Source organism: Oncorhynchus gorbuscha, linkage group LG01 (assembly GCF_021184085.1).
Source record: "Oncorhynchus gorbuscha isolate QuinsamMale2020 ecotype Even-year linkage group LG01, OgorEven_v1.0, whole genome shotgun sequence".
Lineage (NCBI taxonomy): Eukaryota > Metazoa > Chordata > Actinopteri > Salmoniformes > Salmonidae > Oncorhynchus > Oncorhynchus gorbuscha.
The window spans coordinates 39851732-39923820 of NC_060173.1; the positions used below are offsets into that span (position 1 = coordinate 39851732).

The 72089-nt window shown below is 42.9% G+C and overlaps 2 protein-coding genes across 5 annotated transcripts in view; both read right to left on the reverse strand.

Annotated features, from left to right (window-relative positions):
* The window catches only part of znf423 (zinc finger protein 423), a 161032-nt gene extending 153637 nt beyond the window's left edge, over positions 1-7395 (reverse strand). Inside the window, 1 exon segment of the mRNA XM_046352421.1 lies at positions 6381-7395. Coding sequence (XP_046208377.1) covers positions 6381-6420 — 40 coding nt within the window. The 5' untranslated portion in view covers positions 6421-7395.
* A 7690-nt stretch (positions 7396-15085) lies between these two features.
* On the reverse strand, positions 15086-29052 carry LOC124037583 (extensin-like). 4 transcript variants are annotated; one of them, XM_046352444.1, is made up of 7 exons: positions 28838-29052; positions 28407-28491; positions 24518-24584; positions 24269-24427; positions 17453-17620; positions 17098-17329; positions 15086-15529 (listed from the first exon to the last, which is right to left on the reverse strand). In XM_046352444.1, exons 4-7 carry the CDS (start codon positions 24270-24272, stop codon positions 15517-15519), a joined length of 417 nt encoding a protein of 138 aa, XP_046208400.1. In that variant the 5' UTR covers positions 24273-24427; positions 24518-24584; positions 28407-28491; positions 28838-29052; the 3' UTR covers positions 15086-15516. The 4 variants fall into 4 exon arrangements, 2 of the variants coding, with proteins under 2 accessions (XP_046208400.1, XP_046208391.1); XR_006839215.1 differs by lacking the exon at positions 28407-28491 and having other exon boundaries at positions 17098-17298; positions 28838-29030; XM_046352435.1 differs by lacking the exon at positions 28407-28491 and having other exon boundaries at positions 28838-29034.
* Between the last annotated feature and the right edge of the window lie 43037 nt (positions 29053-72089).

Genomic DNA, 72089 nt, shown 5'->3' on the forward strand with positions numbered 1-72089 from the left:
CATTCTGAAGCTATGGTCCTGTACACATCATTTGCACAGGAAGAAGCAGATTAGGAACGAAGCTTTCTGAAAGCATTGTTCCAACACATTTTAATCCGCCCAATGCAGCAGCACAGAGTTTGAGAGTGAGGGACCTAGGAGAGGACAGACTCCACAGGGAGGTACTGGTGGGGGAGCTATGGTTGGCAGGCCGGAGGGGTGGGGGGGGTTCAGGGGGAGCAGTGGAGAGGGAACCAACCACACAAACATAATTAATAGTAAAAGTCACCCCGGCGTCATTGGCTCTTTAGAAAGGAAGCGCGGAGCGGAGAGGGACCTGAGCGGACCGTGGTTACGGCCCAGTAAGTCTAGAGCGCTGATAAACCCTGGTGCTAAGCCGGTACAATGGCACAGCCTACGACTGAGCTCTTCCATTAAGACAGATCCTTCCATACACACTAGCAGGCAGGCTGCTGATAAGGAGTTGTCAATGGCAGACACACTGGCCGCAAGGGAGCTCACCCTGCCTGGGCACACATATCTCCACACCAGTAGGGACCGCTGTAGAGTAAGACTACTCTACACTACAGGAAGGAAGTTCCTTCCTGTAGATCATCTTGACTGGCTGCATCACCGCTTGGTTTGGCAACTGCTTGGCATCCTACCGCAAGGCACTACAGAGGGTAGTGCATACGGCCCAGTACATCACAGAGGTCAAACTCCCTGCCATCCAGAACCTCTATATCAGGCGGTGTCAGAGGAAGGTCCTACTAAATATTGTCATTGACTACTGCCACAAAAGTCATAGACTGTTCATTCTGCTACTGTGGGCCAAGTCTGACCAAAAGGCACCTGAACAGCTTCTACCCCCAAACCATAAGAGTGCTGATCTCTTTTTTATTATTGGTCTTAATTGTTGAGTCCATTGCACTGCCTATATGCACACTCAGACTCCACCCACACACTAATACAACACTCACTAGACTCCACCCACACACTAATACACTCACTAGACTCCACCCACACACTAATACAACACTCACTAGACTCCACCCACACACTAATACAACACTCACTAGACTCCACCCACACACTAATACAACACTCACTAGACTCCACCCACACACTAATACAACACTCACTAGACTCCACCCACACACTAATACAACACTCACTAGACTCCACCCACACACTAATACAACACTCACTAGACTCCACCCACACACTAATACACTCACTAGACTCCACCCACACACTAATACAACACTCACTAGACTCCACCCACACACTAATACAACACTCACTAGACTCCACCCACACACTAATACAACACTCACTAGACTCCACCCACACACTAATACAACACTCACTAGACTCCACCCACACACTAATACAACACTCACTAGACTCCACCCACACACTAATACAACACTCACTAGACTCCACCCACACACTAATACAACACTCACTAGACTCCACCCACACACTAATACAACACTCACTAGACTCCACCCACACACTAATACAACACTCACTAGACTCCACCCACACACTAATACAACACTCACTAGACTCCACCCACACACTAATACAACACTCACTAGACTCCACCCACACACTAATACAACACTGACACTCCAACACACACTTTACATACGCTGCTGCTGCACTGTTTATTATACGTCCTGATTGCCGAGTCACTATTACCCCGACCCACATGAACCTACTGTATTACCTCAACTATCCCATACCCCTGCACATTGACTCGGTACTGGTACTCCTTCTATATAGCCTCGTTATTGGTTTTATTGTGTTACCATTTCCTTTTTTTCATTTAGAAAATATTTGTCTTACTTTTTAACCGCATTGTTGGGAAAGGGCTCATAAGTAAACATTTCACTGTAAAGTCTACACCTGATGTGTTCAGCATTTCACTGTAAAGTCTACACCTGATGTGTTCAGCATTTCACTGTAAAGTCTACACCTGATGTGTTCAGCATTTCACTGTAAAGTCTACACCTGATGTGTTCAGCATTTCACTGTAAAGTCTACACCTGATGTGTTCAGCATTTCACTGTAAAGTCTACACCTGATGTGTTCAGCATTTCACTGTAAAGTCTACACCTAATGTGTTCAGCATTTCACTGTAAAGTCTACACCTGATGTGTTCAGCATTTCACTGTAAAGTCTACACCTGATGTGTTCAGCATTTCACTGTAAAGTCTACACCTGATGTGTTCAACATTTCACTGTAAAGTCTACACCTGATGTGTTCAGCATTTCACTGTAAAGTCTACACCTAATGTGTTCAGCATTTCACTGTAAAGTCTACACCTGATGTGTTCAGCATTTCACTGTAAAGTCTACACCTGATGTATTCAGCACCTGTGACCAATAACATTTTATTTTGAAGGAAGGAAGAATCAGATCCATCCCTGACAATATCTTTAAAATAACCGACTGATTCTAGAGCAACGTTTATTGTAAGTATCAGCCCACTATAAGAAGTTTATTCCATTTCCTATTTCAATGACTCATGTAACTAAAGAGCACTGTACCTTTAAAAAGGCCCCCCCTTTCCCATCTTGAAAAATGTGCAAAATCCATATGATATTGTGCCAACCAATAAGCTCTATATAAAAATAGTCGACCGCTGTGGCTGAACAATGACCAATTACTTTTTTGGTCATATCAAAATACAAGACAAAAATCACTCTCCCTGCTGTGTAGTCAATGAACATTTTACAAAGGCTTAGAAAAATCTATTTTGTGGTTCACCTACCATTAATACAGGGCAACAGTCTTCTATACTCACAGATTGAAAAAACTATTGCTAAAAGACATTTCATGCCTGCCTGCGGCTAGTAAACACAAAGGCACATAAAAGTGTAATATCACTGTCTGTATATAATGTGAAAGAGACAAACTGGACTTTCTCACTTTTCCCTCTTACGCGCACACACACACACACACACGAGAATAAAGACAGGGGAGCAGGTTCTCATCACTCAATCTGCCCTGTGGTATCTCACTTCACTGTTTTATAACAGCCTGTTGACCAATGAAACTTTGGCTGTGCTACCAAAAGCCTAGGTGACAAGAACAATGCCATTTAATGTTAAAATATATGGTTTTAGGAAGGCAGAGAGAGGGGTAGAGGGATGCCAGGGATATGCTTCACACACACACTTCCTGAAAAACAAATCCACATCAATCCATAACAATATGCAGCAGTAACACTTTCAATGAGATGCTCGCCTGTATATAATTAACACTATAATTACTTGAGTACCAGCATTGTTGTTACAGGGTGCTCAATTGCTTTGGAAATTGCATCGTTTGTGTTATAACAAAATATGTAATAAAGAACAATCCCTTTTCTTCTTGTATAACAAAAAAAACGCTAAACTCTTGCTATTGCTATGCAATTACTGAAGTGCTATCTCACATGTTAATACGATGTTACTACTTAGGTAATTACAGTGTTACTACAAAGGTGTACGAGCAACTGAATAATATAACCATAATGTAGATTGAGAGACGATTTAACTGCACAAATAACACAATCAAGTACTCAATTATGTCAACATAAAACGGACGCACAAAATGAATATCTACACTACAGAATCTAGAGAAGAGAAACATTACAATCTCAGCCAGGGGGAGCTAAAGAAATAGATTAAGATGTTTGAAGATTTTACTGCAACTTAGAAAAATGTTGAATTGATAGGGGAAGCTGGTGTAAACAGTACTACTGGTGGAATTTGCGTGGAAAGAGGGGGGAAAGCAGCGGGGAGGTGGAGCGCTAGAACAAGCCTTGTTACAACAGCTCCTTCTCCCCCATCCCAGGTTAAAGGTCCTATTTGATTTGATTGACTAAACAACACTGTGGAAAATAAATAAGTGCTCTCTCGCTCCCTGGATGTCATGTGCACTCATTCCCGCTTAATGTCCTGTAAATGAAGAGGATTTATTAATGTGTAATTAAGTAATAATCATCACTACATAATGCATGAAATACTCATGGGGACGGGGGAGATATGAAACAGAAATACCCCGGCCAGGCACTCTACGCAAAGACACACATTAAAAAGGGATTAATCGGGAGAAATAATATTTTGATAAGAACCACTCGCTCCCCTCTCCCCCCTCCCTATTTAGTAAAACAGCCAATCATAGCTATTAATGCAACCTCAATTAGCCATCTACAATTAGGATAGTAAATCCCTCCACCACAACCTACTGATGATAACAAGGATTGGTGGTTTCCTCAAATCCTTTTTCATCATAGCCGGTATATACTGTATTCTATTCTACTGTATTTTAGTCAATGCCACTCCGACATTGCTCAATCTAATATGTATAAGTTTCTTAATTCCATTCTTTTACGTTTAAATGTGTGTATTATGGTGAATTGTTAGATACTACTGCACTGTTCGATATTACTGCACTGTTGGAGCTAGGAACACAAGCATTTCGCTACACCCGCAATAACATCTGCTAAATATGTGTATGTGACCAATAATATTTGATTTGAGCATTGGCATTGACAGGCACTCGTAGGAGTTGAGTGAGCAGGTGAGAGACAAGAGGACACAGGAAAAACACAAATAATCCCCGGTGCATGCCCTGTACCACTGACACTCACTCATCATTTGAGAATATGCCAGTTAGTGGGAAAGGTGTTGTGGGGAGATAGCAACAGAACACATCTTAGTTACACATAGATCTGGCCTCTGGCTGCTGTGCATCACTGACTAAGCACAAGCTTTGTTTATTCAAAGCCACAAGCTGCCACTGCCAAACACACACACACACTCAGGATACAAAACAGTACAAAGACTAGCTTGCTTTAAGCAGAGAAATGGGGATTTGTTTTCACATGACATGTAGTACATGTTCAGGTAACTGTCAAAATAAAGGAAACAGCATCTTAATAGGGCATTGTGCCGCCACGAGCTGCCAGAACTGCTTCAATGGACCGTGGTATGGATTCTACCAGTGTCTGGAACTTTGTTGGAGGGATGCGACACCATTCTTCCACGAGAAATTCCATAATTTGGTATTTTATTGATGTGGTGGAAAACGCTGTCTCAGCCACCACTTCAGATTCTCCCATAAGTTTTCACTTGTGTTGAGATATGGTGATTGACACACACAACCACTATGCTCCTTTGAGACCCCTCTTGAGATCTTTAATTCTAGCCATAGCAGCTGAAATAACGGGAAACTGGGCATTTTTATTCATGACCCTAAGCATGATGGGATGTTAATTGCTTAATTGATTCAGGAACCACACCTGTGTGGAAGCACCTGCCTTCAATATACTTTGTATCCCTGATTTACTCAAGTGTTTCCTTTATTTTGGGAGCTACCTGTATTTTCCTTGTAGTTCAGCAATATTAGTAATTGTTGAAATAATCAAGTGATCCCTTTCCCATATTCAGCCTATATGTGATCATTTTAAAATGTCTTTCTTTGAACCAGTGTATATTTTAGTAGAGACCAAAGGTATCCCGAGAGGTCATGACACCAATCTCTGGTGACTCAGAAACATACCAACCCCTGTGGTCATCAACCCATTTTCAACTTGCCATTAGTCTTGGTGAACCATCCACTGCATGTACAGAGAGCACAACTAACAAAACAAGAAATAAATCATGAAAACAATGTAGGCTTCATAACCTTTCAACCTATATAAACCATTGCACGTTGTTGCCACCAATTAGAACAAAAAGACTAATTGGGGGAGGGGTAATAATTCGGGACCACATGGCCACCCCATTGCCCATCTGGTTTCCACAGAGGCAAAACGAGCCAAATGCCCCTTGCCCGTCCACTTCACTGTAATGGCTCAGTATCATCTCGCTCTCAGTTCACGGATGCGGTCCAATTGAATTTGACTAGAAAATACAGGTTACCAAGAAAACGGTCGAGCAAGTAAAACAAACCAATATGCCTATAGTTTAATCATGGCGATGGAAAAACCACATATGTAAGATGTGGGAATGCACGGGCTTAATGCGCGTCATACACAGCAGGGGTGACCATCAATACACACACATCTCCACGATACAGGTGAACAGTAGCGAATGAAACAAACACATTGCAGTCTAGTCAAGTAACAAATGTGGTCACAATTTTAAATCAATTAAGTGATCAACTGACCAGGGAAGACCTGAGTCACTATTGCAACACTACAAAAAGTTGGCTGTGTTGGACCGGATAAATTAGGCCTATCTATTATTTCCCCCTCTAAATTGCTTAGGCTTTTGTTTGATATAAATATATAAAACACAGTGAGGATATTTAATTGTTGAATTACATAGTAGCCAAGGCCAAAAGGTAGTCATGAAATCTTATTGGTCATGCGAGAGTTTGTCCCCATTAAAACAACTTACCTTTTACGGAGCGCGGTTTGGCCTGTTTTCGTCTAGACATCTCTGGATTGTGAAAGTATTTTCTTCTCGTATCGATCTCTAATGTTTTGCGAAAACAGTCATATAGATGGATACTTCAGCTGGCGTATTTTTCACTTCTTTGCCTGTTGCAATGCGGCAACTTAAATCTGATAGTATCCTATAGTCCAGTTAAAGGGGAGGTGAGTAGTCTATACAATTTGGAGCTGTGGAGAGGAGCTGCGCCCGGATACTCCAGCAATGTAACTTCTTCGGCTGGACTCAACCTGTAGAATTAACGGAATAACGCGTCTTTCTTTCGGAGTCCGTGACGACAGTATCTTTTGCTCCTTTACGTTCATAAACACCTTAGCTATAGGCGACTTAATCGGTAGAGTCCAAGTTTCAAGATGCAGCCAACGCCAAAATGACAGCCATGCGGTAACACCTGATCCGGCCGTCAGAAAGGTGCCAATACATCAAAATACGATGACATTGACTATACAATTATAGAATTCCGTTAAATCAAGCGTTACGTTGTCTCCGTTTCCTCTTCGTCTTGAGGGTTTGTTGGTGCAGTTCTCGGAATAAGTCTCTTTTTCACCCTAATCTTGCTAACACCGAACCTCCCTTCGTCCGTTATTTTTCAGAAGGTGGCATGGGTAATGCAACCTTACCCAGCATTTTCACCCCTTGGGGATTTGTGTTTTTAGATCCTGAAATCAGTCAAATGTTTGTAGTATTTAGCCCCTCTCTACCTTTTTCTTTGTCCTGACTCTGGTCTTCCCTCCGCCTCCCGATCCGACTGCTGGCGGGGCTGCAGCGCAGACACACATAATAAAGCCAGGCTTGGCTGGAAATGTAGCCGTGTCCCAGCAGGAGGATGTGAGAGTAGGGTCCCGGCGGGGGAGCGCTCTGATCCCGCAGGGAGCTATGCACAGCCTGGGTTGAACAGACAGAGAGAGCCAACAGCACCAAACCATGGTCAGCCATGGAAACTACAGCTCAACTTGGAGCACGGATCGGGGCCAAAACACGGAGCATCAAAGAACGCTGCACAGCGCGTGAAAAATACGGACCGGATTCGATTTTAGTCCTTTCCATCTTAAATTGGTTAGTCGTGCGCTACTTTCTCACTAGGGTTGACGATTGCCAATTGTGTTTAAATTCTTTTTCTAAACGTCGGTAGTCGTGAAATGCAACCTGATATTTTTTTTTTACATACATAGGCCTAATTGTTTATATTTTATCATAAATTAGTCTTGACTGGATTGTATTTTTTATATGGGCCTATATTGTGCGTGGTGGCTTTCTAGATGCACCGATTACAAATATAAATCCCTGTCATGTAATTATTCACATGTTTTATGTATTTGAAATAATCGGCCTAGCAGTGTATTTATGTTGTTTTATCAAAGGGGTCTGGGCCCTCACTTGTGGTAAGCTTAACCCTCGGACAGGACCTATTAGAGGGCCATATGTTTTCAACACCAACGGAACTCATAATGTCAGGAGTTATGTGTTGGGGCAAACTGCTGAGCCCTAACAGTTCAGACTAGGACTGCAATTCGTGTGTTTGTCCCCTACAGAAAAGGGACATGTTGCCAATATGAGCCAGAAAAATGTTTAAAATCACATGGTGCTTTGTTATTTTCTCTCCTGCACAGTGTGCTCTTTGACCAAGCTAGAGCTGCCCGAACGTTGTCATGGATAACTTGGTGGGCTCCCTCCCTGTCTTGACCTGCGGGGTGTCCTGCAGATTGAGCCTCGCCCCCGTTGTGAGACGGAGCGGCCTTTAAAATTGACCCCCGTTGAGGTGGGGGCCCCTCTTGTCTCGTCTGAACTCCCCCTGAAATGAGCGCGCGCCTGGAGACCGCTTTTAAAGCGCTTGTGGCATCCCAGAGAGAGGCCGCTGGCACACAAGGGTAAAATCTCTCCGCAGTGGTCCCTTATTCTTCGATAAATACAAAGGAGGAAAATAGCCCACATTACAAGCTCCTTAAGGGTCAAGGACAGCCGAGAGATGAATGGTTTCTAAAAGTACTATTGTTGAATCACATAGCACGCGATTACACCCTCTGTCATCGTTCGGATTTGGTTTTATAGAGCATCAACCAGCTTTGAATAAGGCAAAAAGACATGTGGCTGATATTAATTAAGACAATCTCTGGTCTAGCAGTAACAACGCAGGGACATATCCTGCTTGCCATTTTGATTCCCCACACTGGGCCAGTAGAATCATTAGGCAAATCTAAAAGGGCTGTGGAAGTATTAGGAGAAGGGACATGTAATATAGTTCAATAATAATGCTGTTCTGTTTAACTGGATTTTGTGTTAGAAAACCAGTTTAGCATATTTGATTTGGGGATGTCTACATAGTTCATGTAGGCCTAAATTGATTTAGATCAGCATGTGAAATGTGACTGCAATGCACATTCTATTGACTCACATTACAATGTAGACATCACTGTGTTGTTGCTTGATTGTAAATGCTGTTTGATTATTGGTAACACAGTTAATGATGACACATGAAAACTGACAAGGATGTGAAGGAGCACACCAATACACCTGTCACACAAACCACAGACAACACAGTTGATGGAAACAACAGTCCGTTTCCTGTCTGTCCCTCTCCCATTGCCTCTCCACCTTAAATACATGTATATTCTTAGTGAAGTAGGACTAGCCTCAGAAAGCCCTGTTAAACACTCCCTCACTGTACTGTCACAAGCCTGGAGAGTTCATGTTATATTTATGTTGCCTACAGCGGATTCTCTCTGTTCTGTTCAGCTGAACTCTTGCCAGCTCTGCTAGCCCCCCCCCCACCCCCCCCACACACACACACACTTCCACAGACAATGTTACATCTCATTGGTTTTGCCCTAGATAAGCTATTTTTAAAGGAAATAATTAGACATAACTGATTTAAATACTGCACAGCCACACTCTTTTTGTCTCTTAAGCGTGGTGTCTGTGTGTGGATAGTGAGCAATGAGGTGAGAACAGAGGAATCATTTTGTCTCTAGTATCTTTTTTAAATAAATATGCATGGGAAAATACACATTTGACCAATATTTAACTGTATATTCTTTTGTCACTTAAGATGAATCCATTTCCTCTGACTGTGTTAAACTCCAGCCAAATGTGCATGGAGGAATTCTTTGTTCTGCTGTTGCTCAGGTTCCCCACCACAGTTTGGGGTTTGGCAGCACAGTGATTTCAGATGCTCTACACATGAACAGGCCTCCATGGACCAGAGAACAATAATGATGATGATGAAGGGAGATTGGAGGAGGAGGAGGAGGGTGCTGCTTGTTGGGATATTCATGTATCCATGTACAGAGGGGTCTGAAATTGACACCCTTGATGAAGATGAGCAATAATGACTGTATAAAATAAATTAATCAAATACAGAACAATATTGTATGCTCAGAAAATGGGGAAAATATATTATTTTCTACTAATACAATTGCTCAGAGAAATAGATTTTGTTTAACAAGTAATACTATTTCTCAAAAAGGTAGGGATCAACACTATTGACACCCATAAAGATTCTTAGAAATAAAGTAGTCACAAGTTTAGTATTTGGTCCCATATTCCCAGCATGCAATGACTACGCTTGTGACTATACAAACTTGTTGGATGCATTTTCAGTTTGTTTTGGTTGTGTTTCAGGTTATTTTGGCCCAATAGAAATGAATAATAATATATTGGGTCATTTGGGAGTACCTTTTATTGTAAATAAGAATAGAATAGGTTTCTAAACACTTCTACATGAATGTGGATGCTACCATGATTACAGATCATCCTAACTTAATTGTGAATAATGACGATAGAGAATATTACACAGATCATAGCTCCAAAACATGCTAACCTCCCCTGTTATTGGTAATGGTGAGAGGTTAGCACCATTACCAATAACAGACTACTATATTTATAAGAATCTATAGGTGTCAATGATTTTGCCCCATACTTCTTTTAGGAAGAACAAATCTCCCACTTACCAATTGTATTATTATAAAATAATATTTCCCCATTTGTTTTTGCGTAGAATATAGCTCAGTATATATTATTGATCATGTTTATCAAGGGTTTCAATCATTTCGGACCCCAACGTACATCTATTATGTTTTCCGTTTGTTAAGTTAGAACTTTTCCCTCATATTTTCTCCCACCTAGAATATACCACTCAATTCATGACTTTTGTGTGAATGCACATTCAATGGGATTTCTGCCCATACTGGGTTTAAAAAGTGTGTTATGTGTGTTTTTGGCAGTGAAAGGGGGAAGTGGAGGCAAAGGCAAGGATGACGGCACTCCAGCAAAAATCTTCTGGTGAGCTGCAACAATGCACTCACTCCCACGACATCGGCTCTCTGTAGGGAGTCTCTTCCTAATTTCCTTCATCCATAATAATAAGAGCTACATTCAACAGTGCCATTAGTGCCAGCAATTTGTTTTATTCTCAACAGAAAGAGAAATGTTATCTGTGGCGGACAAACTTAACCCAATTAAAGCCTTTTGTGCACAGGGGCTTTGCCGGATCTGTCGCTGATGTTGAGGAACTCAGGAATGGCGGCACAGTCAAGCCAACCAACTTTGGGGAGGAAAACTGACGGAAAAAAAGAGAAAGAGAAGCATGTTTTTGCCAAAAAAGGCAGAGGGGAAAAAAGGAAATGTGTCTTGTAGAATGGATGGAAACAAAATACACAGCCTCTCATCTCTCTGTACTGTGTGTTTGTGTGAGAGAGAGAGTCAAGGAGTGGGTGACTTCACTCTTATCCCATGCACACACTTCATACCACGAGACACAAATACATGCACACTACAGTGCACATTTCCCCTCAATAATACATGTCATACAGTACACATGATCAAAATGTACCAGAGACACGTGCTCAATCATAATATAGAGTCTTTCTGATTGACCCTCCATGACATTTAAATGAGAAAGGGGCATAAATCTCGACAAACAAAGCTACCTACCCCACCCCTTATAGGTACCCACACATTATAATGTTAATGGTTGTGATAACACCTTCCAATAACAGGGGTCTAATTATCAACATGTTTGGCTGTTAGAGTGCCTACCTGGCACTCATCTGTGGCAATGGCGGGGGGGGGGGGTACTGGAGGATCCTAATGAAGATCTCATTCACGGCAGCACACACAGGCCCAATGTGGGGTAAAGGTAACGAAGAAACACGTCCCATTAAGAGCCAACTGCAGATCAGATCCTGTGAATTCTGACACAACGGTGCCAGGAATAGTCATAGTGATACATTTTGATTGATATCCAATTGTGAACTCAGGAGTGGAAAGTAAAGTATATGTAGGCTTCAGGGGAGGGCCCTCCTGTGCAACAAAAAAAATCAGTTCTCAACATGATTGCTTCCTGTATGTAGGCTTACATGTGCAAAAACATGGGTTAAAGGTTGGAGTTATGTGCACAATCTTTTTTGTATTTAAGCAGTTGATTCGTCAATCTGATTATCCATCTTTCAGTCTAGCCATTCCTCTGCTTCATAGCTTGTTTTCCCTTCTCCCACAAAGCTCCAATCAACATTTCTCCGCTGGTGAAATGAAGCATAAACATTTCGCTAATACTTTGAGAGTCGATGGATTCTTCACATCTGCAGCCGAGGGCCTGTGATCAGGAATTGGAGACAAACAACTGGTGAACATGCCTGGCCACACATGTCCACCCACTCATACAGTCACACGGACTCTGTGTGCCACGATCACACGACTAACTCCTAAACTCACACCACAATCACACCCTACCACCAACAGACACTAACTCTAATCCAACCATGACCGTGTGCATCCTGCAATACACACAGCCAAATGAGAACAAACAGTAGGATATTTTTCCCCCCAACTTGTTCTTCAGCAATGTACAACCGCCAGTGTACTGGAAATAAATATACAGTCTGTATCTCAGCCAACAATAGCATTGTTTCTCAGCACTGATAGACATTTTCTGAAAGTAAAGTTATTGGATTCAAACTTTGAATGGAGCCATCATTACTGTTATATTGGGAAACAATATTTATTGCCTATGTCCTCATGTAAGCCTCAATGGTGTTCAGACTGGGTACATATTAATACACTTTTTGATGCCACAGAATCAAAACATAATACAGTTGCCATGGTGCACAACATGAAATGGATGAAAATAGAATTGAAGAGAAGTTGATTTCATTCTCAAAAAGTCTGGCACCTTTATCTGTTGCAGAGCATTTTCAGTAACAAGATTGTTTCCCTGTAATCTCAATTATGAGTTCAGTGCTTCTTCCACTTAAACTAATACAGAGCAAGAAATTACTAAGAAAGCAAATAATGAAAAATATTACAGGCCTGTGGCAAAACAGCAATGAAAACATTTCAACTGGGACTTCTGATATAATAGATTTTAGCCTTTTCATTTCAGAGAAGACTAAACATTTGATATTGGCGATGCAGTGGTTTCAAAAATAAAAGTTGAATGGCTCTTTAGCACCATCTAGTGATACATTTTTTAATGATTTCACAACGTACCACTGCCTAAGGCTGGAAAAGATACATTTGATCTCATCCATGTTTGACAAACTCAGCAAAAAAAGAAATGTCCCCTTTTCAGGTCCCTGTCTTTCAAAGATAATTCGTAAAAATCAAAATAACTTCACAGATCTTCATTGTAAAGGGTTTCAACACTGTTTCCTATGCTTGCTCAATGAACCATAAACAATTAATGAACATGCATCTGTGGAACGGTTGTTAAGACACTAACAGCTTACAGACGGTAGGCAATTAAGGTCACAGTTATGAAAACTTAGGACACTAAAGAGGGCTTTCTACTGACTCTGAAAACACCAAAAGAAAGATGCCCAGGGTCCCTACTCATCTGCGTGAACGTGCCTTAGGCATGCTGCAAGGAGGCATGAGGACTGCAATGTGGCCAGGGCAATAAATTGCAATGTCCGTACTGTGAGACGTCTAAGACAGCGCTACAGGGAGACAGGATGGACAGCCGATCGTCCTCGCAGTGGCAGACCACGTATAACAATAACTGCACAGGATCGGTACATCCGAACATCACACCTGTGGGACAGGTACAGGATGGCAACAACAACTGCTCGAGTTATACCAGGAATGCACAATCCCTCCATCAGTGCTCAGACTGTCCGCAATAGGCTGAGAGAGGCTGGACTGAGGGCTTGTAGGCCTGTTGTAAGGCAGGTCCTCACCAGACATCACTGGCAACAACATCGCCTATGGGCACAAACCCGTCGCTGGTCCAGACAGGACTGGCAAAAAGTGCTCTTCACTGACGAATCGCGGTTTTGTCTCACCAGGAGTGATGGTCGGATTCGCGTTTACCGTAGAAGGAATGAGCGTTACACCGAGGCCTGTACTCTGGAGCGGGATTGATTTGGAGGTGGAGGGTCCGTCATGGTCTGTGGCGGTGTGTCACAGCATTGTCGGGCTGAGCACTTAGTCATTGCAGGCAATTTCAACGCAGTGCGTTACAGGGAAGACATCTTCCTCCCTTATGTGGTACCCTTCCTGCAGGCTCATCCTGACATGACCCTCCAGCATGACAATGCCACCAGCCTTATTGCTCATTCTGTGTGTGATTTCCTGCAAGACAGGAATGTCAGTGTTCTGCCATGGCCAGCAAAGAGCCCGGATTTCAATCCCATTAAGCACGTCTGGGACCTGTCGGATCAGAGGGGAGGGCTAGGGCCATTCTGCCCAGAAATGTCTGGGAACTTGCAGGTGCTTGGTGGAAGAGTGAGGTAAAATCTCACAGCAAGAACTGGCTCATCTGGTGCAGTCCATAAGGAGGAGATGCACTATTACTTTTGATTTTTACCCCCACCTTTTGTTCAGGGACACATTATTCAATTTCTGTTAGTCACATGACTGTGGAAGCTGTTCAGTTTATGTCTGTTGTTGAATCTTATTTTCATACAAATATTTACACGTTAAGTATGCTGAAAATAAATGCAGTTGACAGTGAGAGGATATATCTTTTTGTGCTGAGTTTGGGTTGGAGGTTATGAAACATCTCCACAATAACTTCTTCATTTGGATGGGCATGTCATATTGAGGTTTTCTAATAGAGAACCGACACCAACTAATGCTTTGCTACACTGTCTATACTGTCCTAAACACTGTGTATAATGTGGTAAAAATATTTTTTGAACATGATACATGATGATACCAGAAAAGGAATTAACATGAACATTCTCGAAAAGTACATTCATTTCTCAGACCTACTGAAAAAGTTAAAATGGAATTTGTTTTCTTCTAATAAAATGCCTGTTACAAGCATTTCGCTGCACCTGCGATAACGTCTGAAAATCTGTAAACACTGACAATGAACTTTGATTTTCAATACAGAGCCTAAGAAGCAGAATTAAAAGCTGTTGTTCAGAACAGCTCATTCCAGTATTACCAAATACTTACATTATAAAATGTATTTTGTGAGAACAAGCTAAGTTAATGCCTCAGGATGTAACAATGTTCAGAGCACCTTCATATTTAACACATTCACGGGATATCATGATTATCTTGAATCGCTAGCATACTGGCATCATATCCTCCTAAGCATAGGGCAAATCTGGGATGGAAAGACAGGCCATTCTGACTGAGGGAGACAGCAGCCAAAGTTATGAGAGAAGTTTGATGCATAAAGATGCTTGCTTTTATCAGGAAATTAGTATAGATATTTTGGCTTGTTTAGCCTTTATTGTGTTATGTATTACCGGCATAGCATTTTACAGACAATTTCCAGTTAAAAGAAAGACAAAAACAGACAAATATAAAACAAAGAATCTGGGAATGAAACTTAAAATCTGATAATTTGTTCTGACTTGCTCCTGAACATAGTAGTGGGTCAACTCACACTCATAAAAATTGAGCTGTGAACTCCCAAATAGTCAAAGGCAACTCACAATATTTTATTTCAGCTTGCTGAACTATGGATCCTCTATCAACACATTGTTCTGGATGAGGAGTACTAGTGTGGGTTCCTGAGGGGGCAGCAGATGGCACTGAGCTGAAGGAGATCCCACTCCTCAGGACAGTATGATGCTTTCTGCCGTCTGTCCATGGTGTTCTAGAGATAATGTTCTCTCAGCGCCTGGGTGTGTTAGGGAGACCACCTGATCAGACAGGAGAGAGGAACATGGTTGGATAACATTTGTGGACATTGACATGTTACATCAACGTTGCTGTTTTGTATTGTGTGTTGCTGACACAAAGAGGGAAGACAGGCCATAACGAACATACGCCGTGCAGTCAATTACCTGCTGGGTGTTGAAGAACAGTGACAATTCAACATGTAGAAAGAAAAATCAAGAAATGAAAAGAACATGGCGGCCAGTGTTCTGTGGTCTGAGGCGATAGGACGGCCAGTGTTCTGTGGTCTGAGGCGATAGGACGGCCAGTGTTCTGTGGTCTGAGGCGATAGGACGGCCAGTGTTCTGTGGTCTGAGGCGATAGGACGGCCAGTGTTCTGTGGTCTGAGGCGATAGTGTTCTGTGGTCTGACGGCCAGTGTTCTGTGGTCTGAGGCGATAGGACGGCCAGTGTTCTGTGGTCTGAGGCGATAGGACGGCCAGTGTTCTGTGGTCTGAGGCGATAGGACGGCCAGTGTTCTGTGGTCTGAGACGATAGGACGGCCAGTGTTCTGTGGTCTGAGGCGATAGGACGGCCAGTGTTCTGTGGTCTGAGGCGATAGGACTGTGGTCTGGCCAGTGTTCTGTGGTCTGAGGCGATAGGACGGCCAGTGTTCTGTGGTCTGAGGCGATAGGACGGCCAGTGTTCTGTGGTCTGAGGCGATGTTCTGTGGTCTGAGGATAGGACGGCCAGTGTTCTGTGGTCTGAGGCGATAGGACGGCCAGTGTTCTGTGGTCTGAGGCGATAGGACGGCCAGTGTTCTGTGGTCTGAGGCAGTGTTCTGTGGTCTGAGGCGATAGGACGGCCAGTGTTCTGTGGTCTGAGGCGATAGGACGGCCAGTGTTCTGTGGTCTGAGGCGATAGGACGGCCAGTGTTCTGTGGTCTGAGGCGATAGGACGGCCAGTGTTCTGTGGTCTGAGGCGATAGGACGGCCAGTGTTCTGTGGAAGGAGGCAATAGGATGGCCAGTGTTCTGTGGAAGGAGGCAATAGGATGGCCAGTGTTCTGTGGTCTGAGGCGATAGGACGGCCAGTGTTCTGTGGAAGGAGGCAATAGGATGGCCAGTGTTCTGTGGAAGGAGGCAATAGGATGGCCAGTGTTCTGTGGTCTGAGGCGATAGGACGGCCAGTGTTCTGTGGAAGGAGGCAATAGGATGGCCAGTGTTCTGTGGTCTGAGGCGATAGGACGGCCAGTGTTCTGTGGAAGGAGGCAATAGGATGGCCAGTGTTCTGTGGTCTGAGGCGATAGGACGGCCAGTGTTCTGTGGTCTGAGGCGATAGGACGGCCAGTGTTCTGTGGTCTGAGGCGATAGGACGGCCAGTGTTCTGTGGTCTGAGGCGATAGGACGGCCAGTGTTCTGTGGTCTGAGGCGATAGGACGCCCACCCACTTCTAAATCCCTCTGGTGCCTTTCCTCTTTAAGACGCTTACATTTAATTTGAATGGAAGTGTTCTGTGGTCTGAGGATAACCTGTTCTGTGGAAGATGGACCAGTGTTCTGTGGAAGGAGGCGGGCATAAAACAGTGTTCTGTGGTCTGAGGCATGTGACTAACCTGGACAGGTGAACAGCGCAGGCTGGGGTCCCATATGAAGGCTCTTCAGTGAAGGTGGGGCTCCTCGGGGGCCGTGGTAGTGTGGGGGTCCTCGATGTAACGGACCGCGGAGGCCGTGTGTAGAAAGGGGGGCACGAGGGTTGGGGGACTATGGGGGGGCCCTTGACCCTGGTGCACGGACAGCAGTGGAGGGGGCTTGGTCTTGGGGCCCAGATAGGATACAGATCAGAGACTGTCGACATGTACATATACAATTATAGCCATAACAAGTGACTCATGAGTCTGATTTTAGACATTTGCCATCTAATGCCCACTTGTCCTGTAGAACATTTCTAGTTTTAGAACAGTTATTTACCTGGAGAAGTCATGAGGGGGGTAGCAGAGTGCTCTCTCATCCCAGGAGGCGTCTCTCTGCCATGAGGGCCTGAGGGGGTGGGTAGCAGCGGTGGGGGTTTCCCTAAACCAGGAGGCAACGTCTTCGTCCTCTCAGGAAGGAGGCCATCAGATGTCTCAGTGGACTTGGCTGAGAGAAAGAGAACAAAAGAGAAAAACCCAATATAGGAGAGTATGATATCCTAAAAATACAGTTACTATAACTCAGCATTGTCACTTTTCTAGGATAGTCTAAGAATACAACAATCTCCACTACATAATGACAATGCATGGTGTAGTTAGAGACGAGCAATAATCACATTAAGTATTAGCAAATAAGGATATATACTATATTTACAAAAAGTAATGTGGACACCCCTTCAAATTAGTGGATTCAGCTATTTCAGCCACACCCGATGCTGACAGGTGTATAAAGTCGAGCACACAGCCATGCAATCTCCATAGACAAACATTGGCAGTAGAATGGCCTTGCTAAAGAGCTCAGTGACTTTCAAAGTGGCACCGTCATAGGATGCCACCTTTCCAACAAGTCAGTTTGTCAAATTTCTGCCCTGCTAGAGCTGCCCCGGTCAACTGTAAGTGCTGTTATTGGGAAGTGGAAATGTCTAGGAGCAACAATGGCTCAGCCGCGAAGTGGTAGACCACACAAGCTCACAGAACGGGATCTCCGAGTGCTGAAGCGCGTAAAAACAGTCTGTCCTCGGTTGCAACACTCACTTGCACCAGTTCCAAACTGCCTCTGGAAGCACGTCAGCACAGGAACTGTTCGCCTGGAGCGTTATGAAATGTGTTTCCATGGCCGAGCAGCCACACACAAGCTTAAGATCACCATGCACAATGCCAAGTGTTGGCTGGAGTGGTGTAAAGCTCTCCGGCATTGGACTATGGCGCAGGTGAAACGTGTTCTCTGGAGTGATGAATCACGCTTCACCATCTGGCAGTCCGACAGACAAATCTGAGTTTGGAGGATTCCAGGAGAACACTACCTGTCCGAATGCATAGTGCCAACTGTAAAGTTTGGTGGAGGAGGAATAATGGTCCGGGGCTGTTTTGGGGTCAGGCTCCTTAGTTCCACTGAAAGGAAATCTTAATGCTACAGTATACAATGACATTCTAGATGATTCTGTGCTTCCAACTTTGTAGCAACAGTTTGGCAAGGCCCTTTCCTGTTTCATCATGACAATGCCCCTGTGCACAAAGCGAGGTCCATACAGCAATGGTTTTTAGAGATCGGTGTGTTAGAACTTGACTGGTCTGCACAGAAACTGACCTCTACCCCATCGAACACCTTGGGATGAATTGGAACGCCAACTGCGAGCCAGGCCTAATCGCCTGACCTCACTAATGCTCGTGGCTGAATGGACTTATGATCCTATTCTTATCTTTTCTTATTGTTGTTGCATTGTCCAGAAGGAACCTGCACGTAAACATTTCATTGGACATTGTACACCATGTGTACCCCGTACAAACGACTAATAAAACTTAAACCTCTGCTTCATTAACACAGACTATTGTTGATTAACATTGCACATATTCAATTTCTCTACAAAAATTTTGGCACCAGAGTCAGTATGTAGGTCTTTCCTGCTCAGCAATGCTTTCTGGCAGGGGTGACAATTTCAAAATACAGTATGCATACATTTTTGTCCACAAGTACCAAGATGAGTTAACAGTGTAAAGATGTCATTGAATAGGACATTCAGGTTTACAGTATTTAACATTGAGAGAACATACAACTTCATAGCACACGCGAGCAGGCCTTTCTAATCGACCTGGCCGGGGTATCCTGGCCGGGATAATGATCTCATCCCGTCAGTAGAGGATGCCTGGTTATTTTTTTTAAATGTCTTCCTAACCATCTTAAATAAGCATGTCCCATTCAAGAAATTTAGAACCAGGAAAAGATATAGCCCTTGGTTCTCTCCAGATCTGATTGCCCTTAACCAACATAAAAACATCCTATGGTGTTCTTCTTTAGCATCGAACAGCCCCCGTGATATGCAGCTGTTCAGGGAAGCTAGAAACCATTATACACAGGCAGTTAGAAAAACCAAGGCTAGCTTTTTCAAGCAGAAATTTGCTTTCTGCAACACTAACTCAAAAAAGGTCTGGGACACTGTAAAGTCCATGGAGAATAAGAACACCTCCTCCCAGCTGCCCACTGCACTGAAGATAGGAAACACTGTCACTACTGATAAATCCACTATAATTAAGAACTTCAATAAGCATTTTTCTACGGCTGGCCATGCTTTCCACCTGGCTACTCCTACCCCAGTCAACAGCACTGCACCCCCCACAGCAACTCGCCCAAGCCTTCCCCATTTCTCCTTCTTCCAAATCCGTTCAGCTGATGTTCTGAAAGAGCTGCAAAATCTGGATCCCTACAAATCAGCCGGGCTAGACAATCTGGACCCTTTCTTTCTAAAATTATCTGCCGAAATTGTTGCCACCCCTATTACTAACCTGTTCAACCTCTCATTCGTGTCGTCTGAGATTCCCAAAGATTGGAAAGTAGCTACGGTCATCCCCCTCTTCAAAAGGGGGGGACACTCTTGACCCAAACTGCTACAGAACCAATATCTATCCTACCCTGCCTTTCTAAGGTCTTTGAAAGCCAAGTCAACAAACAGATTACCGACCATTTCGAATCTCACCATACCTTCTCTGCTATGCAATCTGGTTTCAGAGCTGGTCATGGGTGCACCTCAGCCACGCTCAAGGTCCAAAACGATATCTTAACCGCCATCGATAAGAAACATTACTGTGCAGCCGTATTAATTGATCTGGCCAAGGCTTTCGACTCTGTCAATCACCACATCCTCATCGGCAGACTCGACAGCCTTGGTTTCTCAAATGATTGCCTCGCCTGGTTCACCACCTACTTATCTGATAGAGTTCAGTGTGTCAAATCGGAGGGTCTGCTGTCCGGACCTCTGGCAGTCTCTATGGGGGTGCCGCAGGGTTCAATTTTTGGACCGACTCTCTTCTATGTATACATCAATGATGTCGCTCTTGCTGCTTCCTCTACGCAGACGACACCATTCTGTGTACTTCTGGCCCTTCTTTGGACACTGTGTTAACCCTCCAGGCAAGCTTCAATGTCATACAACTCTCCTTCCATGCCCTCCAATTGCTCTTAAATACAAGTAAAACTAAATGCATACTCTTCAACCGATCACTGCCTGCACCTGCCCGCCTGTCCAACATCACTACTCTGGACGGCTCTGACTTGGAATACGTGGACAACTACAAATACCTAGGTGTCTGGTTAGTCTGTAAACTCTCCTTTCAGACCCACATCAAACATCTCCAATCCAAAGTTAAATCTAGAATTGGCTTCCTATTTCGCAACAAAGCATCCTTCACTCATGCTGCCAAACATACCCTTGTAAAACTGACCATCCTACCAATCTTCCACTTTGGCGATGTCATTTACAAAATAGCCTCCAATACCCTACTCAACAAATTGGATGGTCTATCACAGTGCAATCCGTTTTGTCACCAAAGCCCAATATACTACCCACCATTGCGACCTGTACGCTCTCGTTGGCTGGCCCTCGCTTCATACTCGTCGCCAAACCCACTGGCTCCATGTCATCTACAAGACCTTGATAGGTAAAGTCCCCCCTTATCTCAGCTCGCTGGTCACCATAGCATCACCCACCTGTAGCACGCGCTCCAGCAGGTATATCTCACTGGTCACCCCCAAAACCAATTCTTTCTTTGGCCGCCTCTCCTTCCAGTTCTCTGCTGCCAATGACTGGAACAAACTACAAAAATCTCTGAAACTGGAAACACTTCTCTCTCACTAGCTTTAAGCACCAACTGTCAGAGCAGCTCACACATTACTGCACCTGTACATAGCCCACCTATAATTTAGCCCAAACAACTACCTCTTTCCCTACTGTATTTATTTTTGCTCCTTTGCACCCCATTATTTTTATTTCTACTTTGCAAATTCTTCCACTGCAAATCTACCATTCCAGTGTTTTACTTGCTATATTGTATTTACTTTGTGACACCATGGCCTTTTTTTTGCCTTTAACTCCCCTCATTTGCTCACATCGTATATAAACGTATTTCTACTGTATTATTGACTGTATGTTTGTTTATTCCATGTGTAACTCTGTGTCGTTGTTTGTGTCGAACTGCTTTGCTTTATCTTGGCCAGGTCGCAATTGTAAATGAGAACTTGTTCTCAACTTGCCTACCTGGTTAAATAAAGGTGAAATAAAAAAAATAAAACAGGCTACTTACTGTACAAAATTAAAACCTAACATTACAATAAAATGTTACCAGAACTTCTATTTGAAATTGCAGATTGTTTGAGTGTATAAGCTCTACGGAGACTTAACGGATCTTTAATGGAAACAGTTTAAATGTGTATGGTATCTTCAATGGAAGACATATGGATTCGTATTGTCTTTTTTTAATGGAGAGAAAGTTCAAATTTATGTACGAAAAGAATCTCAGTGACTGTGAGGAAAACAAAAACTGCCATAGGTCACTGGATCTTCAGTCTCCAATTCAGTTTTGTGAGGTTAAAGTACAACTCATTCATCCCGATCGCTGCATCTGTACATAATCTATCGGTAAATAGCCCACCCTTTTTTACCTACCTCATCCCCATACTGTTTTTATTTATTTACTTTTCTGCTCTTTTGCACACCAATATCTCTACCTGTACATGACCATCAGATCATTTATCACTCCAGTGTTAATCTGCAAAATTGTAATTATTCGCTTACCTCCTCATGCCTTTTGCACACAATGTATATAGACTCCCCCTTTTTTTCTTACTGTGTTATTGACTTGTGAATTGTTTACTCCATGTGTAACTCTGTGTTGTCTGTTCACACTGCTTTGCTTTATCTTGGCCAGGTCGCAGTTGCAAATGAGAGCTTGTTCTCAACTAGCCTACCTGGTTAAATAAAGGTGAAAAAAAAGAGTAAAATCCCACTCCATGAAATATCCCAGGTTTGTCTAGTTGAATAGTTAAATAGACATGCATTTCAACGCTACATAGGCTCTGCAAATGGGAACAATATTCGCTTGTCAGACCTTGAGATTGAACAGGAAGAGGATGAAAGAAAATGTTTTTTCCCCCAGAGTGCAATAACAACAAGTAGAACAGAAAAGTAAAACATGCATTGCATAAATTGACATGTTTTTACTCCAAGAGATTTTCAGATTTCATAACACTTATGTTGCCATCGATTTGTTCTGTAGAGTGTCTGTGGTGAATGTCTGAATTAACGTTAGTGATGGGCATGTCAAGAAATCAACGAAATATGCATCTTCAACTAAACATCAAGCATATTATGGGAAATCTAACAATCCCTAACTATAGCGTTAGTCAGTCTCAGGTTTAAATGGGTGCAATTTAGATTTGTATCGTCTTCTATATTTTTTTTTAGGGAGAGAGATGAAATGGATGCATGATAAGATTTTCATTTATCAGTGATTGTGAGGAAAACAGGGAGGCTGTTCCTAAAAATAGATCTTACATTTTCCAGTCAACCTGGAGAGAAAGACATGGGTAGCGTGTAAGTGAGTGGTAGCAATTTATAACCATTCAGATCAGTGATTCTCCCAACCTCTCCTCGGGGATCCCCGGGCGTTTCATGTATTTCAACTATTTCAGAGCTAGCACACCCGATTCAACTAATTATACATAGCCCTTGATTAAGTAATCAGGTGAGTTAAGGGCGACAGCGTAATAGTTGACAGAGTGAAAATGAGGAAGCCAGACCAGAATACAAATATTTCAAAACATGCATTGTGTGTGCAATAAGGCACTAAAGTAATACTGCGAAAAATGTGGTAAAGCAATTAACTTTTGACCCTGAATAGAAAGTGTTATGTTTGGGGAAAATCCAACACAACACATTACTGAGTACCACTCCATATTTTCTAGCATTGTGGTGGCTGAATCATGTTATGGGTATGCTTGTAATCGTTAAGGACTCGGGAGTTAGACTGTATATGTGTGTACGGGGACTCACTCTGGTTTTGTAACTTTTCTGTTTATATATATAATAGAAATGGAGCTAAGCCCCGGCAAAATCCAAGAAGAAAACCTGGTTCAGTCTGCTTTCCACCAGACACTGAGATTAATTCCCCTTTCAGCAGAACAATAACCTAAAACACAAGGTCAAATCTACAAGGAAGATAGTGAATGTTCCTGAGTGGCCTAGTTACAGTTGACTTAAAATATGCTAGAAAATCTATGGCAAGACATTAAAATGGTTGTCTAGCATTCATCAACCACCAAAATCTTGAAGAATTTTGAAAAGAGTAGTGAGCAAATATTGTACAATCCAGGTGTTCAAAGCTCTTAGACGTACCCAGAAAGAATCACAGGTGTAAATGCAAAAGGCGATTCTAACATTTGTTGACGCAGGGCTGTGAATACTTATGTAAGTTATATATACGTTTTTCATTCTCAATAAATAAGCAACAATTTTAAAAACATGTTTTCACTTTGTCATTCTGGGGTATTGTGGGTAAATTGATGAGGAAAAAAGTTTAATACATTTTGAATAGAGGCTGTAACAACAAAATGTGGAATAAGTCAAGGGGTATGAATACTTTCTGAAGGCATTGTAGGTGTTCTTGACTATTACTGTTAAACTCCCACAGGAGTAGGGGTCTTTTCATTCCTCTTCACACACACAATCACCACAATTGCTGAAATCTTCATCCTCACTCCTGGAGAAACAAAACACCCACCTCCATTTACAACAAGGGCAAAGACAATTTGCAAAAGCATAAATACCCATGGCTATTCCCTATTTGCTTGAAGGTGAGGTACTCGCATGCTCTGGTTGCTCACAGACAGGACCACACAGCCAGCAGGTGCCTTGTGAAGTTGCTTGTAGAACCGCTGGTAGAGGGCACTACGGTTGTCAGCTGGATTGTAAAACCTTGAGAGAAGCTGAGGGGTGAGAGAAGACATTTTCTAAACTAGTTCTTGGCAAATAAACACATTTCGTTGATAGACCACATAAGAGAAATGTGAGCTTACCATTTTGTTGATATCCTTCATAGTCCAAGTTGTTACCGGAGTAGTCATGCTGTTGGTCTCCTCATAACTGAAAGAGTAACACATTCATGCATGAAGTGATGGTCATGTACCATCTGAATCATTGCTCTGCCCCCCCTCCTACTCTGCATCCTATGACTCACTGTCCCCTCCACTTTCTGGCTGCCCACTGGGCACAGACAGCAATTCAACATTGAATCAAGTCATTTCAATGACAAAGGTCCTGGATGGCGCAGAGGTCAAAAGCACTGCAATGATGTGCTGAGGTGCCACCACAACCTGGGGTTCGATCACAGGCTGTGTCACAACTGGTTGTGACCGGGAGTCCAATAGGAGGGCACAGAATTGTCCCAGCACCGTCCGGGGTAGGGGAGGGTTTGGCCGGTGGGGCATTCCTTGGCTCATTGTGCTCTAGAGACTCCTTGTGGCAGGGCCGGGCGCCTGCAAGCTTAAAAACGGACATCAGTCGAACTGTGTTTCGTCCGACACATTGGTACGGCTGACATCCGTGTTAAGCGAGCAATGTGATAAGTAGGCGGCCAGGCAGGTCATGTTTCAGAGGACGCATCACTCGACCTTCGAGCCCATTGAGTCGCCGCAGAGATGAGCCAAGGGGCCTAATCCGGGGAGAAAACGAAGTTTGAAAAATAAGCTGGTGGCCATACCACCCTGAACACACCTGTTCAGAGTCAGTCCTGGTTAGTACTGGGATGGGAGACCGCCTGGGAATACCTGGTGCCCTAAGCTCCAAAATTGTTAATAATGACGTGGAACCAAACATTGATCAACCAGTGTGTGCCCAGTGGGTGAGTGACTCATTGCAAGCTTGCAGAAAAGGGCTGCAGACAGCATAGCGAAAATTAAGGAAAACTAAACTTCCAGAAGACCCATCATCCTTTCACTCCCTCTCTATATTCTCTTCTGTATACTTTGCTAAAGCCACTTTCTATCACAAGCTTCTGCCTCGAACCCCAAGAAACTCCCACCTTCCTCCCTCAATCCTCCACTCCGAACCTTTGGGGATGACTTGGTCAACCACTTTGGGAAAGAAAGGTTGACGACATCTGCTCCTCATTCACTCAGCCTAGAGTCCACTCGTCCCACTCACACATCGACCTCTTTCTCCAGATGAAATCCTGAGACTAGTGCCGTCCAGCCACCAGACAACCTGCCCGATCGACCCCAACCCCTCATCCCGATCATCTCTGGAGACAGTCTTCCATTTCTCATCCCTGACCACTGGCTGCACCCCTTCTTACTTCAAAATGTCCAGAGCCCCTCAAGAGACCAACAGTGTCCCTTCACAGAGAGCAGTCACTCGCTATCCCTCTCAGAACCATCTTCTTAACCCTAACCCTACTCGGCTGTCATATCCTCACACGGCCTCTTCTATCATTGCTATGTGGATGACCATAAAAACAATTATCCTCCCCTGTCAACCAGGTGTCGAAACGCACCTGCGTGCCTGGCAGATATCTTAGCTTGGACTTCGGCCCACCACCTTAACCTCAACAAAACGGAGCTGCTCTTCCTCCCGGCGAAGGCCTGCCCACAAGAAGACCTCGCCATCACAGTTGGCAACTCCAGTGGCCCCCTCCCAGAGAGCAAATAACCTTGGCGTGACCCTGGACAACACCCGGTCGCTCTCTGCAAACATCAAAGCAGTGACTCGCTCCAGCTCCTCGTACAACACCACCTCACACAGGAAGCTGTGCAGGTCCTACTCCAGGCCTTTGTCATCCCTCATCTGGACTACTGCAACTCACTGTTGGCTGGGCTCCCCACTAGTGCCATCAAACCCCTGAAACTTATCCAGACCGCTGCAGCAATCCTTGTGTTCAACCTTCCTAAACTCTGTTGTGTCACCCACTCCTCCGGTTTCCAGTCGAAGCTCACAACCACTACAAGACCATGGTGCTTGCCTAAGGAGCAGCAAGAGGAACTGCCCCTGCCCACCTTCAGGCTATGCTAAACACTACACCCCAACCAGAATACTCCATTCTGCCACCTCACAATGGCAAAGACATATGCACCATACTACACAGACAAAAAAAATAAAACATGCAACAATTTAAGATTTTACTGAGTTACAGTTCATAAGGAAATCAGTCAATATAAAGAAATTCATTAGGCCCTTATCTATGGGTTTCACAAGACTGGGAATACAGATATGCATCCGTTGGTCACAGATACCTTAAAAAAAAGTTTGCCGTGTATGAGAAAACCAGTCAGTATCTGGTGTGACCATTTGCCTCACGCAGCACGACATCTCCTTTGCAAAGAGTTGATCAGGCTGTTGATTGTGGCCTGTGGAAAGTTGTCCCACTCCTCTTCAATGGCTGTGCGAAGTTGCTGGATATTGACAGGAACTGAAACACGCTGTTTGTACATGTCAATCCAGAGCAATCATACTGAAACATGCTCAATGGGGCGACATGTATGGTATGCAGTATGCAGGCCATGGAAGAACTACGACATTTTCAGCTTCCAGGAATTGTTTACAGATCCTTGCAACATGCATTATGCTGAAATGTGGTGATGGCGGCAGATGAATAGCATGGGCCTCAGGATCTCGTCACGGTATCTCTGGGCATTCAAATTGCCATTGATAAACTGCAATTGTGCTTGCTGTCCCTAGCTTATGCCTGCCTATACCATAACCCCATCCACCACCATAGGGCACTCTGTTGATATCTGAAAACAGCTCGCCCACACAACACCATACATGCAGTCTGCCATATGCCCGGTACAGTTGAAACCGGGATTCAAACATGAAGAGCACAGTTCTCCAGCATTCATCAAAGGTGAGCATTTGCACACTGAAGTTGGTTACGACACCAAACTTTAGTCAGGTCAAGACCCTGGTGAAGATGACAAGGACGCAGATGAGCTTACTTCTGACAGTTTGTGCAGAACTTCTTCGGTTGTGCAAACCCACAGTTTCATCAGCTTTTCGGGTGGCTGGTCTCAGACGATCCTGCAGGTGAAGATGGATGTAAAGGTCCTGGGCTGGCATGGTTACACATGGTCTGCGGTTGTGAGGCCGGTTTGACGTACTGCCAATTTCTCTAAAATTGCGTTGCAGGCGGCTTATGGTAGAGAAATTGACATTAAATTATCTGGCAAAAGCTCTGGCGGCCATTCCTGCAGTCAGCATACAAATTGCACACTTGTTTTGTGTGACAAAAGTGCACATTTTTTAGTGGCCTTTTGTCCCCAACACAAGGTAGATCTGTGTAATGATCATGCTGTATAAACAGCTTCTTGATATGCCACAATTGTCAGGTGAATGGATTATCTTGGCAAAGGAAAAATGCTCACTAACAGGTATGTAAACAAATGCGTGCAAAACTGAGTGAAATAAGCTTTTTTTCCAGCTCATGAAACATGGGACCAACACTTTACATGTTGCATTTATATCCGTGTTGTGTAGTATAGGCCTGCCTTCTGTATCAGTGATACACCAACGTGTTCTCAAAGTAAAAATGTTACAGTAAACAAAAACCTTACTAGGCCTGGAGTTTTTCACCCCTTCCTACACACAGGTGTGTCTACTTTATTCTTAAAAATGGAGCGGACAGCATAACACCCCAAGTACTGTATCTAGCAGATTATGGTGTAATAATACAAAACCTTTGCATTCATGTTTCGGTGCATCACCTCACCATCATCCCTCCAACCTGCCATTAACATTTATGAACAGTCAACCACGGGATGTTGGCAGACTGTTTAGCTAACGTTAGCTATATTTAGCTAACGTTAGCTATATTTTTTAACTATCTAACAATTTTGATAGCTAGCTATTGTGTATGTAGTAAGCAAAACGACCACAAAGACTCTGAGCTTGCAAGTTATCAACATTTAACATTACATTTAAGTCTTTGTGGTCGTTCATCCGGTCTTCTCTCACGGGGTATGGTGCTGGTCTTCGAAATGTTCGAAGAGGTTTAACACGACTAAAGAAAGGGATTTACAATTAGCCAGCCATTAGTATCATAACTAGCTCATTTCAGCTCTTCACCTAGCCATTCCTTGAAATTTGAGTTCGCTAACGTTACACACTAACGTTACACACTCACAATTTGCTTCCTACATACACAATAGCTAGCTATCCGGTTAATAGCTAGCGTTAGTTAGGGTAGCTACAAAGATGACTATAGTCATAACTAGTTTATTATCTAGCTAGTTAGGATAGCTAGAATTAAATTGAATGAGGCTAATGTTAGCTAGCTAGCTGGCCAATAACAGTTGGCCAGCTAACTAGCTCACTAGCCAACTAATGGTAGCTTGCTAGCCACTTACCCTCCGTTTGGGTTGAGGCCGTCTGTCGCCTTGTCCCCACGACGACATTGCACCTTAGCCAGGTGGGACTAATCGCTAAAGAACCTGTAGGAAAATAACAAACGGGCTAATGCTTGTTTGCAAATACTGAACTGCAAAGTAAATCTAGGCTAGATCATGTGACATGACAAGTGGGCGGGGTTAGCAACTAAAAATGCACCAATGGAGGGCAAGCTGATCCTAGATATATCTATCTATTCTATACTATATGCGCCCGACTGGACTGCAGTCCCATCAAAAAAAGGAAACCATCATACCAATCACACCATTAATATATACATAAGTATGTGGACACCCCTTCAAATGAGTGGATTCTGCTATTTCAGCCACACTCGTTGCTGACAAGTGTATAAATCGAGAACACAGCCATAAAATCTCCATAGTTAACATTGGAAGTAGAATGGCCATACTGAAGTGCTCAGTGATTTTAACATAGCACCGTCATAGGATGTCACCTTTCCAACAATTTCTGCCCTGCTAAAATTCCCCGGTCAACTGTAAGTGCTGTTATTGTGAAGTGGAAACGGCTCAGCCACGAAGCGTAGCGAGTAAAAATGGCCTGTCCTCGGTTGCAACACTCCAAGTTCCAAACTGCCTCTGGAAGCAACGGTCAGAACAATAACTGTTCATTGGGAGTTTCATGAAATGGGTTTCCATAGTCTAGCAGCCGCACACAAGCCTAAGATCACCATGCACAATGCAAAGTGTCGGCTGGAATGGTGTAAAGCTCACCGCCATTTTACTCTGGAGGGGAAACACTTTATCTGGAGTGATGAATCACGCTTCACAATCTGACATTCCAAAGGACGAATCTGGGTTTGGTGGATGCCAGGAGACCGCTACCTGCCCAAATGCATAGTGCCAACTGTAAAGTTTGGTGGATGAGGAATAATGGTCTGGGGCTGTTTTACATGGTTCGGGTTAGGCCCCTTGACATTCCAAACGATTCTGTACTTCCAACTTTGTGGAAACAGTTCAATGTGGAATAATTTGACCGGCCTGCACAGAGCCCTGACTTCAACCCCATCGAACCCCTTTGGGATGAATTAGATCGCAGACTGCATGCCAGGCTAATCGCCCAACATCAGTGCCCGACCTCACTAATGCTCTTGCGGCTGAATGGAAGCAATTTTCCAACATCTATTGGAAAGTTTTCCCAGAAGAGTGGAGGCTGTTGTGGCAGCAAATGGGGTACCAACTCCATATTAATGCCCATGAATTTGGAATGAGAGGAGCAGGTGTCCACATACTTTTGGTAATGTAATATATCTATTTAAACTCAGCAAAAAAAGACACGTCTCTTTTTCAGGACCCTGTCTTTCATAGATAATTCTTAAAATTCCAAATGACTTCACAGATCTTCATTGTAAAGGGTTTAAACACTGTTTCCTATGCTTGTTCAATGAACCATAAACAATTAATGAACATGCATCTATGGAATGGTCGTTAAGACACTAACAGCTTACAGACGTTAGGTAATTAAGGTCACAGTTATGAAAAATTAGGACACTAAAGAGGCCTTGCTGCTGACTCTGAAAAACACCAAAAGAAAGATGCCCAGTGCCTTGCTACAAGGAGGCATGAGGACTGCAAATGTGACCAGGGCAATAAATTGCAATGTCAGTACTGTGAGACGCCTAAGACAGTGCTACAGGGAGACAGGTTTGACACCTGATCGGTACATCTGAACATCACACCTGCGGGACAGGTACAGAATTGCAACATCAACTGCCCGAGTTAAAACCAGGAACGCACAATCCCTCCATCAGTGCTCAGACTGTCCGCAATAGGCTGAGAGAGGCTGGACTGAGGGCTTGTAGGCCTGTTGTAAGGCAGGTCCTCACCAAAAACGCCACCTATGGGCACAACCCACCATCACTGGACCAGACAGGACTGGCAAAAAGTGCTCTTCACTGACAAGTTGCGGTTTTGTCTCACCAGGGGTGATGGTCGGATTCACATTTATTGTCGAAGGAATAAGCGTTACACCAAGGCCTGTACTCTGGAGCGGGATCAATTCCGAGGTGGAGGGTCCGTCATGGTCTGGGGCGGTGTGTCTTAGCATCATCGGACTGAGCTTGTTGTCATTGCAGGCAATCTCAACTCTGTGTGTTACAGGGAAGACATCCTCCTCCCTCATGTGGTACCCTTCCTACAGTCTCATCCTGACATGACCCTCCAGCATGGCAATGCAACCGGCCATACTGCTCGTTCTGTGCGTGATTTCCTGCAAGACTGGAATGTCAGTGTTCTGCCATGGCCAGCGAAGAGCCCAGATCTCAATCCCATTGAGCATGTTTCGGATCTGTTGGATCGGAGGGTGAGGGTTAGTGCCATTCCCCTCAGAAATGTCAGGGAACATGCAGGTGCCTTGGTGGAAGAGTGGGGTAACATCTCACAGCAAGAACTGGCAAATCTGGTGCAGTCCATGAGGAGGAGATGCACTGCAGTTCTTAATGCAGCTGGTGGCCACACCAGATACTGACTGTTACTTTTGATTTGAACCCCCCTTTGTTCAGGGACACATTCCATTTCTGTTAGTTACATGTCTGTGGAACTTGTTCAGTTTATGTCTCAGTTGTTGAATATTATGTTCATACAAATATTTACACATGTTAAGTTTGCTGAAAATAAATGCAGTTGACAGTGCGAGAATGTTTCTTTTTTTGCTGAGTTTATCTATCATCTGCAAACAGTAAACATTTGACTTCAGAGTCTAGTTGTGTGAGGCCGGGTGCTTCAGACTGTTCTAGAGCCCTCTCAAATTCATTTATATAAATGCTGAAGAGGGTAGGGCCCAAGCATTGTGTTTCATAGTTTCCAGTGTTGTTATTTGTGTGGTTTAGGCTCGGACCATTAGGTGTGAGCAGAGCATGCTAAGCATCTGGTACATGCCTCTTAGGTTGCAGGATGGTGCTTTGGCTGGTGTATTAGTGGGGGTTGGGCATGTTTCACTGCTCACGGCCTAGGCATGTGTGTGGCTGTCATTTTGAGGTCCTTGCTGCAGGGATGGGGTGCATGTGGGGGCAGAAGGGGCATAGGCCTGATCTGAGGGGGGGCCTCTATAGGGTGTGGCTAGGGATTGTTGGGGGTGGGGGGGCGTCAACTGCTTGGGTTGGGTATGTGGCTTATGGAACTGTGGTTTTGTTGTCGGTCATCTTGGTGTGGATCCTCTTTGTGCAGGTCCTCCGGGAGGGGGTCTCGTAGTTCTGGGAGGGTGTCTCACTGGTCTGGGTGGGGTGTCCGTTGCTCTGTTGCTCCTGTGTGAGGTGCTGTTCGATGTCCTTCAGGGTCCTCTCAAAGGTGTGGACTATTGCCTTGTACAGGTGGACCTGGTTGTAGAGGCGGTTCAAGTCCAGGTTGGGGTAGTGGGCCAGGTAGACGTTTTGAGGCACAGTCCAGGGAAATGATTGCATTCACCGACTATAGTGGCAGGGTGGATGTATTTTGTGGTAGCAGGGAGGAGATGACTACACATGAGTTTGAGAAGCTTTTTCAATCACTCTATTGAGTGCTGTGGCCACCCTTTCCTGCTTGGCCCTCAGGTTGTTTATGCTTGTGTGAATTATGATGTGGCTGGGGGACCCCAGTCTGTCATCTGACAGCATCTCCAGGGCACGCCAGGTGTTTGTACACCAGAGTTTAGCCACTCTGTGTTATGGAAATAGTTTCTTCTCATCAATGTATTTCCCATTTGAGGTGTTAAGAAATGGTACAGACAGAGGACTGAAGTGCTTCTAGCTCTTAGGAAACTTTGCAGTATTTCGTTTTTTTACGTGTCATTTTTTACATTATTAGCCCAGAAATGTTTTTGTGTTGCTACATTCAGCCGGGAAGAACTATTGGATATCAGAGCGGCGGTAACTCACCAGCACTACCAGCATTACGACCAGGAATATGACTTTCGCGAATCGGATCCTTTGTTCGTACCCCCCAGGGAAATTTAACTGATCCCAGAGGCTGATCCAAAACACAGACGGCGGAGGAGAGGTACTCAGAGTGGTCTTCTAGTCCCACTTAGGAGGCGCGCAGACCACCCACCGCTTCCGAGTATATTACTCGCTAATGTTCAGTCTCTGGATAATAAAGTTGACGAGCTCAGGGTGGGGATGTCTTTCCAGAGAGACATCAGGGATTGTAACATACTCTGTCTCATGAAAACATGCCTCTCTCGGGATATACGGTCTGAGTCCATCCAGCCAGTTGGGTTCTCAGTTCATCGCGCAGACAAGAATACATATCTCTCTGGGAAGAAGAAGGGCGTGTGTGCATGTTTCTTGATTAACAACTGATGGTGTGATTGTGATAAAATACAGGAACTCAAGTCCTTTTGTTCACCCAACCTAGAATACCTCACAATCAAATGCCGATCGTATTATCTCCCAAGAGAACTCTCTTCGATTATAGTCAGAGCTGTGCATATCCCCCTCAAGCCGATACCGCGACGGCTCGCAAAGAACTTCACTAGACTTTATTCAAACTGGAAACCACATATCCTGAGGCCGCATTTACTGTAGTTGAGGATTTTAATAAAGCAAATTTGAGAAAAAGGCTGCCGAAGTTCTATCAACTCATTGACTGTAGTACACGTGCTGCTAAAACACTCGACCACTGTACTCCAACTTCCGGGATGCCTACAAGGCCCTCCCCCGCCCTCCTTTCGGCAAATCTGATCACGACTCCATTTTGCTCCTCCCTTCCTATAGGCAGAAACTCAAACAGGAAGTACCTGTGCTCAGGACTATTCAACACTGGTCTGACCAATCGGAATCCACGCTGCAAAATTGTTTTGATAACGCTGACTGGGATACGTTCCGGTTAGCCTCCAAGAATAATATCGACGACTATACTGATACGGTGATTGAGTTTATCAGGAAGTGTATAGGAGACGCTGTACCCACTGTGACTATTAAAACCTACCCTAATCAGAAACCGTGGATAGATGGCAGCATTGCACAAAACTGAATGGGCAAACCATCGCATTTAACCATGGCATGGTGACTGGGAATATGGCCGAATAGAAAAGTGTAGTTATCAAACAAGAGAAACGTCAGTATAGAGACAAAGTGGAATCTCAATTTAATGGTTCAGACACGAGACGTATGTGGCAGGGTCTACAGACAATCATTGACAACAAAGGGTAAACTAGCCACATTGCGGACAACTACGTCTTGCTTCTGGACAAGCTAAATACCTTCGCCTGTTCTGAGGATAACACAGTGCAACCTCAGGGCTCTGCAGAGGGTGGTCCGGTCTGCCCGACGCATCACCAGCGGAAAACTACCTGTACTCCAGGACACATACAGCCCCCGATGTTACAGGAAGGCCAAAAAGATAATCATGGACAACAACCACCTGAGCCACTGCCTGTTCACCCCACTATCATCCAGAAGGCGAGGTCAGTACAGATGCATCAAAGCTGGGACCGAAAGACTGAAAAACAGCTTCTATCTCAAGACCATCAGACTGTTAAATACTGTTAAATAGCCATCACTAGCACAGACAGGCTGCTGCCCTATATACATAGGCTTGGAATCACTGGCCACTTTAATGGGGCACTAGTCACTTTAATAATGTTGAAATATTTTGCATTACTCGTCTCATACACTTGAAGTCGGAAGTTTATATATACCTTAGCCAACTACAATTAAACTCAGTTTTTCACAATTCCTGACATCTAATTCAATTAAAAAATCCCTGTCTTATGTCAGTTAGGATCACCACTTAATTTTAAGAATGTGAAATGTCAGAATAATAGTAGAGTGATTTATTTCAGCTTATTTCTTTCATCACATTCCCAGTGGGTCAGAAGTTTACATACACTCAATTAGTATTTGGCAGCATTGTCTTTAAATTGTTTAACTTGGGTCAAATGTTTCAGGTAGCCTCCCACAAGCTTCCCTTGATAAGTTGGGTGAATTTTGGCCCATTCCTCCTGACAGAGCTGGTGTAACTGAGTCCGGTTTATAGGCCTCCTTGCATGCACACGCCAGAAATATTCTATAGGGTTGAGGTCAGGGCTTTGCGATGGCCACTCCAATACCTTGACTTTGTTGTCCTTAAGCCATTTTGCCACAATTTTGGAAGTATGCTTGGGGTCATTGTCCATTTGGAAGACCCATTTGTGACCAAGCTTTAACTTCCTGACTGAGGTCTTGAGATGCTGCTTCAATATATCCACATCATTTCCCCACCTCATGATGCCATCTATTTTGTGAAGTGCACCAGTCCCTCCTGCAGCAAAGCACCCCCACAACATGATGCTGCCACCCTCGTGCTTCACGGTTGGGATGGCGTTCTTCAGCTTGCAAGCCTCCCCCTTTTTCCTCCAAACATAACGATGGTCATTATGGCCAAACAGTTCTATTTTTGTTTCATCAGACCAGTGGACATTTCTCCAAAAAGTATGATCTTTGTCCCCATGTGCAGTTGCAAACAGTTTTGGAGCAGTGGCTTCTTCCTTGCTGAGCGTTTTACTGTGGATATAGATACATTTGCACCTGTTTCCTCCAGCATCTTCACAAGGTCCTTTGCTGTTGTTCTGGGATTGATTTACACTTCTCGCACCAAAGTACATTCATCTCTAGGAGACAGAATGCGTCTCCTTCCTGAGCGGTATGACGGCTGTTGTTTCTGGGTTCTTGGCTGATTTCTTTTGATTTTTCCCATGATGTCAAGCCAAGAGGCACTGAGTTTGAAGGTTGGCCTTGAAAAACATCCACAGGTACACCTCCAATTGACTCAAATGATGTCAATTAGCCTATCAGAAGCTTCTAAAGCCATGACATCATTTTCTGGAATTTTACAAGCTGTTTAAAGGCACAGTCAACTTAGTGTATGTAAACTTCTGACCCACTGGAATTGTGATACAGTGAATTATAAGTGAAATAATGTCTGTAAACAATTTTTGGAAAAATCACTTGTGTCATGCACAAAGTAGATGTCCTAACCAACTTGCCAAACTATAGTTTGTTAACAAGAAATTTGTGGAGTGGTTAAAAAACAAGTTTTAATGATTCCAACCTAAGTGTATGTACCCGTACAACTTCAACTATATGTATATACTGTATTCTATCCTTTTCTACTGTATCCTAGTCTATGCCGCTCTGACATTGCTCTCCCAAATATTTATATATTCCTAATTCCATTCCCTTACTTTAGATTTGTGTGTATTGTTAGATATTACTGTTAGATGCACTGTTAGAGCTAGAAACAAAAGCATTTCGTGACACCTGCAATAAAATCTGCTAAACACGTGTATATGACCAATAAAAATTGTACCATCCTGTTTATATGTATATCTTTCGTACCACTTGCTTGGCAGTGGTAATATGTTTCTCCAAGGTCAGGGTTGTTACAATAGGGATCAACAGTGAAATTGATACTACGTTGTTTTCATTGCCAGATGATCAACCCTTGAATAAGAGATGAATCATTCATCATATCTGCAGTCGATAATATCTACTTGGATTATAAATTACTTTTTTTTTACCATGTGCTTTTGAAATTGGTTTTATATGATTATTTATGTCTTTAATTAAGTTAAGCAGACTAAATCCCTCAAATTAGGATGCATTGGAATTAAAGCAGCTTTTCCAATTCACTCCTGTGAGGATAAAAAAAACGAATCAATCAAATGTTATTTTGCCGGCGGTGCCATGTCATGCATTAAAACCGGAACTTCAAGGATTTTGTAATTCAATTCCGAAGCAATTTGAGGAGGGCTCAAATTGAATACCGTGCAAAGGGATTAAAATATCTCAAAATTACAGTGGGTATTATAAGTATTCACCCCCCTTGGATTTTTCCTATTTTGTTGCGTTACAAAGTGGGATTTAAATGAATTTAATTGTTATTTTCTGTCATTGATCTACACAAAATGTTCTGTCAAAGTGGAAGAACATTTGTATTTTGAACAAATAATAATTTGAAAAATAAAACACTGCTATACCTTGATTAGATTAGTATTCATCCCCCTGAGTCAATGTCAATACACCTTTGGCAGCGATTACAGCTGTGAGTCTTCTTGGGTTACTCTTTAAGAGCTTTGCACCCCTGGATTGTGCAATATTTTCCCATTATTCCCATTATTCTTCTCAAAATTCTTCATGCTCTGTCAGCAATGACCAAGTCCTGCCATAGCTTTTCAAGCAGATTTAAGAAAAAACTGTAACTTGGCCACTCAGGAGCACTCACTGTCTTCTTGTTAAGCAACTCCACTATAGATTTGGCCTTGTGTCGTAGAATATTGTCCTGGTGAATTCTTCTCCCATTGTCTATTGTAAAACAGACTGAAGCAGCTTTTTCTCTAGAATCCTGTTTTCTGTTTATCCTGAAAAATGTACAGTTATCAATGTAACTACTGATCCCTGATGGAGGGAACGAAGTTCTAACAACAGAGCAATTGCAGTGACTTGATAATGTGTCACGTGTCGGCTCAAACCCACAGGGAAACTGTGGTAACCCGGATAAAAGCGTTATCTGTGTGCCACCTGACATACTCCTGGACCCAGCCAGAAGAATACTATGAGCCATATTGGGAACAGTTGCATCCAAGTGATTAAACATCACAAAGGTATGTGGGGAACCCCAACTCATTGCAGCACAGATATCACCAATTCTCATCCCCTGAACACTGCCTAAGAAGCCATCACACCCCCAGTGGAGTGAGCACGCACACTGCTGAGCTAACCTTGTCCTTTGCTGTCCTATGCCAGAGAGATACTGTAGGCTCCACAATCCAATGAGAAAGGCGCTGCTTAGAAGCTCCCTGCCGCGAGATGAATTAGCGAAATAGACAAAAAGCTGGTCAGAAACGCAGATATCCTATCCATATACAGTACCAGTCAAAAGTTTGAGCACACCTACTCATTCCAGGGTTTTTCTTTATTTTTAGACATCAAAGACATCAAAACTATGAAATAACACATATGGAATCATGTAGTAACCAAGAAAGTATTAAACAAATCAAGATATATTTTAGATTTTAGGTTCTTCAAAGTAGCCACTCTTTGCCTTGATGACAGCTTTGCACACACTTTGCATTCTCTCAACCAGCTTCACCTGGAATGCTTTTCCTTTTCCTTCACTTTGTGGTCCATCACATCCCAAAACATCTCAATTGGGTTGAGGTTGGGTGATTGTGGAGTCCAGGTCATATGGTGCAGCACTACATCACTCTTTTTCTTGGTCAATTAGCCTTTACACAGCCTGGAGGTGTGTTGGGTCATTGTCCTGTTGAAAAACCAAATGGAATGACGTATCGCTGCAGAATGCTGTGGTAGCCATACTGGTTAAGTGTGCCTTGAATTATAAACAAATCACTGACAGTGTCACCAGCAAAGCACCCTCACACCATCACACCTCCTCCTCCATGCATCACGGTGGGAACCACACATGCGGAGATAATCCATTCACCTACTATGCATCTCACAAAGATACGGCAGTGGAACCAAAAATCTCAAATTTGGACTGATCAGACAGATTTCCACCATTCTAATATCCATTGTTGTGTTTCTTGGCACAAACAAGTATCTTCTTCTCATTGCAAGTATCTCATCCATTATCTCCTGAAGGGGTAGAGTGCCACCCTGAGGACTAGGATACTTTGTTGTCATGCTAGTTTTCAAATCCACCACACTTGACAACCGTGTGTTTGAGCGTGGTGAAGGAACTGTTCGTTTTAATACACGACCCACACCGAGTTCGGAGACCTCGGCAACCAGTAACTTTCCCCCATTAACCAAGACACTTGGGAGCATTGTAAATGCTTGGGAAGGAGGGCCCTGAGCCATACTTTCCTCCAAACGCAATCAAAGGCACATTCACAACCAATGGTTCATTCTCCCCTGCCGAATCCAAAGCTGAGGCTTCAGGCTGCCCCAGAGTGTCACAAAAACCAATATCAAGACCCAAAACTTGCAAACATCTAAGGTGACGAGCACTCTCTCCCCACTAACAGACACCTAAGTCAGAGCCGAATCTCATAGCCTTCGTGTGCTTGAAAAGTTTGTAAATTGCGTGGCACGTTCTTCCTTCAGGTGAGCTGAAGAGCGAAGAATTGAGTAAATGGTTGCGAGCCACGGTATTATAGCCAGGAAGGCAGGTTCTTCCGAGGCCTGGCTTGGCATCCATTGGCCTGTTGGGTGTTGTTTCAGTTTGCTTCAGGTGAATAGGATTGGCCGTTGACTCCCCATAGTATGTTGTGCCGAGTGACCGACTAAAAGGGAACTCCCCAGTCTTTGCCTATGTCAAGCATATCCATCCCATAATGCAGCCACCACCATGCTTGAAAATAAGGAGGCAGTTAGTCAGTAATGTGTTGTGTTGGATTTGCCCCAAACATAAGCTTTGAATTTAAGCCAAATGTTTATTCATTTGTCGTGTTTTTTTGCAGTATTACTTTTGTGCCTTATTGCATACAGGACGCATGTTTTGGGTGATTTTTATTCTGTATATTTGTATTATTTTCACTGTCATTTAGGTCATTACTGTGGAGTAACTAAAACGTTGTTGATCCATCCTCAGTTTTCTCTCTTCATAGCCATTGAACTCTGTAGCTGTTTTAAAATCATCAATGGCTCATGGTGACATCCCTGAGCAGTTTCCTTTCTTTCCTGCAGCTCAGTTCAGTTCAGAAGGAAGACTGTATCTTTGTTGTGTCTGGATGGTTTACTACGTCATCCACTGCATATTTATTAACTTGAACAAGCATAAAGATATATTAAATGCCTGATTTGTTATTGTAACCCATCTACCAATCACCGCCCTTCTGTATGAGGCATTTGAAAAGCTCCCTGGTCTTTGCAATGGAATCTATGCTTGATTGAGGGACCTTACAAATGTTGTATGTATGGGGGACAGAGGAAGTCATAAAAAGAATCAGGTCAGACCCTATTATTTCACAGAGTGAGTCCATGTAACTTAATACGTGATTTGTTAAGCCATATTTGACTCCTGAACTAATTTACATTTGTATAGTTTTTTTTCTCTCACTTTGACATTGTGGAGTAATTGTGTCGATCAATGACAAATCTAAGGGGGTGAATACATATGAAAGTACTGTAACTATGGAATTCTGCCATCATGCTGCTGCACTAGAAGGAATTTTATTTAAACAATTAATGAAAGATATGATTACATAAGTGACAAAAACTCTCATTATGATCACCCAGGACTGTGTGGCCACGCACGACTCCAACTCAATTATCAAGTTTACTGACGACACGACAGCCTGATTAATAACAACGACGAGACAGCCTACAGGAAGGATGTTAGAACCCTGAAAAGAACCTCTCCCTCAATGTCAACAAAACGAATGAGCTTATCATGGAGAAAAGGAGACCGAAGACAGAGCACACCCCCATTCTCTTTGACAGGCCGCAGTGGATAGGGTCAAAAGCTTCAAGTTCCTCGTCATGCACAACATCGTGGACCTGAAATGGTCTCGTCACACCGACTTTGTGGTGAAGAAGGCACAACAGCATCTCTATAACCTCAGGCTGCTGAAGAAATGTGGCACGGCTCCTAAGACCCTCACAAACGTCTACAGATACATCATTGTCAGCACTCTATTGGGCAGCATCACTGTCTGTTAAAGCAACTGCTCTGCCCTCAACCACAAGGCTCTCCATAGAGTGGTGAGGGCAGCCCAACGTATCCCCAGTGACATGCTGCCCGCCCTCCAGGACATCTACAGCACCCGATGTCAAATAAGGGTCAAGAAAATCATCAAGATTTGGCATTTGCTCAACCAAGAAGCAGCCCAATACATACAGTTGATGATCTTCATCAGAATGCACTCCCAGGAATCCCAGTTCCACAATAAATGTTTGTTTTGTTTGATAAAGTCCATCATTTATGTCCAAATACCTCCTTTTGTTAGCGCGTTTATTTCACAAATCCTTTGTCTTTAGAAATGCAATGGAATGCAGGTCGCTCTCACAGGCGCATCGCATCAGCTCATGGCCTTCTGCCAGACCTCTGGTTGAAACAGCTCTCATTCTCTCCCCCTTCATAGTATAAGCCCGAAACAATGTTCTAAAGACTGTTGACATCTAGTGGAAGCCTTAGGAAGTGCAATATGACCCCATAGGCAATGAGTTGAAAAACTACAAACCTTAGATTTCCCACTTCCTGGTTGGATTTTTCTCAGGTTTTCACCTGCCATATGAGTTCTGTTATACTCACATACATCATTCAAACAGTTTTAGTGTTTTCTATCTAAATCTACTAATAACATGTATATATTGGCTTCTGGGCCTGAGTAGCAGGCAGTTTACTCTGGGCATGCTTTTCATCCTAACGTGAAAATGCTGCCCCTTATCCCAAACAGGTTTTTTAAAAACTTTATTGTCCTTAAGCCATTTTGCCACAATTTTGGATGTATGCTCATTGTCCATTTGGAAGACCCGTTTGCGACCAGGCTTTAACTTCCTGACTGATGTCTTGAGATGTTGCTTCAATATATCAACATAATTTCCCTACCTCATGAGCCTATCTATTTTGTGAAGTGCACCAGTCCCTCCTGCAGCAAAGCACCCCCACAACATGATGCTACCACCCCCATGCTTCAAAGTTGGGATGGTGTTCTTCGGCTTGCAAGCCTCCCTCTATTTCCTCCAAACATAACGATGGTCATCAACTGGTCAAACAGTTATATTTTTGTTTCATTAGACCAAAGAATATTTCTCCAAAAAGTATGATCTTTGTTCCCATTTGCAGTTGCTTTTTGGCTTTTTTTATGACGGTTTTGGAGCAGTAGCTTCTTCCTTGCCGAGCGTCCTTTCAGGTTATGTCGATATAGAACTCATTTTACTGTGGATATAGATACTTTTTTACCTGTTTCCTCCAGCAACTTCACAAGGTCCTTTGCTGTTGTTCTGGGATTCATTTGCACTTTTCGCACCAAAGTACGTTTACATCTTGGAAACAGAACGTCATTCCTGAGCGGTATGGCGGCTGCGTGGTCCCATGGTGTTTATACTTGCATACTATTGTTTGTACATATGAATGTGGTACCTTCAGCCATTTGGAAATTGCTCTCAAGGATGAACCAGACTTGTGGAGGTCTACAATTATTTTTCTGAGGTCTTGGCTGATTTCTTTTGATTTTCCCATTATGTCAATTAAAGAGGCACTGAGTTTGAAGGTAGGCCTTGAAATACATCCACAGGTCCACCTCCAATTGACTCAAATGATGTCAATTAGCCTATCAGAAGGTTAGTCGCTCTGGATAAGAGCGTCTGCTAAATGACTTAAATGTAAATGTAAATGTTCTAAAGACATCATTTTCTGGAATTTTCCACACTGTTTAAAGGCACAGTCAACTTAGTGTATGTAAACTTCTGACTGGAATTGTGATACAGTGAATTATAAGTTAAATAATCTGTCTGTAAACAATTGTTGGAAAAATTACTTGTGTCATGCACAAAGTAGATGTCCTAACCGACTTGCCAAACTATAGTTTGTTAACAAGACATTTGTGGAGTGGTTGAAAAACGAGTTTTAATGACTCCAACCTAAGTGTATGTAAACTTCAGACTTCAACTGTATGTCAATATAAACTGAACAAAAATATAAACGCAACATGCAAAGTGAAGTTTTGGTCCCATGTTTCACGAGCTGAAATAAAAGATCCCAGAAATGTTCCATATGCACAAAAAGCTAGGGACAATAATAGGCCACGTTTTGTCACAGAACACAAAGCCACATATTTTTCTCTTGTTTTGAAGGAGCATGCAATTGGCATGTTGACTGAAGGAATGTCCACCAGAGCTGTTTCCAGAGAATTGAATTTCAATTTCTCTACTATAAGCCGACTCCAATGACATTTTAAGGAATTTGGCAGTACCGCCAATCACCCTCACAACTGCAGATTTTCTGAAAACTTACAGATTTTACACACTGCATGAGTCTGTTGTTTACCCCTGTCTGAATGCCCATCGCAACATCAGAAAGCAGCATTTGCCACACTAGCATGGTGGTGTAAAAATGTGTTTTATTAAGACAATACGCGTATTTCCCCAATTTTCTTTTCCACCGGCGACCCATTATACATGTATTAAGTTAAGGAGGAAACTGACGCATTTTCAGCCTGAATGGAGAATGTTTGATGTATGAGCTGGACCACGGAGAACAGAAGTGTATTATCAGCTGGGCTGACTGCGTCGACACCTAGAGGTAATACTACACCAAGAAGAACTATGCCTTTTGGGAGTCTCAGCGTTGCTTTAGGCATTTCTATCCTCTGACTGCCTTTGGGTAAAAGAGGTTTCAACCAGTTAACTGTCAGTGGCTGACATTACAGGATAAAAATTGCTGAAGCACAACCAAATTTTGAACTTGCATCTTGTGTATTCTACTATTCTAAGTAACAACAGTAAGTTAAGACCCCGAATAAGTACATTTTTTGGGGGGTTGGAGGCCCCTATTGGCCTGGGTCCCTAATGTCGCTTATGCCTGGAGCCGGGGTGGCAGCGTAGCTAGTGGTTAGAGCGTTGGACTAGTAACCGGAAGGTTGCGAGTTCAAACCCCTGAGCTTACAAGGTACAAATCTGTCGTTCTGCCCCTGAACAGACAGTTAACCCACTGTTCCCAGGCTGTCATTGAAAATAAGAATGTGTTCTTAACTGACTTGCCTGGTTAAATAAAGGTTTTAAAAAAAATGCCTGGAGCTGGCCCTGTGTCTATCAGGGGAGCAAGTTAAAAGTGTGAAAGTGATGAGCCATTCAATATGCCCAAGGAGAGATCCATCTGGTGTGCCATGAAAGCATACAATAAGAGATTTGATTGAGGACAGTATTTGATTTATGTTGATTGTTGACCTCTGAATTGTGAATAAGTGTGATAGCAGGAAGCAGGTCTAATTAAACTTCATCACGAGAGAGCTATGAGGTGATGTAATGTCCTCCGTGTTACTGGCCTAAAGCTGGGTCTATTACTGTAATGGAGCAGTATATGCATAATTCCAGGAGACTGGAGTTTACATTGAAGTCTGTAGAATATCTTATTTAAAAAAAAATCTGAATCCTTTTTATACCGGGACATCTGATAGGCTTCACAAAGAGGGCATGTAACATTATAAATAACCAGTAGGTGGCGCTCTAATACCAAGGAATGGTTTTGAACATTTAGGATCTGCTAAGATGTCACATGTGGGCTTGAGTGTAAAATGATATAATATATATACACTGAATGTACAAAACATTAAGGACACCTGCTCTGTTCATGACATAGTGACCAGGTGAATACAGGTGAAAGCTATGATCCCTTATTGATGTCCACTTCAATAATTGTAGATGAAGGCGAGGAGACAGGTTAAAGGAGGATTTTTAAGCCTTGAGACAATTGAGACATGGATTGTGTATGTGTGCCATTCACAGGGTGAATGGGCAAGACAAAAAATCGAAGTCCCTTTGAACGGGGTATGGTAGTTGGTGCCAAGCGCACCGGTTTGTGTCAAGAACTGCAATGCTGATGGGTTTTTCACACTCAACAATTTCCTGTTTGTATCAAGAATGGTCCACCACCCAAAGGACATCTAGCCAACTTGACACAACTGCGGGAAGCATTGGAGTCTATATGGGCCAGCATCCCCGTGGAACGCTTTCGACACTTTGTAGAGGCCATGCCTCAACAAACCGAAGCTGTTCTGAGGGCAAAAGCAACTCTATATTAGGAAGGTGTTCCTAATGTTTGGTATACTCAGTGTATATTACAGATAATAGTGCTATAATGTAGGCTATTGAGCCTTGAAATGTCTACTGTATATTGGCTATCATCATCTGCTCAGCTGGTGTATGGACTCATCTCAAGTCTGGGGCATCTTTTATCCTCTCATACCATCAGGCAAGAAAATGATGTTTGGTGTAATACATTTAGTCTAATCTCTATAGAACATTATGTTTGTTGGGCAGATGTCCGGACCCACTGGTCTATGGCACCTTTGGCTTACCTGTGACCTATACGTCTATAGTCTATTAGTAGCTGGAGGAAATAGAGGGCCTATAAGGGAGTTTTGTTTCTGTGGAAAGATATTGTGTTTTATTTTTCAAAGCTGTTATAACATTCCTCATGCATTTGGCTTTTCATTCATTTTACAAAGCACATCATATGTTTTATAAGAGTGCACATTAGTAGTTTTGCTCTTCCACTCTGGGTCAGAACAGGTACCTCTTGCAATTAATACCAAGGTTTGGTTAATTAATTCAAAAAACACTCTTCTGTTAAGGTGCTGTGGGTGCTGTGTGTGTTGTGAGACAAAAATAATACATTGAAATCAAAGCAGTCCCAAGGTTAGTGTTTTCACCAGGGAACTCTGGAGTCCAGAACAACGGTCTACTAATTAGGTAAGCAACAAATGTCCAACCACAGTCAAATAGTGTAGGTAAGACTAAAATGGGCTACATACAAGCTGGTTTTATATTATTTATTAGGATGAAAGGGATACTTTCTTTACCCACCTGCTCATAGATAGGCAGTGTTTTGTATTTGCTCGGTATTCCAAAGAGACACACACCAACCTATTTCAGTTGTCACTTTACTTGTCCAAAATTAGGTGTTAATGGATTTTCAACACAGTTCAATATTGCCATGTCGCCTACTGTTGGCCAAAACCAGGAGAATTCATTAGAACTGATTTAAAGCTGTCTCCACTGGAATTCATCCTTCATCTAAAAATAATTCTGCACTTCCTTTTGTTCTCTAATTGGAAAGGAACCCTTTTCCCATTCCCTTTTTTTTTCTCCAAAGGAAATTGTCTTACAAATGAGGGTCATCTCCTTTCAAGGATAGAATGACCAGGAGAGTCAGTGGCTGGTAGGCTTTCTGCTCTGATAAAAAGGTGTGCCAGAAAATGTGAAAGGCCTCTCTTTCTGAGATTAAACATAGTATTTTGATAATAGCTCTAATATGAATGAATATGTGATCAGTTTACATTTCTTCAACTTCCCATTCTTGAATCACTTAGCCTACCTTCTCTACGTTCATCTACTTTGTCAAATCAATTCATCATAAATTGAAATTGATGTAATATCTACATTAAATTCAGTTATTTGATGATATTTGGTCTCATGTTGGTTGATTCTCAGTTTCAGCTCCAACAGCTAAAGCAGACACAGAGCCGAGACGCAAGAAGGATCTGTGGAGGCACTGAGGAAGGCAGGCAGGTGTGGAGACCTCCTCAAAAACATATTATGTGAGTTTGAGACTTTTTAAAACCAATAATTTGTCTCTTTTCAGCCTTCTCTAAGCACAACTACCAGATTCCCCCCCCCCCCATCAAATTGCCAGACTTCTTTCACACCAAAAACTGATCCAACCTAGATTGGTTCACCCCTCACCTGTCAAACTGTATTGATTTATGTTGCTCTGGTTACAGGTTCCATGTACTGTACATTACTGTGACCTCTGCCATTGAAATGGGCTAGTTCTCCCCACTCTTGTTGTCTTCTGAGAGAAGCTTTTCTCCTGAAGAGTCGTCTCCAAGGTGAGGACATTGGTACTTCAAATATAAAACAATTCCACACCCATCTTTCTCACTCTCAGTAATAGTTTTTACTTTTAGGCCTATTGTACTTGGTTTGTTGAATTGTCATTTGAAACATCAAACTATTTTGTAGTGGGGACTGGAGGTGTGGGTTGAATGAGCCAATTCTAGGTAGCAATGATTGTATGAGGGGCCAGGTGCCATGGACACAAGGATGGTAAACTCTGCAGGTGTGTCACGTGCACAAAATAATAGTTTTTATCCTGAAATCATAGTTGTCTTATTCAAACTGAAATTAGAAAAGGAAGACCAAACAGTGTTGGGATGAGCCATCTGCCGTGTTTTCACACACTATATGGATTTCACACATTTTGTGTCTGTACATAAATTGTCTGTATTTATTTTTAATTTCATGATCTCTCTCAGTGGGTTATATAATATTTTGAGTATTTTTTCTGACCAAAATTGTTGTCTCTGTACTCGCCAGGCCATGTCCAACTTCACATTTTCAACTGGGCTTGTCTGACATCATTTTCCATAAGATGTTCAGAAAACACCTACCACACCTGTTTTAGCTTTCTTTGGGTTGTGATTTCCGAGCTGCCAGCAGTGACCCTTTACAAGCTGTTCTCTGCTCTGGCTCCCTGTAGGAGTTCTGTGTCAGGTACTCTTGGGAGGCTTGGCCTGCTCTGCTCTGCTATCTCCATCTCCGGGTAGGTAGAGACATGACAGAACGGTCAGCACAGTGCATGGAAATATCTTTGACTGTCTGAAAGCAGAATGGGTCTGGTGATGGAGCAATTGAAAGAGGTGTATTGCTTTGTGCTGATCCACTCTTCTTCAGTGTGCTGGTCCTCCATGCCTCACATCTCCCACATGTCCCCACCCCCCCATTTCCCTCCAAAGGGCTTCATGCTTTCTGAGCAACCATGGCAGATGCCCACTCTACCCTGACTGGTGGGAAAGCAGCAACCCATAGAGGGCAGCAGTACTACAGTAGAGAGCACCACTGGAATGTGTGTTGTGTTCAGGTCTTGAGAAGGCTCTTCCTCCCTGGCAGGAAGAAACACAGTGGTGGGCAGTCATAATTAACAGATCACTATTTATATTCCCTCTTCTCCCCCTTCCCTATATTTCCACCCTCTCTCTCTCTACGGACAACTGAGTCGGAGGAGATTGACAGATTGGCTATTTCTGTTTATCAGCTGTAATTAAAAATAATTTAGGTCGTTGATGACACTTCCCCCCCCAGTGGATGGATGTATTATAGGTATTCTATAATGCACGCTTGGCTCCCCTGCCTTATTGACCAGGTAAACACTCAGAGCTCAGGATGTGACAGATTACGCAGGAAGATAAATCCTTCAAACCGGTCCTGTCTGTTTTTTCTACCAGCCTCACTGCTCTGTGGCCTGGGCTAGGCCGGGACTGCTCTCCAGCTTGATCCGTGTATCAGCTTGATTTACAGCCCACAGCCCAGTGAGAGCTAGAGGCTTAATATTTCAGGAAGTATGGATGCAGAATGGATTTTAAAAGTACTGTCTGTCACAGCCAGTATGAATTTGAGTTTGAGGAGGCTACCTATGACTGAGCAGTTAATAAACTTGGGTTGTCTTTGATATTTAAGACTACTTCAGTCCACTGAGCTAAGTCTAGGCATGAGCTATGGGAGTCTCCAGGTTTCGGGCAAGGTTAGTCATCACAGAATAGTTCCCCAAACCTCCTCCGCTACACAGTGCACTCCACTTGAATGAAGTCGATTATACCCTATACTTTTAATGCATCTTGCAATTTATGTTCTGTTAGCTCCTCTGCTGGATCAGGACCAGTTAATAATTGTCCCTCTATCTGTAGTCATGGGCAATCAGCGATCAGGTGTGTGTGACTTAATGCAAAATCAAAATCAATGCTCTAATGGGTTGTGCAATGAGGAGTCATTATCTGTGGATTTTGATGTAACCAGTGAATTAGTTTACCAACTTTCCTTAAACCCCGCCCCCCCCCCGCTCTGAGAATTTTTTTTGTTCTGATGAAAAGTGTTTATACTAATGGAAATGAATTATTCATTGCTTACGCTGAGTTTTCAGTCTAACCCTTTCTCTGCTCAATGCAGCCCATATTTATAGTATCATGTCTTTTTTCTCCTTTTCTGTCTTTTCCTTTTAGGCTTTCTACATGAATTCAGACGAACTGTCGAATGCATAAACTTCCCCTGCATACAGTCATTTCAACAGTGTCATTCACAACACGGCACTGGGATGTATCAGGGAGAAACACAGCGGAATATGTCTCTCTCCTGACACACAGTGTGACATATTGAAAGGGAACATGGTCTCACTTTATGAACTGAGCTCTAATTTAAATAGCTTCACCAGCTGGGCTGACACAGTCGTCGCCTCATGAATCCATGTTCTCTTGGCAGTGAAAGGAAGAGAGGGATTCTGTGACAAACCGTTTTCTTATTTCTCTTTTTCTCGCTGGGGCTAGGTTTAATCCTGTTCCCTCCGTCTTCCTCCTCTCCTTCGTTTTGGGATCTGCGTTGCAATAGTAGAGCTGATTAATTGGCCCTGTCTTGCTTTGTGGAGGGGGGAGATGAAGGTGCCAGTTCTCTCTCCAGGGTGCCACCCCGCCTACCCTCACTCCGCGCTGTGGCTTCTCTAAGAGCATCTCCCTCTGCCAGACTCTGGAAAAAGAGTTTCATATAAATGCAAATCCAATTCAAGCCATTCAGTCATTCAGTCATTCACAGGCACTTTTCAATACTGCAGTCGAATAGAGAAAATGAAAAGGAAACAAAAAGTTGATTTAGCCGGACAAGGTGATAGACAGATATAGCCCAGTTTGGTTTAATTGAAATGTAAGAGGTAAAGGCCGGCCAGAGAAATAGCTCGATGCAATCCACCACACAGGCAGGGAAAATAAAACACTTGCCTTGATCAGTAAGTGCCAGCTCATTATGTATTATTTATTTATTTGCTTCAATATCTGGTGCATTGGAGAGGAAATAAGCACCATGGTATTTCCTGAAGAGCCCGTGGGCTTGTTAGTAAATTGATGTAGGCTAAAAAGTGGCATGGGAAATTAAAAGTACTTTGATATATCAATGGTAATAACACTTCATCATAGTCCCAACACCATCACACTTCTCCAATCACCACTCTGAGCCCTGCAGCGTCCCCATCCGTCTCTATCACAGCAACCGCTGGCCTGTTAGCAGATCAGGATGAGCGATGATCTAAGGCATTGATCACTGTGGAGCTGGACAGTTAATGAAACAACTTCAGTCAGTCTGCACACGGAAGTCAGAGGATGAACCTCCATCAGTATTGACAAAAGGAGAGAGAGATTGGTTGGTTTAGGAGATAGAATTAGGATTTCTGTTTTGGCTCACAGAGGCTTGAACCCAGGACCTCTGCCTTGCTAGAACACATGAACGCCCTCCTGAAGCGTCTTACCAGTCAGCGCAATGCAAAAAAATAGTTAGCAGCAGATCATTTCATCTTCTTTATCCTGTGCCAAACACATTTATTCAGTGAGTCCTAATTAACATGAGCTGCTGGCTGCATGCCTGCATCAATCTAGTTATGTCATGTTAGCTAGGTAGCTATCTAGCTAGGTTACTAAAGCTAACATTAGTGGTTTTGTTAGCTAGCAAAAGATTGAATAATTCTAGCTAGTTTTAGAGGACAACTAAACTGCTTTTATTAACTGATTTTTATTAACACACACCTCTAAAACTATCTAGAATTATCCAATTGCTCCCAAGTGGCACAGTGGTCTAAGGCACTGCATCTCAGTGCAAGGGCATCACTACAGTCCCTGGTGATTAGAAGTCCCATAGGGCGGGGCACAATTGCCCCAGCGTCGTGCGGATTTGGCTGGGGTAGGCCGTCATTGTAAATAAGACTTTTTTTCGTAACTGACTTGCCTAGTTAAATCAAATTTAAAAAATACCTTGTTTTCCATGAAAATTTGTGTTCCCTCTCTCATGAGGCCGGCAACTGCAGAGGCAACTTTTTTCTATGACGTGAACTGATGAATATGTCTGGTAAAATAATTTGGTGCTGCTGCTTTGAAAGTGGTGTGTGATTGAAAAGCACTTGGGGAAATGTTGTCTCGCCACACATTTTCTTGCAGCTCTGCCACTCAAACTTACAAAACAGCAAACCCAGCATGGAGCTGAGCTCAACCTTTACAGTGTTCCAGGTCACAGCAACACTGTAAAGGACGTCATGCTGCTGCTAAGCGAGTATCACTTCCTCCTGGTTTGGCTAACACAAAGCTCAAACCCAGGACCTCTGCCTTGCTAGCACACGTAGGGGCGCAAAGGAAAAGTATATTACTGGTGACTTTCAAAGTTTACCAGTAAACTACCAGAATTTGGGTATCTAAGATTGTCACAGGTGTAATTATCTCTGGCCTTATCATATATAAAATAATCAAATAAGATAATTTTTCACCCATCATTGTAATTTAGTAGTTTTTCCGAGTGCTTGTACTCGGAAAAGTTACAATTTGTATACATTTTTTACAATTTTACTTTTACTTAAATATGATTTGAATTAAGTATTGTACTTCGCTACCTTTTTAAAAACATCTGTAAGTACAATTTTGTATGCTATACATAATAGAAGATCATGAGGGCATAGCAAGTTGGAAAGAGTCCCTCAAAGCCAGAAGATGGAGACAGAGGACACTGTGACCAGTTCTCCTTCAAGTATAGGAGATGCAATCTTTGTTTACCCGGGATGGCGGAGGTGGCAGCCTTCGAACTTATGAGAAACATTGTAGAGGTAAGATAACTAGCTAGCTATAAATGATCAAAAATGTCGCTCTGGATGGCTTTAGCAGCTAGTATAGCTATCTATCTAATACCGTCCCCCATGCTCTCTCCTCCGTGACTTGGAAACCAATAGGTGGTAGAGTGGTTGAGGAGTGTGTCATTTTTTTGTAGGCAAACAAAAGAGTGTCCCACCCTCCTCTATAGCCACCTTTCATCGAGGATACTCATGTGTACCCTACCGCGGAATAGTTTTGAAATCTGCCACACCCTTGTATCGGATTTTGTTTTGTCGGAGAAGAAAAACATGCACACGTTGGAAAACAATATGCTACTTCATCTATAAAATGTCTTGCACAATTCATTTAATTTGTTTTTATCACATTTATTTTAGGATCCACCCGTAAAAACATAATTTGCCTAATGATGCGCAAGTGGAGAAGGACAGTCTCATTTCAAGCAAGCTCATTTCCATCCACGCTCACTTTCCTCGCCAACTCTCCTTGATTAATTTTGACCTTTTTAAAAGGTGGAGAGAGAGGAAGGAGAACAGAAGATGCAGGAGGTGAGAAAATCTAATTGATAAAAGGCCTCTGTGTGGTGGTGGTTCTCTGTGCTAGGTAACAACATTAGGCTAATGTAAGCATTTGAGTCAGCTGTCTAGCTAGCTATCTAACGTAAGCTTGCTTAATCATGTCATACAGTATTTAGAGAGACTTAGGACTTTTTGCTATGTATTGTACTTTGTCTGTGTAAATTAGGATAATATCTACAAGCCAGAGGCTCAGTAAGCCTAACTGTGCATATAACTACAAGTCTACACAATAAGTACAGCTAGACAATATTAGATTTTTAGGTCTGAGAACATTTTACAAACTCACTTCAGTCTTAGTGTAACAGTATAACTTTAGACCGTCCCCTCACCCATACCCGGGCGCGAACCAGGGACCCTCTGCACACATCAACAACAGTCACCCACGAAGCATCGTTACCCATCGCTCCACAAAAGCCGCGGCCCTTGCAGAGCAAGGGGAACCACTACTTCAAGGTCTCAGAGCAAGCGACGTCACTGATTGAAACGCTAATTAGCCGCGCCCCGCTAACTAAGCTAGCCGTTTCACATCCGTTACATTAGTATTTGAGAATAACAAGTGTGGAAAGTCTGTGTTTGGGCTATATGATGAACTAAATTGCCACATAAAGCAGACATTTCAGAAGTATGAAATATATGCATTTGCCACTATATCTGACACAATGACACAGGATGAGACAGAGCAACTAGGGCAGCATAGCCAGGCTTTTTTCTCGCCCCCAACAGACAAGTTGCTTCCACCCCAAGCGGTGTGTGACGATATCTGGCTGCTGTCGATAGTTTAAGATATATTGTTTGTGGAATAACTTGTATCATTTATTTAGTTTAGATCGCTTGTCTGGGAATGTTTGTGAATGATATTAGCTACATCACTCATGCCAAACTTTTGCAAATTGAGCAGTGACTGGGAAAATGCCATGTTCAAATTTCGTGGAACACTACAAAGGTAAGCGAGTACTTAAAGTGACCAGTTGAGATAGCTAACTAACTAGCTATTTAGCTATGACATTACCAACTTGGTCAGAGCTAATGTTAGATGACATGAGTTTGCTAATGTTAACGTTATTTCAGATTTGTCAGACTTAGTTAGCTAACTAAAATGAATTATTTGGCCAGCCACTGTAATCTTGTTTGTTTCTAGCAAGCAACATAGCTCATTAGCTAGCTAGATCCAGCTCAGTAACATTAAGAGTAGCAACACTAACTTACTAGCATACATTAATTTCATGTTGTCACTAGGCAAGTCAGTTAAGAACAAATTCTTACCCATACCAGCCAAACCCGGATGATGCTGGGCAAATTGTGCGCTGCCCTATGGGACTCTCAATCACAGCTGGTTGTGATACAGCCTGGATTTTAACCAGGGTGTGTGTAGTGACACCCCTAGCACCGAGTTGCAGTGCTAGTAAGGGAAAGGTGTCACAGATCGATGAGGAAGAATGAGGAGCCCCATTCATTGCAGGTTACCAAATATGACAGGCAGTTAAGTGCTTAGTGTTGCTGCAGTTATAGTTTACCTGTTTTTGTTCATATGTTCAAAATAATCAAACTTGTTTGTATCTGTTCTTATGTCCCTGGACATGCAGTAGGCCTAGTTCCTTCGATATTACTGATCTGAGTCTGGATAACCTTATAATATAGGCTAGACAACTGTTGTTACAGTTGTTCAGTTACGTTTTAATGGGGAAATTTAAGACAAAGGATCATGACCTTGCTGCCGTAGATGATAAAAACTGTGTGTGACGACATGTGCAGATGTTTTTTCTATATGTTCTTTCAGATCACATTGCAAGCATCCAAGGAGTCCGTCATCATAAACAGCTTTTCCTGTTCATGTGCAGCTGGGAGAGCTTCGTGCAATCATCTGGGGGCTCTACTCTTCCAGACTGCACATTACACCACTCACATAAGACCAGGCCAGGACTTAAGACATAAGGACATAAGACCAGGCCAGGACTTAAGACATAAGGACATAAGACCAGGACTTGGGTGAGTTGTCAAATCAAAATGTTTCTTTTTTTTGTCATGGAGAACTCATTTTGCATTTCTGTACGTCATCCTACATTTATCCAGATTTTTTAATGGACTTTTTTAACCAGGGGATTTGACTAGAGCCCACTGATTAAATGGTTTTGACTCCCTGATTGATTTAACAGATCAAGGGCTCAGGTCATTTGACCAAGGTAAACTTGTGGTCATTTCTCTATTTTAGTGCTACTTTTGATCATGATATAATGTTAATGACATTGTGCCACTATGGATTGGATAACACCTCATTAAGATGGTTACAGTGTTGTCATCAGAGAAGCAGTTTACATTCATAAATTGTGCCTATTCTGAACCTCATTCTGTATGCTGTGATGTCCCACAAGGCAGCTGCCTAGGACCTCTTATGCATTTGCTGTATAAAAATCTCCCTCTGGTGCTCTCCAATTCTATGGCAACCATGTTTTCTGACGATACCACTGTCTATGTAACAGGCAATTCCATGGGACAGCTAAAAGAGGCTCTTGAAGTTGACATAAGTATTTCAAATTGGATAACCAAAAAATGAATTAGCGCTAAATACAAAGAAAACCAAGGCAATGCTAATATGTATGAAGAGGAAAGGAAGAAACTTCCCTCCTTACAGCTGACAGTTGGACACCCATAGAAGAGGTTTCATTGACTAGGCTGTTAGGTGTGTTGCTAGACAACAGTCTCTCTTGGTCATCACGCATTTCACAGCTCTGCAACAAAATCATCGACACCTACTGTATGCGCAGAAGTATTGCGAAATGTATGCCAGAGCAAATTCCAAAACACATCTCACAAGCTCTCATCCATAGTCAAATGTACTACTGCTCTGGAGTAATGCAAATGTTGGTGAGCTATAAAGACTGCTGATAGCATAAAACAAGGCAGCCAGAATGGTCCTGCAATGTGTTTATGAGAGGTCCTCCATAGAATTACATAATGCACTCAAATGGCCGACTGTCAAGGAAATAATCTAAAATAATATACAAACCGCTAAATACTGTATGTACCAATGCTTGTTTTTTTTTATACCTATGTTACCATAGATTGCCATAGATTACTTGTTAATTACCAAAATGACTGAAGGTTCCAGTAACTTTGGTAAATGACCGATAGTTTTGGACACCCTAAGCACACGTGACTGCTCTCCTGATGAGTCTTACCAGTTGGCACCAGGTGAAAGCATTTCAAAAGTACAAGTGGCGACACTTCAGGCTAAGGAGTACATTTTAAACATCCCCATGTGTTACACAAGCTGTTGATGAGTTGTACACACTGTATCACTCCGAGTATTGATATGCTACATATGGTGTCGTGCCACACTGTTCCTGAAATATGGTACAGTAGCTCCCCTGTAGGGCAAGATGAAATGAGTAGTCTGATTCAGAGATAACTAGTGCATGTGTGTTGTGTAGCCCGTGGGTGGATGTGTTAATCAGTGGAGGAATTTCAAGCAAACAATTTGTGTTCTATTTACAATGCTGAAGGGGGAGGGGCTACTGGTGGAAGAAGAGGGTTGAATTAGAAATACTGTGATATATAATAATGTGGTAAAGAAAGGTTTGTGGTCATACACACATCCTTTAAAACATAGGGCTAGGCTAATAAAGGACACTAGTATAGAACAAGAAGGCCAACACACTGTTAAAGCTCCCAATTCACTGATTTATTGACAATGTTTCAATCCAAAACTGATCTTCATCAGGTCAAACAAATATGGTAACAATTGTTCAACTCTATCTACATCAATAAGTCATACACACCAAATCAATACAATGTAACAGCTTTTGTTACATGTTAAAATGTGTTTTTTTAAACCCTAAAGTACATAAGCCGTCTTCAAAACACTTTTCTTACTTTCTCAGTTGGTGTTCTTTGCTCTCAATTCTACTGAGAGAGAACTCCAAGATGTGGCATTAGAGTTGAAATGGAAGACCAAAGACAATGGATCAGTCAAACCTCCTGTTGTTCTCCAACAACATAAGTCTTAAACAATCTTGTTCTTACATAAGGCCAGACAGATGAACCCATCCAAGCTACAACATATAAATAAATAAGAAGTAGAAGAGGAGGAAAGGAAAGTTCCCTTTGGCAGTTGGGCTGTCAATATGCGATATGCAGCTTATGGTCTCCTTCTTACAGAAGCCCCTGCTGCTGTTCATTGGCTGTTCCTTCCCTCTAGTGACCCCAGTAACTGTCTGCAGGCTGAGCACACTCCTCCCGATTGGACTCCCACTCTATAATTGTCCCGCCCGTCTTCCCGGCCTCACACTTACAATGCATGTAATCTTCTTATAGTGGCAATATCATGCAGATAAAACAGGGGAATTAGATTGCTTAGGGATCAGGGAGGGTGTGGAAGAAGATGTCAGGTTTTGGTGGGTAATGCAGAGATGGGTAATGCAGGAAGGGTTGATTCAGGGAGGTGTAGGATATTGGCTGGCTGCTGGGAGTCTCTTCAGCTGTTAAAATGTGAATTACAATTGTTCTGCCTGAGTTCAGGTGTGAATTGAAGAAGAAAATTGTATACTTGGGAGTCAAAACTTGCAAAATAAAATGCTGTTGCCCCCCCCCCCCCCCCCCGATTTACATTAAATACAGCCTCACCTGTGCCATGCCTGTATCGCCTCTTTATACCCCTGTGCCTCATTTCTTCTGCATCAGATATAGATTACAATTCCATCAGATTGCCATTGCTTACAATTCCCAGGAGGCACATTTTAATACTCTTATCAAGCGAGGTAGCCTAGTTGAATGGATAGCTATCTTTCTATGCTTCTTTTTCTGTCTGTCTGCCGTTCACACATACCTACATGTTTCACAAACACATTCAGCATGTGTGCACTGGATGTGTGCACACTGAAGTAAATGTGTTATGTGACATTCTAGAATGATACAGTATCTCCATTTAATATCAGAGGCGAAAGGAAGACAATCATTTGGTGGAGAACACAGGCTTCCAGGGCTTAGTTACCGTTAGAATGTCTGACATTTTACGGTCTCCTAACCAACTGTGCTATTTTGTTCGTTTTTTCTGGTTGTTTATAACTTATTTTTTAACTTATTTTGTACATAATGTTGCTGCTACCGTTTTTCAGGACCGAAAATAACTTCTGGAAATCAGAACAGTGATTAGTCACCTTGAACTGGACAAAGATTTTTTTTTAACGAGTCTGACGTGAAGGATATACTGTTTTCTTTTTGGATAGGGCCCAAATCCCCGTGAAGAAAATACGGAGATAAAGGGGGATGAGGTCAGGCTGCCTTCTGAGAATTCGTAGGCGAGTGAGTATACTTCCGCTATCATCCATTCTATTGGCCAACTTGCAATCATTGGAAAACAAAATGGATGATATATGATGAAGACCATCCGACAAACGGGACATTAAAAACTGTAATATCTTATGTTTCACCAAGTCATGGCTGAACAATGACCTGGATAATATAGAGCTGGTGGGAATTTTCATGCAATGGCAGGACAGAGAAGTTTCGTCTGGTAAGAAAAGGAACGGGTGTGTTTGTCAATTTGTCAATAACAGCTAGTGCTCGATGTCTAATATTAAAGAAGTCTCAAGGTTTTGCTTGCCTGAGGTAGAGTACCTTATGATAAGCTGTAGACCACATTATCTACCAAGAGAGTTCTCATCTGTATTATTCATAGCCGTCTATTTACCACCACAAACCAATGCTGTCACTAAGACCGCACTCAACCAGCTGTATTAGGCCATAAGCAAACAAAAAAATGCTCTTCCAGAACTGGCGCTCCTAGTGGCCGGGGATTTTAATGCAGGCAAACTTAAATCCGTTGTACCTCATTTCTACCAGCATGTCACATGTGCAACCAGGGGGAAAAAACTCTAGACCATTTTTACTCCACACACAGAGATGCATACAAATCTCTCACACACCCTCCATTTGTCAAATCTGACCATAATTCTATCCTCCTGATTCCTGCTTACAAGCAAAAACTAAAGCAGGAAGTAACAGTGACACGGTCATTTCTACCAGTGACTCGCATCAGATGATGAGGATGCTCCAGGACTGTTTTGCTAGCACAGACAGGAATGTGTTCCGGGATTCATCCAATGGCATTGAGGAGTATACCACCTCAGTCATCGGCTTCATCAATAAGTGCATCGACGACGTCGTCCCCAAAGTGACCGTACGTACATATCCCAACCAGAAGCCATGGATTACAGGCAACATCCGCATTGAGCTAAAAAGCTGCCGCTTTCAAGGAGCAGGACACTAACCCGAACGCTTATAAGAAATCCTGCTATGCCCTCAGATGAACCATCAAAGGCAAAGCATTAATACAGGATTAAGATTGAATCCTACTACTAATCCGACTCTGACGTTTGTCGGATGTGGCAGCACTTGAAAACGATTACGGACTACAAAGGGAAACCCAGCCGTGCGCTGCCCAGTGACGCGAGCCTACCAGATGAGCTAAAGGCCTTTTATGCTCGCTTCGAGGCAAGCAACACTGAAGCATGCATGAGAGCACTAGCTATTCTGGACGACTGTGTGATCACACTCTCGTTATGGGCCAGACGGATTACCAGGACATGTACTCAAAGCATGTGCGGACGAACTGGCAAGTGTCTTCACTGACATTTTCAACCTCTCCCTGACCGAGTCTGTAATACCTACATGTTTCAAGCAGACCACCATAGTCCCTGTGCCCAAGGAAGCAAAGGTAACCTGCCAAAATGATTAACCCCCCGTAGCACTCACTTTGGTAGCCATGAAGTCCTTTCAAAAGCTTGTCATGGCTCACATCAACAACATCATCCCCATACAAAAGGAACACCTATGTGAGAATGCTGTTGACTACAGCTCAGGGTTCAACACCATAGTGCCCACAAAGCCCATCACTAAGCTAAGGACCCTGGGAGTAAACACCTCCCTCTGCAACTGGATCCTGGACTTCCTGATGGGCTGCCCCCAGGTTGTAAGAGCAGTCAATAACACGTCTGCCACGCTGATCCTCAACACTGGTGCCCCTCAGGGGTGTTTGCTTTGTCCCTTCCTATACTCCCTGTTCACCTACAATTGCGTGGCCAAACACGACTCCAACACCATCATCAAGTTTGCTGACTACACAACAGTGGTAGGCCTGATTACCGGCAATGATGAGACAGCCTATAGGGAGGAGGTCAGAGACCTTGCAGTGTGGTGCAACAACCTCTCCCTCAATGTGAGCAAGAGAAAGGAGCTGATCGTAGACTACAGGAAAAGGCGAGCCGAACAGGCCCCCATTAACATCGATGGGGCTGGAGTGGGTCGAGAGTTTCAAGTTCCTTGATGTCCACATCACCAACAAACTATCATGGTCCAAACACACCAAGACAGTCATGAAGAGGGCACGATAAAACATTTTCCCCATCAGGAGACTGAAAAGATTTGGCATGTGTCCCCAGATCCTCCAAAAGTTCTACAGCTGCACCATCGAGAGCATCCTGGCACCATCGAGATCATCCTGACCGGTTGCATCACCGCCTGGTATGGCAAATGCTCGGGATCTGACAGCAAGGCGAAACAGAGGGTATTGCGTATGGCCCAGTACATCACTGGGTCCAAGCTTCCTGCCATCTAGGACCTATATACTACACTGTGTCAGAGGAAAGCTCCAGTTATCCAAGTCATAGACTGTTCTCTCTGCTACCGGTACCCCCAGTATATAGCCTTGTTATTGTTTTTTTATTGTGTTACTTTTTATTTTTTATTTGGTAAATATTTTCTTAACTCTTTCTTGAACTGCATTGTTGGTTAAAGGGCTTGTTAGTAAGCATTTCACAGTAAGGTTGTATTCGGTGTGCCTGTCTGGCTCCTGAGTGATACAGAGGACATTCTGGTCCTAATCTGCGTACTGTAGTCAAATCTGAGATGAATGCATGTTTCATGTGTTATGGGAGAAATCCTTGTCTTTTGAATGTACCAGTTATGTCAATAGAAACGAGAGAACTTAAGCGTTAAATTACTCATTATCATGTCTTCGCATGACATGCTGCATTTGCATATCTAATCATGATAAGTCTGATGTGCCCTTGGAGGAGAGGTGTGAGATGGTCCCATGATGCTGAGGGTCTACTGTCCCTCACATCACAGTGTGCCAGTTCTTATTATAGCTCATACCATACTGCACACTTCCTTGTAAGACTTGGAAAGCAATCAGAGAACTAGTGATTTTCATTGGAATGGGAAACTAGGGATGGAAGGCGGTCCAAGAGCCTATATGGTGTCAAATAAACACAAAGGCATTGCTTGATGAAGCACCTAAAGTGTTTGAAGCACCTTTTTCAATGAAAATGATAATGAGAGTTCTTCATCTGTAAAATGGACATGTAGGGGTTGCGTGTAGGCCTAGACTACACTATGTTTCCAGGAAATAAAGTATTTATCAATATCCACCCTAATGAATATTGCCCACTGTGTATTTCATTTGGTATATGAATTCAATATTTTGCAAGACATTGCTCATAGGTTAGAGGAATGCAAAAAAAATGCAGTTATGGAGCCGCTCTTTTGATAGCAAACTATGACTTGTCCATAGTGGTAGGCTTTGGTTTGGAAACTTATATGGTTACTTATGATTATCACTGACTAAATTTAGATTTGATACGTACATTTATGTGGCCCTTGTAACGGCGTTCGTCTGTTGAAGGAGAGTCGGACCAAAATGCAGCGTGGTGGTTACTCATGTTCTTTAATGTAGAATAGCGATAACTTATAATAACTTAAATAACTTATAAATAACAAAACAACAAACGGAACGTGAAAAACCTATCTGGTGAACACTACACAGAGACAGGAACAATCACCCACAAAATACACAGTGAAACCCCGGCTACCTAAATATGGTTCCCAATCAGAGACAACGAGAATCACCTGACTCTGATTGAGAACCGCCTCAGGCAGCCAAGCCTATACAACACCCCTACTCAGCCGCAATCCCAATGCCTACAAAACCCCAATACGAAACACAACAAAATAAACCCATGTCACACCCTGGCCTGACCAAATATATAACGAAAACACAAAATACTATGACCAAGGCATGACAGCCCTCGACATACTCCAATGCATAATTAACTCAAGTGTTGGCCCTTAGTTTTCACAGTGTTTGTTAATTCCACTTTGAGGATTCAACTTCTGTTCATTATAATCTGACAATAATAAATAGCTGTATATTAGCTCCGTTTGAATATGAAGTGGAAGTAACTGTACAGATGAGGATCTTCGTTTGATCACTGTCACGATCGTCGTCAGGGAAATGACCGGACCAAGGTGCAGCGTGGTGAGCGTACATTTCTTTTATTTATGAATGTCGCCAACAAAAACAACAAACAACAAACCGACCGTGAAGCTTACTAGGGCTATACAGGCCACTAACAAAGACAACTACCCACAACTAAAATGGAAAAACAGGCTGCCTAAGTAGTGATTGTCACACCCTGGCCTAACCAAAATAGAGAATAAAAGCCTCTCTATGGCCAGGGCGTGGCAATCACCCTGTTGCAGGAGAACTTTCCTGCAATGCACAAAATGTAAAACGTGTAGTTTATTTGAGGTTTCAAAAGGCTTTGAAATTTCAGACTTAATTGTCCCTTATGAAAAATGTATCAACCCCTACAAAAATGTCCATTAATTATAATCCACATAATTCACATTTCCTGTTGCTGCAGGATTATTTCCCTGCTGTAGCAACATGGCTCCAATGAAGATCCTCCACATCTGTATCTTTGGCGCTCTAGCACAGTTTTTCATTCGGATAAATTCCAGTCCTTTTCTTAGACTGTGTGGATGTTTTACTCATTGTTTTCTATTAGGCAACTTCATACATATCAGTAGCAACCATGATTCAGATGTGAATTCCACTATCTTAAAACAGGCTTGTATCTCCTAATAGAGCTGAGTGGAGTGGAGAGGCAGTGTGCAGCCTGCCCATCTTTATGTGAGAGAGTGAATTACACAGTTCATTCCTGGTAAGTGTGATAATGGGGAGAAGCATTTACAAGAAAATTTGCTTAATTCTCCATCATCTAATGTCCTCTTTCTGTCTCTGTGTGTTGTCTAATGCTTTTGCCTTTGTATTTTTCTCAAGGTGGATGGTGCAGGCAATAGTGAGAGAAAACATGTACCACATGTAACGGATGTTAAACGGCTATCTTAGTTAGCGGTGCGCGCTAAATAGCGTTTCAATCGGTTACGTCACTTGCTCTGAGACCTTGAAGTAGTAGTTCCCCTTGCTCTGCGAGGGCCGCGGCTTTTGTGGAGCGATGGGTAACGATGCTTCGAGGGTGACTGTTGTTGATGTGTGCAGAAGGTCCCTGGTTCGCGCCCAGGAATGGGCGAGGGGACGGTTTAAAATTATACTGTTACATTGGTGCCGTGACCCGGATTACTGGTTGCTGCGGGAAAAAAAGGAGGAAGGTCAAAAGGGGGTTGAGTGTAACGGATGTGAAACGGCTATCTTAGTTAGCGGTGCGCGCTAAATAGCGTTTCAATCGGTTATGTCACTTGCTCTGAGACCTTGAAGTAGTAGTTCCCCTTGCTCTGCAAGGGCCGCGGCTTTTGTGGAGCGATGGGTAACGATGCTTCGAGGGTGACTGTTGTTGATGTGTACAGAAGGTCCCTGGTATGGGTGAGGGGACGGTTTAAAATTATACTGTTACACACACACAGCCACTCACACAGACACCCAGGCACTCACACAGGCACCCAGCCCCTCACACAGGCACCCAGCCACTCACACAAGCACACACTCAGGCACCTAGCCACTCACACAGGCGCCCATGCATTCACACAGGCGCCCAGCCAATGACACAAGCACACACTCAGGCGCCCAGCCACTCACACAGGCACTCACACAGGCACCCAGCCACTCACACAGACACACACACACAGGCACACACTCAGGCACCCAGCCACACACACAGGCACCCAGCCACACACACAGGCACCCAGCCACACACACAGGCACCCAGCCACACACACAGGCAACCAGCCACTCACACAGGCAACCAGCCACTCACACAGGCAACCAGCCACTCGCACAGGCACTCAGCCACTCAAACAGGCACACACTCAGGCACGCGGCCACTCAAACAGGCACACACTCAGGCACCCAGCCACACACACAGGCACCCAGCCACACACACAGGCACCCAGCCACACACACAGGCACCCAGCCACACACACAGGCACCCAGCCACTCACACAGGCGCCCAGCCACTCACACAGGCACACACTCATACAATAATAAATGTCTGAAGACAATAACTGATACATTTATTGTTCAAGCATTTGCCCTGTAGTGAATGAATGAATAAATGAATAGAGGAATGAATGAATACATGTATGATGTATAAGTCTGAAAGCTCTTGTAATTGTGTATGACAGTTGATCCTATACGGCACGCTTTGTTTGGAACAAAGTGTGCCCACATACTGTATGAGAAATACGTGTTTACATGTGTGTCCTCCAGTACCCAGGAGATATGCACTCTTCACTGGTTATGCTGTCGCTCCACTATCCGCTTTGCTTGATGGAGTCAGACCAACATGCATTAAACATGAGCAGGATGGAAATTTGGCCCATCCCAGGATTGACACCACTGGTGACTGCCAATCAACATGCGTTTTCTTGTTGTATTAAACACTAATGGTAGGAGATCCAGTATATTTGAACATATTTGAACATGTGTACTTAAGGGTGAATGATTTATGAGTTAGGTATTGCCTGAGTGCTCAACATTGCAAGGCAAGGTCTCTTTAGAGCAGCAGAAGACTAACAAATGGCTTGGTTTATTTCCCATGATGTCAGCATCCGTACCACACAAAACCTGCAGAGCTGGTCTCTGGCTGTAGGGAGAGAAGGAGAGCAGGACAGGTAGTTTACATGCAGCCTGTCTGCGTGGTAGAGGACTGTGGTGCTAAGATAAATGCAGATGACTTCATTTAGATTAGATGTACTGTGGACCGTGCTTCAGAAGTTCACTGAAGTCTAATCCTTGATGAGTGGCTCCATTATTCTGACTGGTTTGTGTACGTACATAGATAGTCTACAGCCAATTCCCTCAGGTGCACTTTCTGGTGATGCACAGGCAAGTGCACTCATTTAAATAAACCCTCATGCACGCACGCACACACATACATACACAAACATCCATGAATGCACACACACACACACACACACACACACACACACACACACACACACACACACACACACACACACACACACACACACACACACACACACACACACACACACACACACACACACACACACACACACACACACACACACACACACACACACACACACACACACACACACACACACACAATGTGTTAACATTCACACTTTCACCCTCATGCTGTTGCCAGTTACCAACTACCCTGGCAGTCGAACCAGCACACTGAGACTTGTCAGCCATTAGTTTGGTGGGATGACTAGGGTAAAGAATATGGGACTGTGTTCGGGACTGATGACTGGGGATGCCCACCGTCTGCCACCAGTCATATTTATGGTGTGTATACCGCTCATTCACTAATATCTCTTCAGAGACAGACCATGTTTGGATTGGCTATTATTTGCTGCTTAATGTCAGTGCACCTCAGGAGAAATAGTTCTCATCTACAGAGAAGCGACTGTAGGTACAATATGTGTTGATTCCACCTCTTTTGTTTAAATTTCTGTTTTTATTTCTTTATTTTATCAAAAACTGTTTTACAGTAAACTGCTCCTTTTATCTCCCTGATGGTCCTGCTGTTGGAGGGAACTGACAGACCCATCAAACCACTGACTAGTTCAGCCAGAGGTTTAGCCTTGTAATGTATCCGATTAATGCTATACCAGTCATTTTTCAACACAGAATCTGTAGAGGTAACATTAACAATGTTGGCATAGCCAATGTGTCCAGTATGCTTTGTGGAGCTAGATGTGTCCAGTATGCTTTGTGGAGCTAGATGTGTCCAGTATGCTTTGTGGAGCTAGATGTGTCCAGTATGCTTTGTGAAGCTAGATGTGTCCAATATGCTTTGTGGAGCTAGATGTGTCCAGTATGCTTTGTGAAGCTAGATGTGTCCAGTATGCTTTGTGGAGCTACATGTGTCCAATATGCTTTGTGGAGCTAGATGTGTCCAGTATGCTTTGTGGAGCTAGATGTGTCCAATATGCTTTGTGGAGCTAGATGTGTCCAGTATGCTTTGTGGAGCTAGATGTGTCCAGTATGCTTTGTGGAGCTAGATGTGTCCAGTATGCTTTCTGTCGCTAGATGTGTCCAGTATGCTTTGTGGAACTAGATGTGTCCAGTATGCTTTGTGGAGCTAGATGTGTCCAGTATGCTTTGTGGAGCTAGATGTGTCCAGTATGCTTTGTGGAGCTAGATGTGTCCAGTGTGCAATGCTGTACGCTTAAACTACAAAATATTCAAACACCATTTTAATTATGTACTGTAAGTAACCTACGATATCGCTCTCTTTCTAGTCCCTGTGTTGTGTGTATCAATTAGAGCTTTTGTGCAGCTGATTGTTTTTCCAGCCTGTTTATTTAATCATCTATGTATTTATTGTTCGTAGTGTCCTTGTGACTTGCAGCACAGCCATTGTCTCTGATTACTTCATGCTTTATTAGTGAGCGTGATTGTCATCCTCCTCCTCCTCCTCACCAGGGTAGTGGAACTGATAGTAATGGCAATTGTGTTGTCAGCAGGTGAGCGTGCGTGTACTTTGTCTTCTGTGTGCACTTTTGCTGCCTGGCCTAGATAACGTGTGATTAGGTGGTCCTGTCTCTCAGCTTCAAACAGTCCCGTTTTTTTAGACAGAGAACCATGTCTTTTCAGACAGCAGAAATAGATTTTTAACAAGCTAAAATAAAGTTTACTCCGGTAAGGTCAACCGGCTTTCATGCTTTTAAATAAAGACCATTAATTGAAATCTATACAGTCTTCGATGGACTTTTTTGTTCCCAATATGCTAATTTCTATTCATCACTTATGTCATCACAAGCATATCTATCAAGTATTTTCAATGGATGCTATGTAACCTTGTAGAAATATTCCATTTGTGGGGTTATATTCAAAAATATATTTCAATCATGCTGATTCAAGATAGTGTTTAGTTGTTATTTGATTGGAACAGACAAGGATGTCTATGAAAATGATGTGAAATAAGTTGTGTGAAAGCATGCAGCCTGGCTTTATAAAGCAACCTCTTTCTGTCTTTTCGGTGACTTTGGACAGGTACTGGCTGCTTACTCCAGCCCATGCCAACACAATACCAAAGAGAGATCTAACGAACACCACTAACACCAGCCTCTCACTATAATTGCCTCAGCAAAACAAGTCATGTCTTGTTCAGGGAGCCCATCGTCTACATGTCTTGTCCCTATAGCTGTCGTACCCAGCCATGCACTTCAAATCTAGGGGTGCTCTCTTACTGCCATATGAGTTTAGTGCCATCCTGGATTACCATTACTGCTCAGATCCTCTGTTTCCCCTTGACAGATATTTCATGTTTGAATTTAAACGGATTCGGTAGCTTGCTCTGCATGAGAGAGAGAGAGCGATCTAAAGGTTTACTGTTCTTCAGAGCTGATTTGATGGTAAGCCAAACACTGGATGTTTAGAAAAATAAACATTTCTCCTTTTTATGGCTGGCTATAATCCAATACAATGCGTAGTGCATATAAAGTCTCATTCACTCTGCCATACAAGAGCTGGATCCTGCAAGACAGTGACAGTGAACGTGGTTAAAGTGCCACATCCAAGGCCACTCCAACAGCTGAACCATTTCTAAACCACAGCTCAATACAGTCTCCCCTCACAATAGCCACATTTTATTGCTTACAGGTATTACCAAATAAATAACATTCTATATGTTTTGGGGTGGTGGGGGGGTGGTGGGGGGACCTGGTTATTTTTCTGCCCATAATGGGTGAATCTACTTTTTTGGTAATATCTTTCTGCTCAAGCCAGCTCTACCCATTGTGGAAGGCCAGCATTGAGTGACTCGCCCACAGCTACTCTCCCCAGGCCCACTCACACTCACCACACTGCAGGGCTTGTAACACACACACACGTGTCAAATCAGAGCTCATTTGGTGCTGCATGGAGGCCATTAACCTAGAGCTGTTGTTTCTGTCGGCCCTAATGGAGGTTAATGAAGCGCTGCTGCTGGATTTCATGTTTTCTATCCTAAGCACAGTAACAGATAAATAGATACAGCAATAATTAGATAATAATGGTAGCTGTAATAGTGTGATGAATGTGGCTTGGGCTGCTAATGCACAAGATTTGATCTGTGAGATTCTGTAAACTTCTGAGGGTCCCGAGGACCCCCAAAACTCTACAGGGAAATAATAACACAGCCCAGTGATTCCCTAAAGTTATATAGAAAATAGATAACTTGGCAGACACTCTTATCCAGAGCAATTAGGGTTAAGTGGCTTGCTCAAGGGTACATTAACAGATTTGTCACCTAGGGGATTGAAAACACCAACCTTTTGGTTTTATTTTTTATTTTAGTAGGCAAGTCAGTTAAGAACAAATTCTTATTTACAATGACGGCCTAGGAACAGTGGGTTAACTGCCTGTTCAGGGGCAGAACAACAGCTCGGGGATTTGAACTTGCAACCTTTCGGTTACTAGTCCAATGCTCTAACCACTAGGCTACCCTGCCGCCCAACGCTCTTAACCACTAGACTACCTGTTAGTATAGGAAACACCATAGTATCTGATAACCGTAAATGTGTAACATTGGCAGTTAGCATGTGAAAACATCTTTAATTTTTGTTGACTATATTTGATCCAAATACATCTGAATCCTCCGATAAAGAATCAATCCATCTAAACATCAATTTTTTAAGCGAAACCAAAGTAGATTTTACTGGGCAGCAACATTTATCTGACTACTTATCTCTCCAAAAAACATCCTACTTATCTCTCCAAAAACCATCCTACCGTGACGGGTGTCGTCTTCTGAAGCTGTGAGGGGAATGGTGCTTGCCTAGGCTCTGATCAGGCCCTACACCCAAACAAGGGCACTCCATCCACCTCTGGCCTGCTCGCCTCCCTACCACTGGGAAGCCCAGTCAAAACTGGTGTCGTCTTCTGAAGAGGAGGAATTAGACCAAAGCGCAGCGTGGTAAGTGTTCATGACTTTTTATTAAACAGAACACTGAAACAAAAATGACAACGTGAATAAATGAAACCAAAACAGTCCTGTCAAGTGAAAAACACTAAACAGTAAACAACTACCCACAAAAACCATGTGGGAAAAAGCTACCTAAGTATGGTTCCCAAACAGACAACGATAGACAGCTGTCCCTGATTGAGAACCCTACCCGGCCAAAACAAAGAAAAACAAAAACATATAAAAAAGAACATAGAATGCCCACCCAAATCACACCCTGACCAAACCAAAATAGAAACATAAAAAGCTCTAAGGTCAGGGCGTGATAACTTAGCTTGCCAAAAACTTCTATCAGTGTGATATTTAAATAATATTTTAATATTCCTCCTGTTAATCTCATTCATTTATTCAATGCATCCATGTCCCCTTCTACAGTGCCATCTGTATTTAGTAATAGCCATGTTATTGTCCATTTGAATTATTTGCAGGTCAATGCAAATAGGTCAATGACTGAGGGGGTTCATTTGCATTTGAATAAAGCCTTGTTGGAGCCTCAATGATTAGTTATTTACATTCAGTACCTGTTATTTATGACAGTATTTAACTGGACAGACTGAACCTTCCTCTCAGAGAGGACTAGCCTGTAACCACAGGTGTTCTGACATGACTGTACCCCTCAACCATCTATCCACAGCCAGCCCTGCCACATCATCTGACAACAGGGCATAATTAGGATTTTAATTATTCCTGGGGTTGGAGGGTCATTCCTGCCTGCCTCTGTCCTGCTTCTGGGCCGTCAGGTTAATAGATATCTGGATGGGATGATGTGGTGTTGGGGAGGAGGTTAGAGCTTGGGAGAGTAAACAGAATTAGGCTGTCGGTCTGACCCGTCGTACACCTCAAACAGCAGCATCCAGGTAAACACCATGTAGGCCTAATCCCTTCCTCTTGTCATTTCAATAGACCTTTCATTAGTTTGGCGTTCGTCATGAATGTAATTAGCATTTTCAAATATTGACAGATTGAATGAACAAACTTCCTTAAAAAGCAGAGATGGAATCCTCAGCTGACAACTTGATTTAGGATGGGTATACATAGTGACTTTTGGGGAAAAACCCTTGCTTCAGATGCAAATGACTCAAACTTTGGAATCAATTATCCATTGATGTTAGTGTGGGATTTGAGTTCAAATTGAAGTTATGTGATGTCTATTTGATCTGTGTAACTATGTGAGTAGCAGTGTTGGGGAAGCAAAAAAAAAATACAGGTGGAAATTATAGGCAAATAGCAAGACACCCCCAATAAAGGAGTGGTTCTGCAGGTGTTGACCACAGACCACTTGTCTGTTCCTATGCTTCCTGGCTGATGTTTTGGTCACTTTTGAATGCTGGCGGTGCTTTCACTCTAGTGGTAGCATGATACGGAGTCTACAATCCACACAAGTGTCTCAGGTAGTGCAGCTCATCCAGGATGGCACATCAATGCGAGCTGTGGCAAGAAGGTTTGCTGTGTCTGTCAGCGTAGTGTCCAGAGCATGGCGGCGCTACCTGGAGACAGGCCAGTACATCAGGAGATGTGGAGAAGGCCGTAGGAGGGCAACAACCCAGCAGCAGGACAGCTACCTCCGCCTTTGTGCAAGGAGGAGCAGGAGGAGCACTGCCAGAGCCCTGCAAAATGACCTCCAGCAGGCCACAAATGTGCATGTGTCTGCTGAAACGGTCAGAAACAGACTCCATGAGGGTGGTATGAGGGCCCGATGTCCACAGACTGGGGCTGTGCTTACAGCCCAACACCATGGAAGACGTTTGGCATTTGCCAGAGAACACCAAGATTGGCAAATTTGCCACTGGCGCCCTGTGCTCTTCACAGATGAAAGCCGGTTCACACTGAGCACATGTGACAGACGTGACAGAGTCTGGAGACGCAGTGGAGAACGTTCTGCTGCCTGCAACATCCTCCAGCATGACCGGTTTGGCGGTGGGTCAGTCATGGTGTGGGGTGGCATTTCTTTGGGGGGCCGCACAGCCCTCCATGTGCTCGCCAGAGGTGGCCTGGCTGCCATTAGGTACCGAGATGAGATCCTCAGACCCCTTGTGAGACCATATGCTGGTGCGGTTGGCCCTGGGTTCCTCCTAATGCAAGACAATGCTAGACCTCATGTGAATGGAGTGTGTCAGCAGTTCCTGCAAGAGGAAGGCATTGATGCTATGGACTGGCCCGCCCGTTCCCCAGACCTGAATCCAATTGAGCACAGGGTAGCCTAGTGGTTAGAGCGTTGAACTAGTAATCGCAAGGTTGCAAGTTCAAATCCCTGAGCTGACAAGGTACAAATCTGTCGTTCTGCCCCTGAACAGGCAGTTAACCCACTGTTCCTAGGCCATCATTGAAAATAAGAATGTGTTCTTAACTGACTTGCCTAGTAAAATAAAGGTTTAAAAAAAAAAATATGGGACATCATGTCTCGCTCCATCCGGATGCTTTAGTCCAGGTCTGGGAGGAGATCCCTCAGGAGACCATCCGCCACCTCATCAGGAGCATGCCCAGGCGTTGTAGGGAGGTCATACAGGCTCTTGGAGGCCACACACACTACTGAGCCTCATTTTGACTTGTTTTAAGGACATTACATCAAAGTTGGATCAGCCTGTAGTGTGCTTTTCCACTTTAATTTTGAGCGTGACTCCAAATCCAGACCTCCATGGGTTGATAAATGTGATTTCCATTGATAATTTTTGTGTGATTTTGTTGTCAGCACATTCAACTATGTAAAGAAAAAGTATTTAATAAGAATATTTCATTCAGATCTATGTTATTTTAGTGTTACCTTTATTCTTTTGAGCAGTGTATATATATATATATATATATATATATATATATATATATATATATATATATATATATATATATATATATATATATATATATTATATATATATATATGTATATATATATATAGTATATATATATATATATATAGTGTATATATATACTATATATATATATATATATAGTATATATATATATAATAATAATATATAATAATAATAATATAATATATAATAATAATATAATAATAATATAATAATAATAATAATAATATATGCCATTTAGCAGATGCTTTTATCCAAAGCGACTACAGTCATGTGTGCATACATTCTACGTATGGGTGGTCCCGGGAATAACCCACTACCCTGGCGTTACAAGCGCCATGCTCTACCAACTGAGCTACTATATATATATATATATATACTATATATATATATATATATATATATATAGTATATATATATACTATATATAGTGTATATATATAGTATATATATATATAGTATATATATATATATAGTATATATATATACTGCTCAAAAAAATAAAGGTAACACTAAAATATATATATATATATATATATACTCGCTGCAGGTCATTCACTAGGTCTCCCGTGTGGTTCTGGGATTTTTGCTCACCGTTCTTGTGATCATTTTGACCCCACGGGGTGAGATCTTGCGTGGAGCCCCAGATCGAGGGAGCAAGTTGTCTTGTATGTCTTCCATTTTCTAATAATTGCTCCCACAGTTGATTTCTTCAAACCAAGCTGCTTACCTATTGCAGATTCAGTCTTCCCAGCCTGGTGCAGGTCTACAAATTTGTTTCTGGTGTCCTTTGACAGCTCTTTGCTCTTGGCCATAGTGGAGTTTTGAGTGTGACAGTTTTAGGTTGTGGACAGGTGTCTTTTATACTGATAACAAGTTCAAACAGGTGCCATTAATACAGGTAACGAGTGGAGGACAGAGGAGCCTCTTAAAGAAGAAGCTATAGGTCTGTGAGAGCCAGAAATCTTGCTTGTTTGTAGCAGACCAAATACTTATTTTCCACCATAATTTGCAAATAAATTCATAAAAAATCATACAAGGTGAATTTCTAGATTTTTTCTCTCTCATTTTGTCTGTCATAGTTGGAGTGTACCTATGATGAAAATTACAGGCCTCATCTTTTTAAGTAGGAGAACTTGCACAATTGGTGGCTGACTAAATACTTTTTTGCCCCACTGTGTGTGCTTGCCCCACTATATATATAGTGTGTATGTATATGTATATATACATACACACACACACACACAAAGTCAAAAGTTTGGACACCTACTTATTCAAGAGTTTTTCTTAATTTTCTAAATGTTTTCTTAATTTTTTACTATTTTCTAC

Bases quoted from the DNA above. Each gene is read 5' to 3' on its own strand.
- LOC124037583 (XM_046352444.1), bottom strand. The intron at 17,330-17,452 runs GTAAATAACTGT...ACATGTCGACAG, and splicing joins CCCCCTCATGACTTCTCCAG to TCTCTGATCTGTATCCTATC.